The sequence below is a fragment of the Ipomoea triloba genome, chromosome 7 (genome assembly GCF_003576645.1).
Source record: "Ipomoea triloba cultivar NCNSP0323 chromosome 7, ASM357664v1".
NCBI classification, from domain to species: Eukaryota; Viridiplantae; Streptophyta; class Magnoliopsida; order Solanales; family Convolvulaceae; genus Ipomoea; species Ipomoea triloba.
Genome location: NC_044922.1, coordinates 3,964,143 through 4,035,392, shown reverse-complemented (window position 1 = coordinate 4,035,392; position 71,250 = coordinate 3,964,143). Strand labels below are relative to the sequence as shown.

The 71,250-nt window shown below is 33.5% G+C and overlaps 9 protein-coding genes across 9 annotated transcripts; 3 read left to right on the top strand and 6 right to left on the bottom strand.

The window, feature by feature from the left end:
• The first annotated feature begins 3,794 nt into the window (after positions 1-3,794).
• On the top strand, positions 3,795-4,348 carry LOC116025457 (F-box protein PP2-A12-like). Its single transcript, XM_031266688.1, has 2 exons — positions 3,795-3,844; positions 3,940-4,348. The coding sequence occupies exons 1-2, from the start codon at positions 3,795-3,797 to the stop codon at positions 4,346-4,348; spliced, it is 459 nt and encodes a 152-aa protein (XP_031122548.1).
• A 1,003-nt stretch (positions 4,349-5,351) lies between these two features.
• LOC116025789 (CASP-like protein 4D1) lies at positions 5,352-7,033 on the bottom strand. Its single transcript, XM_031267131.1, has 3 exons — positions 6,715-7,033; positions 6,284-6,419; positions 5,352-5,912 (listed from the first exon to the last, which is right to left on the bottom strand). The coding sequence occupies exons 1-3, from the start codon at positions 6,957-6,959 to the stop codon at positions 5,685-5,687; spliced, it is 609 nt and encodes a 202-aa protein (XP_031122991.1). The 5' UTR covers positions 6,960-7,033; the 3' UTR covers positions 5,352-5,684.
• A 1,587-nt stretch (positions 7,034-8,620) lies between these two features.
• LOC116025456 (CASP-like protein 4D1) lies at positions 8,621-10,439 on the bottom strand. The gene is made up of 3 exons (XM_031266687.1): positions 10,234-10,439; positions 9,863-9,998; positions 8,621-9,004 (listed from the first exon to the last, which is right to left on the bottom strand). The coding sequence occupies exons 1-3, from the start codon at positions 10,437-10,439 to the stop codon at positions 8,786-8,788; spliced, it is 561 nt and encodes a 186-aa protein (XP_031122547.1). The 3' UTR covers positions 8,621-8,785.
• Positions 10,440-12,780: 2,341 nt separating this feature from the next.
• LOC116025758 (serine/threonine-protein kinase BRI1-like 2) lies at positions 12,781-16,426 on the bottom strand. The gene has a single exon (XM_031267090.1). It carries the CDS (start codon positions 16,374-16,376, stop codon positions 12,966-12,968), a length of 3,411 nt encoding a protein of 1,136 aa, XP_031122950.1. The 5' UTR covers positions 16,377-16,426; the 3' UTR covers positions 12,781-12,965.
• Positions 16,427-27,589: 11,163 nt separating this feature from the next.
• LOC116026091 (transmembrane 9 superfamily member 3-like) lies at positions 27,590-31,215 on the bottom strand. The gene is made up of 7 exons (XM_031267541.1): positions 31,052-31,215; positions 30,717-30,757; positions 29,379-29,964; positions 29,165-29,302; positions 28,874-29,030; positions 28,308-28,792; positions 27,590-28,028 (listed from the first exon to the last, which is right to left on the bottom strand). Exons 1-7 carry the CDS (start codon positions 31,213-31,215, stop codon positions 27,809-27,811), a joined length of 1,791 nt encoding a protein of 596 aa, XP_031123401.1. The 3' UTR covers positions 27,590-27,808.
• Positions 31,216-35,138: 3,923 nt separating this feature from the next.
• LOC116026197 (transmembrane 9 superfamily member 3-like) lies at positions 35,139-38,970 on the bottom strand. Its single transcript, XM_031267666.1, has 8 exons — positions 38,867-38,970; positions 37,827-37,980; positions 37,604-37,644; positions 36,894-37,479; positions 36,648-36,785; positions 36,411-36,567; positions 35,814-36,298; positions 35,139-35,620 (listed from the first exon to the last, which is right to left on the bottom strand). The coding sequence occupies exons 2-8, from the start codon at positions 37,973-37,975 to the stop codon at positions 35,401-35,403; spliced, it is 1,776 nt and encodes a 591-aa protein (XP_031123526.1). The 5' UTR covers positions 37,976-37,980; positions 38,867-38,970; the 3' UTR covers positions 35,139-35,400.
• A 7,213-nt stretch (positions 38,971-46,183) lies between these two features.
• LOC116025746 lies at positions 46,184-48,747 on the bottom strand. Its single transcript, XM_031267077.1, has 5 exons — positions 48,640-48,747; positions 48,275-48,435; positions 48,057-48,144; positions 46,917-47,126; positions 46,184-46,673 (listed from the first exon to the last, which is right to left on the bottom strand). The coding sequence occupies exons 1-5, from the start codon at positions 48,743-48,745 to the stop codon at positions 46,369-46,371; spliced, it is 870 nt and encodes a 289-aa protein (XP_031122937.1). The 5' UTR covers positions 48,746-48,747; the 3' UTR covers positions 46,184-46,368.
• Positions 48,748-60,638: 11,891 nt separating this feature from the next.
• LOC116024571 (protein FAM32A-like) lies at positions 60,639-64,070 on the top strand. The gene is made up of 3 exons (XM_031265487.1): positions 60,639-60,821; positions 62,381-62,533; positions 63,553-64,070. The coding sequence occupies exons 2-3, from the start codon at positions 62,383-62,385 to the stop codon at positions 63,807-63,809; spliced, it is 408 nt and encodes a 135-aa protein (XP_031121347.1). The 5' UTR covers positions 60,639-60,821; positions 62,381-62,382; the 3' UTR covers positions 63,810-64,070.
• Positions 64,071-67,309: 3,239 nt separating this feature from the next.
• LOC116024881 (glutamate decarboxylase-like) lies at positions 67,310-70,816 on the top strand. The gene is made up of 6 exons (XM_031265900.1): positions 67,310-67,458; positions 67,619-67,823; positions 68,604-68,804; positions 68,968-69,182; positions 69,275-69,581; positions 70,128-70,816. The coding sequence occupies exons 1-6, from the start codon at positions 67,373-67,375 to the stop codon at positions 70,575-70,577; spliced, it is 1,464 nt and encodes a 487-aa protein (XP_031121760.1). The 5' UTR covers positions 67,310-67,372; the 3' UTR covers positions 70,578-70,816.
• Positions 70,817-71,250: the final 434 nt, after the last annotated feature.

Sequence of the window (71,250 nt, the reverse complement as noted above, 5' to 3'; positions counted from 1 at the left end):
ATAAAAGTTTATTAAAATCTATCATTTTAAAAGTTTTTAAAAATCTACAAAAGTCATGATTGAATACACCCCCTTAGTGAAAGTAAAACTACCATATATTTTTCTAATTAAATTTGCATAGCTGACTTTATAAGTTGTTCGAAAAATTGGCACATTTTGAAGTACTAATTTGAGTAAGGTGTATTTTCAATTTAGATCAGGTAAAAGTCAAATTGGATTCTCCTAATTGAGAGGAAGAGTTTTTTTTTTCTTTTTTTTTTTTGAAAGGAGGAAGAGTTTGATATATTATACATTCGGAATAAATAATGAACGAATGATAAAATTGATTTTCGAAGTTGACTAATTGAGTTTTAAAAAAAATTAAATTTAAGAGGCCCACGTTGAAAAGAGATATAAGTTTGTCCTAATGTAAATACAATTCAAATTTTTAACAAGTTTGAATTATACAGTATAATTAAAGTTAATTCTAGCAATGGTCCTCCGACTATGTTGATTTTTCAAAATTAGTCCCCGACTTTTAATTTGGACAATTTAAGTCCCTTGACTTTCAAATTCTTTTCAATATTGATCCTTTCGTCAAATTTTGGTTAAATTGAGGTCAAATGAAGGGGTAAAATTGTCCGTTCACTTGTATACTCGTATTTTTTTTGTCATATACGCTATATATTTGAATATAATATCAGTCGAAGAGACATCGGATGAGATTATATGGCTTTGATTGAGACTTCGATTGAGATTATATTCATATATACAACATATAAGATATGAGAAATACGAGTAATAATACACTAAACATGTGAACGGACAATTTTACCTCTTCATTTGACCTCAATTTAACCAAAATTTGATAAAAGGACCAATATTGGAAAGAATTTGAAAGTCAAGGGACCTAAATTGTCCAAATTAAAAGTCGAGAACTAATTTTAAAAAATCAACATAGTCGGAGGACCATTGCTAGAATTAACTCGTATAAATACTCCTAGTCCCTCCTGCAGGCAAAGGCCAGGATTGAAATTTCTACCAACACGTCTTCTAAATTCCACATATACAGTACTGGGCAAAAAAATTCCACATATACAGTTGACGAAGTCAACACAGTTCGAGCTAATATTCCAACCAAAACTAATAAGGTGTCGTTGATTTTTCTTATACAAGTACGTACTTCGTCCTAGGTGGGCAACTAGTTCAAGAAGCTTGCAAGAAGCTTGCCATACAATTTTCAATTCTAATAAGAGATTTTTATTTTTATTTTTTTTTTAGATTTGATAATTTCAGCAACCTAACTGATGAAATTGTGAACCCAAGTCGACGGAGACTCTAAAGTCATCGTATTAAAAATGAAAAAAAGAAAAAAAGAAAAAAGAAGAAGATAAAGGTTGGTAACATTTTCATTAAGTGAGGACCATTTGAACTAAAAATAAAATATTTTTAGAAATTAAATACTAAAATTAAAAAAAAAAAAAAAAAGAGAGAGCTAATAAGCAATACTAAAAATCTCGTTGAAGGACAACAAAAAAAAAATCCAAAATACTGTTGATTTTCAAACCTTAGTCTATCCCTTAAAATACTATTTACTAAACTAGTCCGTTAAACCTCTATGGACAATTTATTGACTTTTCTAATATTAGAGGTTGCAGTCAATGGCAGGAGTCATACAGAAATTAGACACATGCAAGCCATTCTCAATGCTTTAATTATTAACGACTTTTTTAATTTTACAATTCTCCCGCCTTAAGGCTCGCTAAGTGTGATAGAATAGTAAATGAATAAATCACGATAATTTAGTGACCTATTATGTAAGATGATCAGTGTCTGATATCCACAATAAATTCACAACATTGAATAAAACTCTCATACTGTGACTGTCAGACTCTTTTCACGACGGCTCAATTGCTCAACATACAGCGTCAAATACCAGTGCTCACAAGAGATTTGCTCACTTTAGACATAATCCACACACTATTGTTGTCAAGTTTCAAATATTGATCTCTTATCTCAAATTATATAATAAATAAATAAATAAATAAATAAATATATATATATATATATATATATATATATATATATATTATAAATTCCACTGGAAATTAGAATGAATTTCCAGTTATGGAATTAAAAATATAGTTTTATTTTTTTTATTTTAATTTGTTTGAATTGTTAATTTATTATGTTGGTATTTAATATTTAGATATTAGACTTTGGATTTGGGTTATCTGATGTTTCATGCATAGTTATTACGACACCCGTTAAGTCGCGGCGCCCCTTGACCGCATTGTCGCCTATGAAATGTTGAAATTCGATGGTCTTAAACCGAATCGAATTAAATCCGAACCGAACTCTAATGTTAAACCGAATGATTTAATTTTTTTAAAATCGAAAAATCAAAACCGAAAAAATCGAACTGAAGATCAATATGCCCACCTCTAACTACCACCACAGTACCCCACCACCACCACCACCTCCACCACTACCATTCTACCACTCTTCTTCTTCTACTTCGTAACTGTGGATTGTCCACAATAAGTTCATAACATTAAATAAGACTCTCACACTATGACTTTACTTTTTCTAAGGTGTCTTAATAGCTCAACATACATAGCCAAATGTTAGTGCGCACAAAATATCTGCTCACTTTGAGCATAATCCGCACACTATCATTATCAAATTTTGAACATTGATCTCTAATCTCAAATACAACATATTGGATCATTAAAATTTGGGCTAAGCCGGTACCGACATTTATTGGCATTTAAGCCCGTACCGACATTTATTGGCTCTTAGAATCTAATTTAAAGATTTTAGATAAGAGGTTGTAGTCATTGACTGGAGAAACAAAGAAAAGTAAACACACGTGTAGGACCTTTTCAATGCTTTAATTGTACGTTACATAGATGATGGGTGTATACACCGTTTATATTTACATAGCTTCCGTTGTAAGTTATAAATCATATAGTATAATGTATTACAATATAGGCTTATTGTCAGAAAAAAAAATCGAAAATTTTCTCTCTAATGACAATTATATTAAATCTTTAGAACTTACCAAGAAAAAAAATCTTAAAATTATATGTTTTTTTTTAATAATTATACCCAATTATAGGGTTTAACCTTTAAAATAATTTAATTCCCATAACTTATGCATTACTAGTGGCTATAATATTTGAACTTATTTTTTTATGTGTAATTTTTTTTTCTAAAGATTTCAATTTTAAAATTTTGAGAAAATGGGAATAAGTCAGCCTTAAACTTTATTTGAAAAAATAATTAAATCCCTAAACTATAAAAGTTATAGTTGGTCACCTTTACCTGTAGGAATCGAACTTAGGTTCTCCTGAAATTCTTTTCGACAAAGAGAGTTCACTTGCCACTTGAGTTACCCCATTGAATTTTTAGATATAATTTTCACAAAACAGACAAACTTAGATTTTTTATATAATATTTTCCATGTCTAGTTATATAGATTTTATATACTGTCTACTAATTATTAAATAACATTGTAGCAAATTAACTACAATTTTTTTTGAGCAAATTGTCATTTTGATCCACTGACTATAGGAGTCCTATTAATTCTAGTCCACGACTTTCAAAAGTGTTAATTGCATACCATGACTTTTCAATTTGTATCAATTTTGGTCACTCCGGTGAAATTCCCGACCAAATGTCACCGGATTCTCTTAATCCCTCTGATCTGGCTTAATTCAAGGGGCAAAAGTGTACTTTCCACTATCCAAAATAACCCAACCCAAACCATTAATCCCAAACCCGGTTCGGTTTCCTTAAAAAAAAACCGGTTCATGCTTTGTCCAGGATCTCTTAACAAATTTGGACTTCACGTCTTGCTCCGGTTAGTTCTATTCACAAACTTCAAACCCAAAACCTGAGAATCATTATGGTTAATATCTAAGAAAGAATTTGATTTTGGTTTTCCTCTTCTTGCAGGTTCCACTCAGTGGCATATCTCCAGCAAATCTGGTGGTTTGAAGTCGACGGTGAGGTGGAGTTTCCATTTCCGGCGGGATCTTACGCCGTCTTCTTTAGACTGCACTTGGGTCGTGTCTCCAAGAGATTTTACGGTCGAGTTTGCAACTCCGAGCACGTTCACGGGTGGGACAAAAAACCGGTGAGGTTTCAGCTTTCTTCGTCGGACGGCCAGCAAGCGACGACGGAGTGTTACTTGAGTGAACACGGGAAATGGGTTTACCACCACGCCGGAGATTTTGTTGTGTCGGATTCTGGGAAAACGTTGAAACTGAAAGTTTCCATGACTCAGATTGATTGCACGCACACGAAAGGCGGCCTTTGTGTAGAGTACTCTCTTCTTGGTCAAAAGATCCTGGACAAAGCATGAACCGGGTTTGGGATTAATGGTTTGGGTTGGGTTATTTTGGATAGTGGAAAGTACATTTTTGTCCCTTGAATTAAGCCAGATAAGAGGGATTAAGAGAATCCGGCGACATTTGGCCGAAAATTTCATCGGAGTGACTAAAATTGATACAAATCGAAAAGTCATGGTATGCAATTAACACTTTTGAAAGTTGTGGACTAGAATTAATAGGACCCCTATAGTCAGTGGACCAAAATGACAATTTGCTCTTTTTTTTTTTTTACTGAAATAAACTATGATGTAATTCGATTCGTAATTTATTGATTATATTTATTAATTTACTAATATAATTAATTAAAAAGAAACAAGTTTAATTTAACCAAGATTGGCCACGTGGGCATCTCACATCACTAACTTTATTTTCAGGAAAACAAGAGCTTCGTCTATATAAGGGGAGTTTCATGCTTCTATTTGCATATAGCTAATTAGATAATACATCAAAATTTTCCAAATTGGAGATATTCACCTTCCCATTTGGAAGAATGTTGAATAAATTAATACATTTTTATTTAATAATTTAGAAATGTTTATAATAGTGATTTAAAAAAAAAAAGTTTTTTGTTTTAACAACAAGACAAAATCTTTACATATCTCTTTTTCAACATATATTTTTAAAACTATTAATATTGTTTCTCCCCGTTTCTATGCTACATAAGATTTAATTCATAATTTTTTTGGTGACAAATCTAGGCCATATACAATTAATGGACTAAATTTACATTATAGTTAGAAATGAAGAACTAATTAATAAGAAACAAAAATTCCTATAGAACAGTTCTTACCAAAACACTTTTGATAAAACCTATCACACATGGTATTTTTAGTATGATTTATTTCTCATGTGTAATTTACGGATTATTACACAATAGTAGAGTTTATGCAATGTACATCTTAAGGTAGTGATTACAGGTTTCCATCATTGCCCAAAAAACTATATTGCTACAATTTTAGGTCTAAAAATACAAAATTTGCATAACACTAATAGCATTATTTATTTGTCATTAAAAAAAAAAAGTACTCACAAAATTTCATCAATTAACACGCATATCTAGATTAATCGAAATACACTTAACTCTTTTACAATATACGCAAAATACATAATCACACACAGATATCCATCTATTTATCACTCTCTTTTTTTTAAGGCCTTATCGCAAATTAAACGTCCTCACTTGACTGTTTCAAGCCACACTTAAAAAAAAAAAAACTTTGAGTCTGATCCACACAGACAACTTGAGATCGACAGTTGCCCACCACATGCACCCAGTAATCACTTGAGGCAACTCCAAGGTAGGGGCATCTATTTGTTATCAGTTTTGACATTGGTGAGAGTTGTTATAGATGTGATGATGGAAGAAATAATAGAGGCTATGAAAGCAATGAGAAAAAATGTGATTGGCAAATAAACGAGACGCCAGAAGTGATGAAGATTTTTCTCTACTTTCTCCTTTCTCCTAACACCCTTATCCAAATCCACCGTTGCACCAAATGTTGCACCTAATGCCGTTGCTAGTAGTGCCAATATCACCTACAAAGAAGTAAATTAATTTAGATTCTCCATAACTGATAGACTCAAATTAAACCAAAAAGACTGATATAACGCTCTTACTATGAGTCAAATTTGTAACCATATCGTTACTAAGTCAACATTTTAATTAAATTGACTGAAATTGTCTCATATTTTAACTTTTTTCTCAACTATAAAAGAGCGATTGATACAAGATCTCTTGTACCAAGTGTATAACTTTAAAGTTTTAGAATGATATTGAGTTTGTATTAGGTACTGTGTAGACATTGTGCCCCACAATAATCTTTACAGACTCAATACATTTACTATTAATTTTGAGATATTACACATATAGAGAGTTGTCATACCGATCATCATATATAGTTGCTTACCTGGTCAGCAAAAAATTGGAACAGAACAAAACCGGTGTGGTTTATGAGATGGTTGTGTCTGAGGAAGAAGTAGAGTGCCAGAGGAATTTGCAGCAGATTGTACACGCATCCTATTACCATGATAAACATCATGTACCTGCACCCACCAACAATTTATACGCATTATATTTTACTATATAGAATTACATACATATATTTTGGAATCGAGAAACTCCTAACAGTCACTACTAGAGAGTGTGCAGGAATAAATCTAGCTTTATAGCCCTAGTTGATAAAAAATCAACAAGTTGTCCATTGCGGGCGGACCAGCTCAAACCAAATTCTGAGGCCAATAGGGTACTGGGGGGTCAGAATTTGTAACCTTGTGGTTATCAAATCAAACAATTTTTTGACTCTCTAATCCTATGTTTTTGGTTTTGAAGATGGCTTACTTATAAGAGCTGTAGTCGGAGTATCGGATTCTGTATCCATTGTCGTAAGTGTCGCCGTAGAAGGTGACCTTGCCGGGGTAAGTTTTGGTGCTGTTCTTGAGGATGACGATGGATATGGCCAGAGAAACCAACGTTGTAACTCTCGAAACCAATAACAGCAACGCCAGTTTCGATTTCTTACGAGGTTGCTGCCCCTGCTGCTGCAGCCGATGCTGGTCTGGATCGTACATATCAAACTGCGACATTTTGGATTCACTCCCCCTAAATTGCAGGACTAAGTAAGCTAACTTAATGTAGGAGAGTGATCTATCACGTTTAGCTCTCCTTTATATATAAGCAGACTTCAGAACCATCTTTATTGGGTCTGATTCTACCAACCAAATAATGAAATCAATTTTTCAGTAATTATTTTTCTTCCATGAATTGAAATTTAAATTTCATCAATCCTCAGTTATTTTTCACAAACAGATTATAAGTCTTAAAATCATGACCCCCTTTATATTAAGCAATCAATGCCGGACCACATAAGAAATAAAAAATAAGAGTATAAAATGAGAGTACATGTAAAATTACTTTTAATATAGATATAGACAAGGGATTTATTTCACAAAAATTGCTATTGATTTTTATAACATAAGAGGTCCACATTGACTCCGAGGGATGACTTTGAATGAGTATTTTATTTTGTATTCCTTACTTGTAATCACATTACATTTGATCATTTGATATTAATTTATTTCATTTTTAATTCTTTTAATTTTATTATTAGTTTAAAATATTTAAAATGTCCTAAGATATAAATATGATACAAATTTACAAATTGATGATTTTTTTTAATATTTATAAATCTACAAACTTAATAACAAGAACCAATAAAGTTAGGCCATTGAAATGGTTCATATTATTTTGCTTGATTATATTAATATTATATTAAAAAGTCGATTCTAATGAATACCCGTGGGGCATATTGAAATTACAACCCCTACCTATATAGTTGATCTTTTCATGTCATTTGAGAAGCAGTGCTATTAATTTTTCTGAGTTGTCATGTACGAACAAAGAATAGATTTATGGTCTTATTCTGCAGGCAATTCTTCTTCTTTTTTTTTTTTTTTTTTTTTTTTTATACTATTAACTCTGTTACAATGTTATATCTGTTTATAGTTACTTTCTCAACCAGATGAAGCATAAAGAGCCAATATATTGCCTCCACTGAGACTCAAACTCACCCCTCCCATGTGGGGTGCAACCGGGTGCCACTAGGCCACAAGTTTGACATTCTGCAGGCAATTCAGAGCAATGTTTTTACTCCTAACCGCTGAAACTCAAAATTTTGACATTTTTAGGAAAAAATTTAACTGTTAATTTCGCCTTTCCCATTCGATGTGAAGCAACATCACATGAGATGGAGAAATTAAGGGGCCTTGAAGCTCTTATTATAGAGGAGCCTCAAGGCCTCTCTGTGTTTTCCTACCAATGTGGACAACACAATAATACAAGGGGGCTCCTCTTTGTATTGTATTGTTTTTGTTTTTTTCAACATTAACAACAACAACAACAACAACAACAACAACAAAAACAATAATAATAATAATATATTAGTTTTATTGTTATTTATTTATTATTATTATTGTTATTGTTGTTGTTATAGCAATGTCTAAATATGTCCTTTTGTACACCAATCGCTAATAGTAAGCAGTTAATTTTAACAAACATTTATTTACAAATCACTAATACAATCCGCCGATCAAACTTGCTGATATAATCTGCTATCTACTAATTGCCAAACAAGGCCTATGTGCTATTATTAAGTCAGAATTGCTCTTAGTCATCATTCAGAATGCACTTTCATGTCAGATTATTATTATTATTTTTTTTGTGAATTAAAGAATTATACACCTCGACACACAATCATCTTATATTTTCATTCCCTTAAGAAAATAAACATAAAATGACAAAAAATGTGTCCAAGATCATCATATTTTTTTTTTGATTTAGGATAAATCAACCACCTTATTCGAAGATGTGTTCTAAGTAAAACCAGTCTTGTAACGAGATGATATGCATGGTATCATAATTTCGACCCGGCAAGGATAATTTCAGATGAGAAAATTGCAGAGATGATCGAGGTTGCGAAACCCACGAGAAGAAAGCTGGCTGGAAGATACATAAGACGCCAGAAGTCATGAAGAGTATGCTCCCATTCATTGTCATTTCTTACATGCTCGTCCATGTCCGTGGTAGCACCAAAGGTTGCACCTACTGCTGTTGCTAGTAGTACCACCATTACCTGCGAATTAAATTTCAAACTTTAATAATAATTGAGCAGTCTATTGTTGACCATGATTATCATATCGTTGCGAAAATTAACACTGATTGGTGTGACATTTGGTCAGAATTGAGCAATTGCAATTGAAGCAGGTACTAGTCACATTCTGGCCTGGCACAATGTTCATCACAATTGTCTTTAATTTCTGGGGTGAAATTTGTCTGCCGTTGTTGAGACATGGGCCCCAAGGTCATGGGCCGATTCAAGAGTAGATTAATTAGAATCTATACAAAATAAATATTTAGAACAACTCTAGTCAAGTTAGTCACATAATTGACTTCGTAATATCAAGATATTAAGTTTAAATCTATACGAGAGTTGTCTATTGACCTTATTGGTTTGAGTATGTCAGTATGACAATCTAAATTGGGTTATCTTCTTGTGTCAACTAGGGTTATAATGTGAGTTTTATCTAGATCATGCACTTTCATTGTGATCTTTTGTTTGGTAGGATTACAAAAAGAGTTTTTGGCCCAAGTGCACCTTACAATAGTGCTTGCAATCATTATTCTATTGACTATAGTCCACACATTCGTGTGAACCATAAATAAAAAGTATATTTTTGATATACTAAAAGTCCATTATTTATATACATAAAATACACTATTTAAAAATTAAAAGTACATAATTTTTTTTATATATTATCAAATAATGTACATTTAATACACAAATAATGTATTTTAATATATTAAAACTGTATATTGCATTCACGATCCACACAATAATTTGTCTAGTGCGTGGCTGTGGCCTTCCAGTAAATCAAAGAATCTGTACAAAATATTTATGTTGTTGAATTTAATTAATTAATTACTTTCTCACCTTATCAGCATAAAACTCAAACTTAACAAAGCCTGTGTAACGTATTAGAAGCTCCCCTCTGAGGAAGAAGTATAGTGCAAAAGGGATTTGGAGCAGACTGTACACGCATCCTACTATCATCACCCAAAACGTAAACCTGCAACAATTCCATTTTTTACTCAACACAACAAACAATATGATAAAAGATAATTTACAGTTTTCCTTACAATCTTTTCCAGATTAGGATCACAAGACAAAGTTTATCCAGTACATAATTCATTTATATTTTTTGAGTTCTTTGCTAACTAGAGTCAAAATATGAGATTTTTTCAGCACACACTCTGAAATAGTGACTGTGAACTTCTCAGGTCATTAAGAAAAAAAAAATTTACCCGTAAGAGTGGAAATCATCATAGTAGACACTGGCACCGTCGTAAGTCTTTTTGTTGCTCCTCAGAATCACAATAGAGACAAGGAGCGAAGCCAACGTCGAAACTCTGGAAGCCAACAACAGCAACCCCAGTTTCGATTTCTTACGAGGTTGCTGCGGCGGCTGTTGGCGGTGATGGTCGGGATCATACATATCAAACTGCGACATTCTGAAATTAAACGACGACTAATATAAGTAATAACCTGGTTTAATACACACAGGAGCTGATATGTACATGGCTTTATATATGCATGCCCATGTTAGATGGTGGGGCCCATTTATTGTGAATTCCTATGAAATCCCGTTTGTTCGATCTGTACGATAATTCTGCATGCAAAATTACAGACAGGGGATGAAGTTGGCCGGCAGGGGCGAGGGGCGTCCAATACCGTTGATTGCGTGTTTCTGAAATCGAACGGTTCTTGTAGGTGCACTGCATTCAACGTTACGTTATTATTATATAATAATTATATTATATAATATAGATATTGAAACGAGGGAGTAAAACAGACGCTATGGTGACATTTGTTGGTTGATATGTACGACATGATCGAAGAATTAATACATGTTTTGTCATCTATATAGGGTTCATGTTTACTACGTTTCTTGTCAGTTTCATTTGTCAAGTGTAGCATCTTGTATAGGATACAAACCAATAATTTTTGGGAAAGAATTTTTTTATACAAAACAATTTCAAAACCTTTTCTATTCAGTATTGGGTGACACACCGGTGAGAAATTCTGGGTGATTGTCGTCCTTATCAGGCAAGGATGCCTCTTGATTTTCTATCGCCATTGGTGTCTCGGATTCATCCACTGGGGCAGATTCGTTTCGTTTGGACTTCTTCGTGCTTCAAACCAAAAGATCTTGTTCCTCCGGTAAGCGATTCTTCCTTGCCGGCGAACTTGCTCCCGATACCATCTTCTTTCCTTAAAGAACTTCAAAACATTGCATAAGTCAAGATGGCCGAGTTGGTCTAAGGTGCCTTTTTCAGGTATTGGTCCGAAAGGGCATGGGTTCAAATCCCATTCTTGACAATTCATTGCTACATTATATTTGGTCATGTGCAATAATTTTTATCCAATTAATTTTATGTTATGGAACAATATGGTAATATAATTTGATAATTTTAATATTTTATTCATGCTTTAAAAGCAATAAAAAATGATATAAAAACAATATATATTTAGGGGAAAAAGGTTAATTTTTCATTTTAAAAAAGTGTATCAAATTATTGTTTATTATATCATTTTTTGGAACATTTTTCAACAAAACAAGGAGAGTAAAATTGTAAAATATTAAACATTCTTAATTTAAAGAAAATAGCAACAGATGATGAAATGTAATAATATTAGTAAAGTCATGAAGCTACACTTGTCAAATTTAAAATTGAGAATTAAATATGGTATTGCCACAATAATTGTGCGACTAAAAGAATAAGTATTTTCTTATATTTATTAGGGAATTTGAAAAGGTTTAAAATAAATAGACCTTTAGTACACAAGACCAACTTGCAATGTCAAGTGTAAACTATGATCCATGGTATAATGATTACTACTGATATCAAATTCCCAAGTATTCCCTTACAGGTTGCAGCCAAACGAACCTTTACATCATTTGGGTCTAGCTACTGGGCCGGCCCACTTTGGGCCAAGTTTAGAACCTTGTAGGCCTCTTCTTTTGGGCTCGACTCCACTTTTTGAGTTTATAGTCAGTCCACGTTAAGAGTGTATTGTTATTATGTCATGGACTAGTTGGTATGCCATTGACCCGGGTCCACCTTGCAAGGTGGACCCGGATTCATGTTCACAATTTTATAATTTCATGTTCATAATTTCACCACTCTATGTTCACAGTTTTATAACTTCATGCTCACAATTTCATAGCTCTACGTTCACAATTTCATATTTCATAACTCTAAGTTAATAGTATGACACAATTTTTGAATCTATATAACAAAATTATGAATATAAAGTTCAAAAATTGTGAATATTAAATAATGTAATTTTGTATATTGAGATCTAAAATTGTGAATATAGAGTTCTAATTTTGTGAACGTAGTGTTCTAAATTTGTGAACATTGCAAGGTAGATCCGGGTCCATGGCATAATTTGCCAAAGCTTATTTGACCATTATCATTTAAAATATTTATATTGAAAAAGAGATCATGTAATTCATTTTGATAGTTATATGTATTTATCTTTTAGTGCAAGAATATTTGTACGTAAGATATAGATATATACTAAACACTTGGAAGAAATATATACACAATAACTTATATTCACCCTTCAATTGTAATATAGTATTTTACTAGTTATTATTGAAACCACGAGATTATTACAAGTTGAACTCCCAACACAAACAGTCCATTAACCATCTTAATTTGATACGATCATCTATATAAGCAACTTAGATTGATTTATGGTTCTCCATACATTGCTTTTTAAGATTTATGACCAAGGAAAATTGATATGGGAGTTTATAAACTTAATTGTGTTGTGAGGTGTTGTTAATGCAATAACTTCATCATACATTTCTTGTAAGCCTTCATACAAGTTAATAATAATAATAATAATCTACAGACCTCAAAAATGACACCAAAAAAGTGGAACGATGAAAGCAAAAGTGAAAAACAAATCTTACACCTTCTTCAACAATGAACAATCTGCATTCTGCAGCTAGCCATGGCGATTTTCAGGCACTGCTGCTAGAACTCCCACTCCCGGGCATAATCAGCTCTCTCAACATCGCCACAACCTGCAACATATTAGGCCTCTTCGACGGGAAATCATCCACACATTGCAGCGTTATCTCCAGATATCTCACCATCTCCTTCACCTCCGCCGCTTCCGCCTCATCCGTCTGCCCTTTCGCGACTGTTAAGAGCTCGGGATCAATCACTTCCATGGATTTCGCTTCTCGGACCTTCATTTTCACCCATCCCACGAGGTTCGTGTCCCCAAAATCTTCCTTGTCGGTGGGGCGTTTTCCGGTGAGGAGCTCCAGGAGGACGACGCCGAACGAGTAGACGTCGCCCTTGGCCGTGCAGCGGAAGCTCTGGTAATATTCCGGCGGGACGTAGCCCGGCGTGCCGGCGAGCGTGCTCACGCTGAGATGGGTGTCGAGCGCGCTGATGAGGCGGGCCATGCCGAAATCGGAGACCCGCGCGTCGAGCTCTTGGTCTAGGAGGACGTTGCTGGATTTCATGTCGCGGTGGATAATGTGAGGGATGCAGTTATGATGGAGAAAACAGAGCCCCTTCGCGGCTCCCCTAGCGATCTTTTTTCGCTCTTCCCATGTTAAGATTCGCCGACCCGGGGTTCTTGGTCGGCTATGCAAGACCTCTTCCAAGCTACCGTTTTCCATGTATTCATACACGAGTAACCGCTCCTCCCCGATTTTGCAGTAGCCGAGCAGGGGGACGAGGTTTTTGTGTTTGATTTTGCCGAGCGTCTCCATCTCGGCCATGAATTCCCGGTCGCCCTGGCAGCTCAAGCGGATGAGTTTTTTTATTGCGACGCTAGACCCGTCTTTGAGGGTCGCCTTGAAGACCTCCCCGAACCCGCCCGAGCCGATCATGCTGGCGGCCGCGAACCCGTTGGTGGCCTCTATTAACTGCGAGAATTTCAGCTTCCTTAGCTGCCGCTGGAACGTCGCCACGTTTATGCTCAGCGGCTCCTTCTCCTTCTCGATCTTCCACGTCGTCGCGGCGTGGCACGCGTTCAGGCTGCTCAGCATTTTCACGTCCTCCGCCTCCCGCCGCCGCGCCCGCATCGCAATGGCCCACACAATCAATATACACACCGAAGCCACCGAAATTAGGATCCCCAGAACAATACTGTTGGCCCAGGACGCCGCCGTGCCTCTCCGGGATGATTTCCCGCCGCCGGGATTCGTCACCGCCGGGGAATTATAATCGTACTGACAGTCCGACAACGGGACGCCGCAGAGCCCCGGGTTGTTGGCAAACTGGGTCGCCGGGAGCGTGCTGAGCTGTCCTCTTTGGGGGATTTGCCCTGTCAACTCATTGTTGGACAGGTCAATTTGGACCAGAAAAGAAAGATTTGAGAACGAGTCTGGGATATGACCTTGGAGTCTGTTATGTGAAGCATCAAACACTCCAAGATTCTTTAGTCCCCCGAGGGAGGACGGGATCTCGCCGGATAAATGATTATGGCCCAGTACCAATACTTGTAAAGCTATCATGTCCCCGAACTCGTCAGGGATTTTGCCCCGGAACTCATTGTAAGATAAGTCGAGATATTCAAGAGTTTGGTACCTGGTAAAAAGATTCAGAACAGGACCGGAATATAATCTAGTGAAATCACAACTCCTGAGGGATGGAATCTGCAATAGTCTCTCGGGGCGAATGCCGGAGAATTCAAGTAACCCGCCGACTCCCCGGCAGGAATTTCCGACGTTCCTGACAAAAATCATTGTGTTGCCTGATAACATCCCGCTCAGGGGCTTCGCCCCCTGTTGCCGGCCGAGCCGCGGCGGGATTTCGCCGGTTAAACGGTTGCTGCTCAAGTCCAGCCATACTAAGCTGGTGCATTTAGCTAACTCCCTCGGGATTTCTCCGGTTAAGCTGTTGTTTCCGAGCTGCAAAACTGATAATCTCGTCAGAGACCCGAACTGCGGCGGGATTTCGCCGCTTATCCCGTTGCTGGTCAGGGAAATCCACTCGAGATTCCCGCAGTTGAAAAGCTCCGGTGGGATTTTCCCGGTGAGGTAATTGTTGTTCAAGATTAGATCTTTTAGCCTGCCGCAGTTCCCCAATTCCGCCGGAATATTCCCTTCCAAGTTGTTGTACCAAGCTATCAGCTGCTCCAGATTCCCAAGATTCCCCAGCTCCGGCGGGATCGAACCGTTGAGATAATTCAGGCTGAAATCAATCGTCCTGAGCTGCGAACATTTCGAGAGCTGAGCCGGAATCTGCCCGTACAGAAAATTATCCGGCGCTCTCAGCTCCTCCAGAGCGGCAGCGCCGGGGCATAAATCCGGCGGAATCACGCCGGAAATATTGTTGGAACTAAAATCTATCACTCTAAGCTTCTTGCAGAACGACAAAGAAGGCGGAAACGCACCCGAGATCTTGTTACTGCTCATTAACAGAGTTTCCAGCGAGCCCAGATTCCGAAGAATGGAATCAGGAAACGGCCCGGTTAAGTTGTTGTTCGACAAGTCAAGATTCTGGAGCCAAGAACAGGCCGAGAAGGAAATAGGGATGGCCCCGGTGAGATTGTTATGTGAAAGTTTAAGGTCCAGAAGGGACCCACAAACATTCCCGAACTCCGGCGGGATCCAACCGGTCAAAAGATTGGAAGAAATATCCAATCTCAGTAGGCTCTTCAGCTGCCCAAACTCTCTAGGAATCGGGCCAGTGAAAGAATTGGAAGCCAAAATCATCTCGGAGAGACCAGTACAGTTCCCGAACCCGGCCGGGATAGAATCCGTGAACCGGTTCCCGGACAAATCAAGAAACGATAAAGAATCACAAACCTCAATCCTCATCCCGGAGATCGACCCTGTGAGATTATTAAACGACATGTCGAGATGTTGCAATTTCCCGGTCCGAAACAGGAAATTCACAGGGAGAGAACCGGTGATGTTATTGAAACCCACGTTTACATACTCAAGATTCGGGCATTTCACAAAGAGATCCTCCGGCACCGGCCCGGCCAGCCCGGAAAACGACAATTCCAGCTGTTTTAGCCCGGAAGGGAGCATTCTCAACGAGGAAGACGCATTCACAGACAACCCATTATTCCCAGAAACATTAAGCGCAATCAACATATCCAGAGAACCAAAAGGGTAGAAAGAAACGTCGCCGATAAGCCCCGCCTGAGAAAGATCGACGGCGCTCACTCGCCCGGCGCTGCAACTCACGCCGTTCCAAGAACAGGGATCGTTCTTCAGCTCCCAACCGGCGAGGGCGCCGGTTGGGTCTCTCTGGATCATCTTCTTGAACCCCAAAAGCGCTTCTGCATCGGTTTTGATGGAGCGAGCCGGGCCGGGGTCGGAGAAAACCGGAAAGAGAACTGCCCAGACTAAAATGGCGGAGAGGCTAAGGGATTTTTGGAGGTGTGAGAGTGTGGTTTCCATTGGAATGGAGAAGTGAGGTGAGAAGAAATGAGTGAGGTTTTGTTGAGAAGGAAGAGAAGAGAGAAAAGGAGGAGACTAGCTTTACGGAAAAGTTTAGTTTGCCCTTTTAAATTCTTTTTTTTATTTCATTTGCTGTTTATTTATTTATTTTTGTAAATGGAAAAGGAGGGAAATTGCCAGTGTGAATGAGAAAAGCAGTGTATTGTCGTATAGGGTAAGGGTATATACTCGTATTGAACTCATTTTATTTTGTATTCCATTTTTTTCTTTCCCTTTTTGTCCTATTTAAGTTTAGCCAAAATAGCAAATTGAATAGTTATGTTTTTGTTACATTTTTTTTTATTTCTCTAAAAGTTTATATTTTCAAGAAAAAAATAGTTATGTTTTTTATATTAGCAAACGCAACATAATATTTTTTAGACAGGCAAGGAAATTAGACTTATTGATTTAAAAGAGTAGTAATAAGAATATATTATGTGAAAAGAAGAAGAAAAAGAGACAAAATGCGAAAAAGAAGGGAGGTGGAATTGAGTTGTGGTCAAAGGGGGTAATGGGAGGGCCCCACAGACAAGGCAATATCGGAGATGATGTTTTCTTGAAGGAGATGACTGTCAACTATGTTTGATCCAACAAAGAGTGATTTTTGGTGTCAGAGGGCGTGAGAATGTTCCCCTTCCCCTCTCTCATCTTCTGAGTTTTGATGCAACGTTACCTCTCATCTTCAAATTTTAAATTTCTCAATTAATAGTTAAATTTATAATATAATAATATACAACAGTGGTGGAATAAGTCATTCTACTTAAATTTGATTTCATAAGGCTTTCCTCATTAGTTGTGTTTGGCAAAGTTTTTAAGACAAAAAATTTAAGGATGAGTTTTTTACAAATGTGAAAGGTTGGAATTTTGGGGATTTTTTCTCCTGCAAGATTTGAGGGTTTTGGCAGGTATAGGTAAGGTCCATTGTGGCAGAAGATTTGCACCTCACCTGCATGAGGCGCAAATCTCGCGCCCAGGCGGGCGCGTAACTGCTCTTTTTTTTTTTTGTTTAATTTTCCTTTTATTTTTTTCTTCCATCTCATTTTCTCTTTTCTAATCACACTTACAAAAATCACACCAAAATTTCAACTATTGAGGAAGACCTAAATGTTATGTTCAAACCCAATTCAAGAGTTTTTTGCACTTGAATATAGTGGCACTATCAGGATTGACGGAAAATCCGCCGAAAAGACCATTTTTGCAAAAAAACAATAGTCGTGAACCGAAATTGTAAGGTTTGAAAGTCGTGGATCAATGCTGATAGTGTCACTATAGTAGTGAGACTAAAAGTGCAAAAAACTCCCCAATTCAATTATCGAGCTAAATTTAAACTTAAATAATTTGATGATTATCTAATTGAGTTGAAATTAAACATTTTAATACTCAACTCGACTAGCTAATGATTTTGATTTAGTTTTTTTAATAAATAAATAATATATATAATATTAAAATTTTAATTAATATATTTATATTTGTATATTTTCTAAAATAACTATAATCCAAAGATAATATTGAGTTTTATCATGATACATGGTAATTGTGAAATATTTATTATAACAGTTCCTATGTTAAAAATAAAATATTATTGATTCGATTAAGCTTCTAGCCACAAGAAGTCATGGGTGATTAATTCTTTGAAGATTTTTTTTTCTAAAAAAATAAAAATAAATAAATAAATATTGCAAAAGTTTTGACTGTTTGGTCAAAGTTTCTTTTTTTTTTTTTTTTTTTGATAAATGGTTAATGTGGACACGTACTTAGTAATCATCCTTTCCAAATTCCAATTAACTTTTTAAATGTAATTTATTGAATAAAAATATTTAAAATATATATAAATTGTAATTAACAGCTAACTAATCATCATATGCCCTCATAATTAAGCAGCAAAGGAGATCAGCATTGGCCAATGCACAGAAATTTATCCACAGCAATACTACATACGCTTATCAATAACTCGTCGTCTCTTTTCATTTTCAAATAGTAGATTTGACTATAGAGTTTATATTATTTAAGCTTGATTATTTATCAAATTTAATATTTAAATAATATAAAAATATTTTAAATAAAAATTAAATTTTGCATAATTCGCTGTCAGTCATTTTTGACTCATTGTTACTTTTTTATTTATTTATTTATTTGTATGATGAGAGAAACTCATAATTATTATTATTACATGAGAGTATGCATGAGATTAACATTACTTCTCTTTTGTAATAAATAGAAAATTACACATGAAAGTATGCATGAGATTAACGTTACTTCTCTTTTGTAATAAATAGAAAATCACACATGAAAGGGTTTAAAAGATAAACCATTTAAATAGCTAAAAAATTAACGTACTTTCAATTATCACCTCTCATGGTACTTTACAGTCATTCACATAGCAAAAGAATTCTCAAAATCCCCTAATTAATCACCAAATATCTTTCCTCTTCTAATTTTCTCTTTTATACAATGATTGATGTTACATTCATATATGGCTAGGTTTTACCACATAATATTCACCTTTTTACATAGTAGGTAGTAATATGTGATTACTTTTTTTGTATTTAATTAAAGTAAGTTATTTTAACGCAGGGTAGTGCATACTTATTCACAATAATCACTGAATAAAATAAAAAATTTATTACCACGTCAACAAATTAACATTAGGAAGTAAACTTAGGAAGGAAAAAATAGATTCTTATAACAATAGATTATTTTAATTTATTGATTTATTTGCATATATGTTTAAGGATTAAAAATATATTTTTGATAAAATTATGAGATTTTCTCTTGTGCTAATCGATAGTAATTGGTACAATCATACATGCTATTTTTTGTTATATCAATATTACCCTGTACAGTTAAACATATATCACACATAATTATATTTAATATTATTATTACTCAAAAAAATATTTAATATTATCATCTCAATGCTAATCAACATCATTAAAAAAAATAATAATAAAAAAAAACCCTCTGAAGTTATACTCATCAACTTATTTATTTACATGCATGCACCTTTGATTTAATTGTTACGGAGTATTAATTATTTCATTGATGTCAATTATGTTATTAGTACATATACATCAACAATATATTTAGAATCGTATCATTATAATTACTTGTTAATGACACCATCACGTCTTGGTAAAAGCAAACCCTACTTTAGTGAATATAAATAAATGGTGGGACCCAAGTGATTAAATTTAGAAAGGGAATCATTAGGGTTTGCATGAGGCTCGAAGTTGGCAATATTTTATGTGAAATTATGAAATAAAAAATCTTGGAGGGCGTATAAAAAATTTAAAAATATTCTATGGGAATAAATAAATAAATAAATAGATATTGTTTAGGAAAAGAAAAATAAAAGGCCCACAGAGGAACAACATCAATTATCTCTTGTGCTTAATGGCATAGGAGGTGATGATGATTATACCTCACATCATGGTCCCCTCTCTTTTCTACTTTTATATCTTACCAAAGCCAAATTAATGCTTTTCCTTTCTTATTTTTTTTTAATTATAAATTTAAATAAAATTGTCAATTTGCAGACTATGATGCCTATAGATAATATAATCATGCAAATAAAATACAGTAATAATTTGAATTGGAGGATTACGTTGCATAATGGTCATTTTGGAGCACAGCTTATATTATGTGAAAAGATTTTTGACAATAATAATTCTAAAAATGCGTTCGATTGGAGTTATATGACAATTCAGTTGATTCAAAAACTTGAGCAATAATTCCAATGTATTAGGCTCAACAATTAGCGTTCTAGATTATCATTATTCGTTAGTGTTGGTTGAGAAATTCCTAGTTATTAGTTCTTGTCATAATTTTTTCGATTACTCAATTTGTCTAGCTTGTAGAGATCATATCAATTCAATCAGCATTTCAATAGTTTTCAACTCAAAACACATATTTGATTTTACAATGCTTAATTACTTTATACTGTTTCCATCGTTTGGTGTATCAAGATGGATGGATCAGATCAGTCTTTACTTTTTATATGAAATATGTGTTCTCACACGAAACCTCACACACACACACATATAGAGTACAATATTCAGGTTTAGTAAATCAATTGCCACATAATTTTGTACGATGCATATCAGAACTTGCATATGTTGTTGACAGAATATGCACATGCATAATGCAAGACTGAGGTATAATTAACTAAATGTACGTTCATCAGTTCATGTAATTGTTATCAGTACAATGATCACCCAAAAATCATCAAAAACGTATAAACAATCAGATGTATGTTGATGTGATTTTTGAATATACATTCACCATGATTATTACCAAGTATTCGTATATAAACAGAAATTTGCATGTGTTTCTAATGATATTTATAATGTGACTTTTGTGAAAGAAGAAAAAAAAAACATTTTTGTCACATGTTACTCTTTTTTTTTTCATTTATTCTTTTTTATTCAGTTAATATGATCAAAATAGTTTTGATTTTTCAATCCTTGAAAAATTACAATATTATTAGATTGTACAAAGCAGTAAGCAAGGAATGTGGAAATGGTGAACTAATGAATTGAACAGAATGAATGAATACAACGGGTAATATATACAAAGAAGATGACGACATAAAAGGACGCATGTGCCCTTCACTATCTAATCTCCTCTTCTTTCTTTGCTGATAGCTCCGGCTATATCCTCCAACAAATATAGTAAAAGACATTATAGATGAATATTTTCATTCATACTATATATTAACAAGAATCATGCTACGCTAGCTCTTATTAGAAGACATTATTACACTTGAATGGATTAATTACCAGATGACTCACATTAAATTAACCGTTATATTTGTTACTTGCTATATATAAATAAATAGGTCATAAGTTATACTATTTGAATATAAAACACACTTTATAGTGAACAAAATACAAGAATCAAGAACCTTTTTGCACGGGCAGTTACCTAGCTAGCTTCCAGTCTCTTAATTTATTAATTTCCTTAATTATAATGGTATTAAACCGTATTAATATCATCAAATTAAATAGTATTCGATCTGTCGTCTCGTCATGAAAATGTGTTGTTCATGCGAACATATATTCAGCTATATATTGATATATTGCTAGACAACATAGCAATCGAACTTATTTTAATTTTAATCAATCTTTCACTGGTGTTTGATATATTTTTCTTCTTTTTTTTTTTTCCTGACTTGATAGGATAAGAAAGATTATATCTAAGATCTAACCTCACTCTTTTTTTTTAAAGGAAATTTTAAAATTACTAACTAAATATTATTTTAATTAATGCGGGAAATAATCCAACTATATATATTGCTGTATATCTCAAACTTAATGTGGATCCAAACCCTACCAATGACCAAAAAAAGAAAGATATTAATTTGGTGTTGTTGCCAAGGACCTTGTGGTCCAGTGGCATCAAACCCTTCCCTTTATATGGGAGGTGATGGGTTCGAGCCTCAGTGAAGTCAATACTGACTCTTGTGCTTCAATAGGTAGATACTGCATTGTAATAGAGTGGAGAAGTCAATACTGACTCTTTCAATAGGTAGATACTGCATTGTAATAGAGTGGAGAAGTCAATACTGACTCTTGTGCTTCAATAGGTAGATACTGCATTGTAATAGAGTGGAGATTTATCTCATCCACTCGTCTTTAGTGCAGAAGCGGTGAAGGACCATTAAATTTGAAAAATAATTCAAACTTATATGCCTCCACAACTTTACAATTATTACATGATAAAATATACACAAAATGTTTTGAAAATTCAGTTCTTTAACCAAAAGTTGTTTAGTGAAATAATAAGAGAGAAATGAAATTGAAGCATGCTTATCTTGCAAGAGAGTATATTTATTTAAAAAAAAAATTATGGACCTATTATCAGCTAGAAGAAAAAAGTTAACTTTTAGGATTAGATCCAAAGGGGGTTTGAATCAGGGAGTAATTGGTCATAAATATATTTGTTTTTTCATGTATCGTATCTGAAACACTAATAATCAAAACAACTATAAGTTTTTAAAATTTAAAATATTACTCCGTATATCTTTAAGAAAATATGGGCAATCATCCATCCAAGTGAGGGGACACTCAAAAGATAAGGAAAATGGTTAACTCTAGGTGTGATTGGATTTTCGTTCATGGTTATGCATTTTTTTAAAGAAAAAATATGGAATATAATAACTCATATATACTATATATGTGTGAGAGATCATAGGAAAAAAAAGTGAAAAAAGAAAAAACATATGAGCTGTCAGTTTGGAAAGATCAACAAACCTATTGAGTTAATAAAAAATTCACACAATAATCCGATAGAAAATTAATACAGTATTTTAAAAAATACAATTGAAATGAGTAATTTTAGTAGAGGCCAGATTGTAACATCACTGATAATATATGATAAAATTATAAAGTTAATATATACTACAAAAGTTTGTCCATTTTAATTTCTTTACAAAATAAAAAGTGATAGTGAACCCATGCCATCTGTATTCCCCAGCCACAAGAACGATCACTGCCTTTCCATTCATCATTATTTCCACTGGACTTCAACCCCATGCCAGACCATCGAATCTGAGAATTCGATATACTTATGGAAAAGATGAGAGTAAGGGAGAAATTTCAATGGATATAACAAATGTATGTCAACTTATTGTATAGTTAAATCTTTAGATTACACTGCTATGAAAGGAGTGGACGAGTAGGTAAAACATGATTCTCATATCAAAATGTCACAAGTTTAGTTTTATTTTTTTCAACACCTTTTCGTTGAGTCCATCACATAGAGTGTTCATGATAGTTTATTGGATTTTGTTTCTAACAGCTATCTGCTAAAACAATTTGTTATGAGATATCCGCTAGTTTCCAAATGCCTCCATTTTTAAAGTAATAATTTATTTGCCAACTATTACGTAGTGTATGTGATAACATCTCCGTTACTATATTAGTGAGGGCATTGATTCTTTGGGCTCAAAAAGATTGAGGAAGTATAAAATCAGGGACGAAGCCAGAAATTATTTCATTGAGTAGGGGCAAAAAATTAAAACAAATGAGGCATTTTGGAAGGAAAGATTAATTAAGTAGTGGAAGATTTGACCTCTTAACCTCTACTACATACAACACATACATACTTAACCAATTAACCATTTAAGCTACTTCATCTTTGAATAACTTTTATATATATATTGTTTACCTATATCTAAACATTTACTATATATATGCAAAGGTCCCCTATATATAAGGGGTGAGGTAGGGTGGGAGAGGGGGGCAACTGCCCCCACTGCCTCCATACTGGATCTGCCATGTATAAAACAAATAGTACCTTGTAAAGAATAGAATGTTAAAAAAAAACTAATTTATTTAATTTTTAATCACTCGTCTATAATAATATTTTTATATTTAATCGGTATATAAGATTAGTTCATTTCATATTTAGTATTTTAAAGGATGTTCTACTTTAAGTTCTAAGTGTTCAAGATGTGTTTAAACGTAATAAGCTAACTTGGTGATGAAATGTCGTTTGAAAAGTAAAAACATTTTGAATTGAAAGTGAAATATTTTAATTAAAGTTAAAATAAATTAATAAAATCAAAAATAAAAAATTAAAAAAATATTACGGAGTACTATAATGAAATAATTATGATTGAAATGAAGTCCATATATATATATATATATATGATGTAAGTTAGTGACAGAAACTAGTGCATGTAACAACGTTGTATGGAACGAAGAAATTTGGGGAAATTAGTGTTAGGAAGTTAGGGTTGGATGGGATAATATATCTAGTCCAGGACAAAAATTCCCTGTGTGTCAAAATTGTTTTACAGATCATTTTGAACTTTTAGAAAGACTTTAAATTAGCACTGAGGTACGTAGTACTGCTCATCACCATCATTCACCACCCAATAAGGAAAGCATCATGTGTCTCTATCAAGTTTTACTAATATCAGATTTTAAAAAAATAAAAATAAAAATAAAAGATTGAAAAATATATATATATTTTAAATATGTTTTACTTGTAACAGAGAATTGAAAATTGAAAAAAAAAATAGAAAAATGAAAAAACAATAATTAAAGTAAACACGTATTCGATCCGGAGAGTTACCTGATATATCCTCCAAAAAGGAAATCCTATGAGTTAATCCAACCTACAACTAGTAACAAAACATCATATTTTTATTGTATACTCTCTTATCATATCAATATATATAAGATCTAGTTACCATGAGATTCTTATATCTAAATAAAAAGTTTTAAAATTTAAATCTCACATCATACTTTGCGGTGTTAATTAGGTTTCCGTGTAACATGTTTCTTTGATATATAATATTATTGCATAAATAAATACTGAAATTTCAATCGATATTAATACTGATAATATCTTTTACAATCACATATATTATTGACCATAAAATTGGAACATTTGTATTTATAATTATGGGTTAAGGTTGAATTGAGTGGGTCCTATAGCATAGGCATCATGATTAAATATTGAGTGTTTTTTTTCAATTCAAGATCCTAGTGGGTTTTCACTTTTCAACTCACAGATCCTCTCCAAACCGGCCGAAAACTGCCTTGTCTTACCATCAAACACAACTATACAATGCAATATATGCTGACTTAAAAATAATAATAATAATAATAAATTCTCTTAGCTCATCCAAAAAGAAAATCTTATGTTAGGAGCGCTCTCAATCAATTGCAAGCCCGGAACCTGGCAAAGTAATATTTTGAAAATCGCAATGTAATAGTTACACCTAATGTGGTGGGTTATTTGTGGACACCAAGCACTGGTCTTCTTATTATCTAGCTAAGAGGGCGTTGAGTCGTCGTGATTTACTGTACTCATCCGCCATTGTATTGGGCTGGAGTGTATGGACTCTTGGGGCGAAAGATTTCATCTTTTATGGGTAAGTAACATTGTGGCTTGAAAATCTACAATTCTATTTGGGGCTGGGGGGAGGGTGGGATGAAAAATTAATCCCTGAATTATATTGATAGAATTTCTTAATAAATTTTACCCTTTAAAATTCAATGTCAAGTTAAAAGTTCAAACCCCCCATGCAAGTCACTTGTAAACACAATTCATCAATTCCTTTGTGGCAAAGGCAAAAATTACTCTTAATTGGATCAAGAAATACTTCAATTCCTTGTCTATTTCATATACTATTGTATAATAATTGTTTGTGTAGTGCTTGGTATAGGTTGATATGATTGAGTAGAATACAAAAGTTATATATGTCCAATTCATTCCGATCCTAATCCAAATTCTTCTCATAATAGCTTTCCACTCAAAATAATGGTTGAAATATAATGCCTATACTCTTAGGCCAATTTATTTCCAATATCTATTTGCTCATCATTAATTCATTATTTATATTATTATCTACAATTATAAATAAATCCTTACATGTGATTTTCAATTGAAGGAGCTAAGTTCAATTTTTCTTCAAATAAAAATGTATATTTGAATTTCATGAATACAATAATAACGGAAGCTAGAAAATTTTCTCATATGATATCAAAAGTAGTTCAAAGTAACTCAACAACTTGAGATAACGGGTAAACAAACTACAACATTGAAAGATGGACTCTTGTAAATTATTTTCATTTGATTTTGTTGTTATTTCATTCTAAAAAATATATAACAATCTCGCTCGTTGTCGTTGTCAAGTTTTATAAATTATAAGTAGATATTGTTATACTATATTTACTATTTCACTAAAAAAGATTTACACAAAAAAATAATAATAATAAAGAAGGATAAAGAAAAAAAAAAAAGAAAAAGCAAAGTGATACTCATAATAAGCAACCTGTTATGGATTAGCATTGAGGGAAAAAAAGTAAAAAAGAAGAATGAGAAAGCTTTGACTTGAACCCTTATCACGCTTGCAATTATTGATCCTATTTTCAAAAAACACACACCACTATTTTTCAATCATTTTTTCCTCGATTCCTCAAATTTTATACCTAAAATTAAAAATAATTTAAAGATAATTTAATAAATAAATAATATATTCACATCCTTAAAATCATTTTGCAAGTTACCCACAAACAATAAACAAATAATTTACGAAACATTTTCCTACAAACCGTTAATACTACTAGTTAGTCATCAAAATAATTAATATAATCAACTATCAATTATCTGCTAACACAATCCGTTATCAACTATCAGCTAATTGTCAAACACTACTATAAATTAAGACTCTATAAATTAAGACTATACAACTCTTATAGAGTTTGTAGTTAGGAGAGGACAAACATCATTCAAGCAATCAAAAATCACTCAACACTCTTGCAAATGAAACTATTCAATCAATACAAATATCCACTTCATATTGAACTTGAATGAACTTCCAATGCCAATTTCTTATTCTTTATTGATATTATATTGCATGCAATTTTTCTTTTCTTTTTTTCTTACTCCAATAAAATCGGTATATGTGATGACAATATTAATATTACTTACTGCGTGTACAAGTATAGTTTTTAAAATAAGAATTAAAGAAATTATCTAATTGGTTGAGTCTAACTTCTAATAATTGATTGGACTGAGATTAGCTTGCATTTAAAAAAAAAATCTTTTGTAAATTAATTTTTTTTAATGTTTTTGTAAATATTTCCCTTAAATTTGGGGCAGCATTATTATGGTGATAATGGGTGGGGCTTTTGATGCAAAAAGGGTATAGAAATTTGGCAAGACCGAATCTTAGTAACAGCACGCCATCCATGGGGCAGCTTATGTCTAATGTCACCTCGTCTTAGGTATTTTACTATTGTATTACTAATAATTCTTTTATAATGTCTGTCAAATATTATTTATTAAAAAAAAAAAAAAGATGAAGTAAAGAATTCAAGAAGAATAAAATTCATTGAAAATTTGTAAGTTGCATTGTAAATTGTAAATAAAGATTTAGTCTTTTTTTCTTTAATTACGAGGGTATGTTAGAGATGGACAGATGGTAACATACATTAATACAGTAAAAATATGTACTAATTTGTCATTATATCAAGTACATGCCAAAATCTACCATTGTTCTTGGATGATACATGTACACTATTTGAGTGCACTCAGAGAAATTTAGTATCTACTCACCGCAATTACGCCAACATTCTTGATTGGATAAGACTTAAACCACTGTCTGAAATGGTAACATGGTAATAGTAATGTCACAAACCACGAGCTACTTGACTTAGTAAATTAATTTTATAAACAACATTGGAACAAACAAGTAAACAAGTTTTGATACACAGATTCACTCAACTCTCCAAGGCTGTAACATCAGCAACAGAAACAGTTCACAGTTTGTGCTTCTAAATGAACCAAAACTTATACTTCACTCTGCAGATCAAATTTTGTATGACCAAACCTTAACAAACACCACAGAAACTGCAAAGCCCTCCATCCATCTCTGTCTACTCGCACTTTATAGACCGATAAATATGCCGAACGAAGACCAGCGCAGCGCGAAAACCTACAGACCCGAGCATCAGGAAGAAGCCATAGCAGACGCAAGCCATGTACCCGAAGAAAAACGAGGTCTGCATGAAACCAAACATGTCTGATCTCGCGTAGTAGTAGTACAAGCAGTAGGCGTAGATGAAGATGCCGGTTGAGCCACCACATAGAAACGACCTGCACCCGATCCAGTTCAGATCATTAGCGGGAACTCGTTGCAGATAACATGGACTACGTTAGAACTACCAGACATATTTTGAGTACTACTGACTCTGTTACAATGCAGTATCTGTTCATAACTACTTTCTCAACCTACTTGGTGCCACTAACCAGAAAGTCTTGGCAGGACTACCAGACATATAAACACTAAAACGAAACAAATATCAGAAAACCAACAGTCAAATTGTACGAAATTTCAGAAACATAAACCGAGAATAGCAATGCAGAGTTGCAGACCTCCACCACCATTCATGATCTTCTGCAGCTAACTGGAAGTAGGTGAGGGCGATGGTGATGAACGCCGTGACAATCAGAAGGATGATGAAAACGATGAAAAGAATGCTATAAATCGTGTAGATTTTATGACCCCAAACGCTTGCGAATATGTAATAAAGCTCGATATATATAGCAGAGAATGGCAGAAACCCCGCCATTCCCATCTGAGGCACTGTCGATCGATACCAAGGCAGCTCGGGAATTTCTCTGGGATACTTTGTAGTTCGGCATGGAGCATGGAACTCCGTTCTGCTATTCTTCCCCGCAATTCCTCCTAAAACCAGCAATGGCGATGTCACTAACGTCCAGATTAGTACTATAACCATAATCGTCCCGAATGGCAATGCTGCAGTCGAGCTATACGCAATGGCAACAGAATTGAGGAAGCAGAATGTGATGACCAGAGGGCCACAGAATAGGCCCCCGGTTAACAGCAGGTTTCTCACCTGTTACCAGTAGCACTTTAAGGCCATTACATCACACACGCTACGAACTTCATTCCCAGAAGCAAGTAAAAGAAAACTTACCCAATTTGTTCCCTCGAGCATGAAATAAAACGAGGTTGCAGTGTACCCAGCAATGCCAGAAGTGAGTGCATATATAACCAGCAGCGCAGTAAATAGTGATCCCCGGTTATACGGATAGAAAACGCCCACTAGAGCTAGCATAAAAATGAAAATTGCCCTGTATGCACATGTAACAAAACAGCCAAAATCTGCAGATTTTAGGACTGAAATTGCAGAATTCTGGTTTTCAATATAAATGTGCAGTCTCACTATTAGCTTAAACTTTTAGTCGAGAACACAGAAGGTACTAACAGTGTAAAAAGCTGGGTGCCACAGCCAAGAGCAGCTGAAAACAAAGACTTATGTTTGGGAAATCGAAACACATCGCCATGTATGTACTTCCACCCGGTCTCCTCCTGATCATCAACCGCCTCTTCATCACGAGCATACCTATCAACAGATGGTTAGAGCATAAGACGGGCGAAAAAAAACAAAACCTAGGAAAATGCTAACTTTAATTTCTTACTTGATGAAGTCATTCTTGAGGACTCGCAACAGAATGGTGGCAAGGAAAGCGGTTAACAGAAGAACAGTGACACACGAGTTTATGATCGAGAACCAATGAATCTCGAGATGATGGGGCAGAGAAGAAGTCTGGAAGAACTTATCCATTCTGTTCTCGAAAGGGATATCTGTTTCCTTCCATTTCACGGTGTAAGTGAACTCTGCATCAAGTTCTTTCGCCTCTGTCAAGTCTATAACCGCGTGAGGATCAGTCCTGGCATTGATCTCGATAACGCGATCTTTGTTGTAATGAATGTCGAAATGAGTGTGTTTGTAGAGATAGTACTTGTAATCCTTGGGATCATCTAGGCCTTCCCTCTCAACTCTGCCTAGAAGTCCCCAGATTGGGAGGTCATCATAGTACATCTGAAAGTAATAGTCTTTATCCACTGCTCTTCTGAAGATTGCAACTTCCTTCTTTGTCATCCTCCTTCTGCACAGAACTTCAGATTGTTTGTTGATCAAGAAATCAAGGGCATATGGACCACTTACTAGCCTATCTCCATTTAGCACCTCCCCTAGATCTTCCTTCTTCTCTTTCACATGATCTGCATGCACTTTCACTCAAATTCTCATTCATCATTCATCAATTGGGAATTCAATCATGGTTGTATCGGTTGCTATTGAAAACCATTACAGTCATGTATAGTACACCGGGTAGTGTCAATCGGCACACGAATACTATCAATATCACTGTCAATCGGTACACCAAGCAGGTATTATCAGCGCTAGTGTCAAGATACCAGTGTCAATCGGTTCAGCAAGTAGGTATTATCGGTACTAGTGTTAACAACACACCAAGTAAGTACAATCGATAGAGGTGTCAATTGGGACACGGGGTACTATAAACACCCGTGTCAATCAGCACACCAAGTACTACTCTCACCAATGTTAATTAGCACACTGAGTACTATTGACACCAATGTCAATCAGCACACTCGGTACTATTGGCACTAGTGTCAATCAACACACCGGACAAGTACTATTGACACCGGTGTCAGTAGGCACACGGAGTAATATCAACACCGGATACTATCGGCACTAGTGTCAATAAGCACACTGGACAAATACTATCGACATGAGTGTCAATTGGCACACAATGTACTATCAACACTAGTGTTAATCGACACACTTGACACCAATGTCAATCGACACACTAGGCACACTGAGTACTATCAACACCAATATCAATCAGCCCACTCAACACACTCTGATTGAGTATGACACTAGGCCGGGTAAATGGCACCTTAGAAGTTATAACAATTAATAATAAAGTTAAGAGAGTGAAGAAAATAAAAACCTGGAGTACAGAAGGGAAGGTCAAAATATCTATAGGTCTCACTGTAAAACAAAAACAACTAGATATAATTAAATTAACCCAAAAAAAAAATTATAAAAACTACAAATATAACAACACCATGTTAAAACATACACTCCTTAACTGAAAATGACATTAAAAAAAAAATTCGAGATCAATGAAGGCAAACATCATAGTATCATAATCAAGAAAATTGAAACAGAATTCATGAAAATTTTTAGGGTGTCTACAATACTAATTAATGTACATGAGGGTGTGTATACATATATATACAGAGATATATGGGTGGTGGGTGGGGGTGGGGTGGGGGGACGTACCTGGGGTTATGGAAGGGACCCACCTTGTTAGCGTAGAGAGGGACGGGGTCTCCAGCTTTGTACCGGTGATCAGAGGCGTCTGATTGGACGGTGGTGATGAAAAGAAAGGTACACGTGAGAACGGAGAGGACGGCCATGATTGCTTCGGCAGAAACAGCCGCCATTACCATTAAGGATTTTGTTTGTACGATGAAAGAAATTAAAAGACAGACAATGGCTGAGAATTAAGGAAACGCAGTTGGGGAAAAATGATAAATTGTTTGATCGGAGGAGAGAAAGTTTACTGCGGGTGTATGTGACTCCTTAGTACACTCTTCTTCATCTCTTTCTAATTTTAGTAGGAACTAACATAATTTTATTTGCTATTAATAATTTCAGTGTAAGAAAAACCAGAAATATTAAAAGCATTTTGGTAATAAAATTTTTTATTTAACATAGCACGTTGTGCTTTGTTAATGATGTAATTAATTATAAATATTATAAATTGATAATTAATTATAATCTTTAACAATCGAAATTGTTTGATAAAAAATACGGAGTAATCAAATTAAAGGAGAGTAAATTTACTATGTATTTGACTTCTTGGTGCACTCAGCACTCTTCTTCATCTTCTAATTATTTTAGTCGGAAGATGATTTGCTATATTGCACGGTAATTAATAATTTAAGTGTTTTCATTTTTGTATTCTAATAAAAATCTGAACACCTATATGTATTAACGAATAGAGCTTTCATTAAATAATTTGTATTCGTATTCGATATAAGTGTTTGTTTATGTTCATAAATGAACAAATTTTAAAGCTCATTTAATTTGATAAACAAACAGATTATGAACATTTGTATGCGTATTTGCTAAGAGCTCGTGAATGCATTTATTAGTGTTCGTTTAATAATATTCATGATGAACATGCTTGTTTAGTGTTTGCTTAAACAACTCATTTGAGTATAATTTATTTTATTTTAATTTTTAATTTTAAACTACTTTAGTTTAGGCTAATTTTTTTATAGTCATTGTTTGTTCGGTTATTGTTCATGAACATAGACTATTTCTTATTCACGAACAAATTATAAACATGTACATGCGTTTGTTTGTTTAGTGCCATAAACATGTTCGCGAACGTTAACGAACCATTAACAAACGAATACGGCCATAATTTTTAAAAACTTTAACAAACAAACACTCGCACTCTGAAAATTTTAACAAACGAATATAAACAATATCCGTTTGTTAAAATCCCTAAACACATATATACTACTACGTGGGTCTAAAAATTCACTCCGTTTGTTTTATACACCTAGTTAAAAAGTTAGTTAAAATTTAAAAACTAGTAACTAATAACTAATTGATTGAAATTAAAGTATTTGGTATTAGTTGTTAAATAAGTTGATAAGTGTAAAAAAAAATAAAAAGATAAACTGAGATTTTAGAGTTTTGATCCATTTAGATGATGTCATATTTACAAATTAATAAACATAAAAATAAGTTATTATTATTTTAAGCTTCATATATTTTATCAAACAGAGTTTATAATTTATTTGTAACTTAATAAACTTTACCAAACAGAGTCATATAATTCTTCTTATTTTTTTTGAGGGTATAATTCTTCTTATTTTATTTCCTTTTCTTTACTTAATGCTAAAATATGGCTAATTGTGCTATGCTACTCCTTGGTAAACATCAATATTTATTATCAATACTAGTATATATCTCACTATACCCGAAATTAAGTGCACAACATTATTGTCTAATGTTAACACTATAATTATATTAAATAATTTAAATGATTTAAAATGACTAATAATTGACATAAATGTTCTATTTATATTAAGAAGATTCAATTCTTATTATTTTATTTTTATTTTATTGCATAAGCCATATTTATATGTATCTATTATAGAGAGATGTTTTTTTTAAGGAACTCAGAAAAAATATTGTTATAAAGGGATGCTAGTCTAGGTAATTATTTAAATAATTATTTTAAAAAAAATATTTGTGTTGATTAGTTATAATTCAATTGATAAATATATATGATAGTAAATATACTCCAGGACCGGTCGGATACACTCCGGACCGGTCCGAGGCCGTAAGGTCGGGAGACCGGCTGGTCGGGCGGATTAGTGTGAGGTCGGGCGTCACGGGCCGAACAGTACCTTCAACCGATCCTTAACGTGGCGTGCCAAAGGCCGGCACGTGCTCCTTCCCGCTTGGGCACAGAGTGAGGCGGGTGCATGCGCGCCACGTTCCCGTCATGCCGGAGGCCCGGCGTTCACACTTTTCCCTCTTATAAATACCGCATTTATGAGGGGAGAGAGGATCTTTTGGCTGATTCTTGATTAAGCCTTGAAGTGAGCTCGGATAGTAGGGAAGCCCACTGCCGACCTGCCGAGCCCTTCGAGCCCATACTTGACTTGTAAACCGGGTTTGGATCTTTGAGGCAATAACAGATCGTATTTTCCGGTTATAGTTTCGTACCCGTATTTTACCATATTAATATAAATGATACTCTATAGTAAAATATATTTGGCTTAATATATAGTATTGATCAAGAGGATATATAGAGCTTAGGGAAGATAGATAGAGAACACAAATGTATCGCTCTTCTTTGTATTCTTCTTTTCTTGTTTTTGTTTAAATATCACGCAAGCAGAAATAGTTGCCCTACTATTTGTACGGAACAACTCGATTACTCTGAGGCTTTCTATTTCAGCAAATGAAGGCGGGACAGCGTCAAGATTAGCACAATGTCTGAGATGAAGATATTTTAATACTGGAAAGCTATTCTTGGTAGCAATCCAGGATACTAAATCTGTTCTTCCCATACCAAATCTTCCGGCGCCGCTCGGGGTCTGACAGCGAGAGCATCGCCTCCAGCGCTACCATGGAGCTCCCGCCAATGTGTGCAAACAAACATGTAATTTTGATGTGTTAAGTATCATATATATTATTTAATTTGATATCAGAGCATGAGTTTGAAATTCTGTGGCTCTGATACCGTTGAAATTTTTAAAATTATACCTAATTTGAAGAAAGTACTGAGTTAATAACACATCTTTAATCATATGATTGTCATATCCTTTTGCTGGAGTCCACGATCACAGTGGTCACCTTCTCACCTTGAAATCTCCAATGAGAAGGCAACCTTGGTCTCATTATTTGATTGTCATCTGATTTTGCTGGAGACCTTGAAATCTCCAATGAGAAGGCAACCTTGGTCTCCTTCTCTGTTCTTCAAAAGTGATCGGCGATTATTTGTCGATTGCTTTGTTGTTTGAAATGTCGCCGTCGAGTTGCCAAAATTCTAGTACAAGTCACTAACTAGTTTTTAAGCTTCATTTCATTGAAATAAATTGTTGATGGGTGTAATGACACATTTAAAATGTTTAGAGGCCTAATTAACTTTTCAGGTAAAGTTCGATGACCTATTTGACCATTTTTTCTTTAATATTATAATCTATTTCTACTTCATCCATTCTGTAATAATATTCTTATTTCATTTATTTCAATCCTGTGAACCAAACATCGTTCAAACGAAATTTGACTCAAACTATTAAATATGTACTTTCTGGGTTGTTATGCAAGGTGGACCTGAGTCTACATTCACATACACTATACTCTACATTCACATACATTATACTCTACATTCACACATTACATGATTATATGTTTAGTAACTATATTACCACTGTTATGCATTTACACATTCAAAACTCTATATTCATAGGTCCTATACTCCACATTCACAACTTGAGAACTCCACATTCACACATTACAGGGCTACAAGTTGTTAGAACTTCTTAACTCTATTACAGATTCACACATGCATAACTCTACATTCACGATTTCTATACTCCATATTCACAATTTGAAACCTCCACATTCATACATTTCTGGGCAACTCTACATTCACACAATCATAAATCTACATTTACGATATATACTCTACATTCACACATTTTTTAACAACTCTATATTCAACAATATGTTTACTAATTTTTTTTTTAAAAAAAAAAAAAAAAAGAGATGACAAAAACGACGTAGTTTTGGACCTAGGTCCACCTTGCAAGGTGGACCTGAGTCCACATCATAATTTGCCATACTTTCTTCATCATTTTTATGTGTCTGATTCAATAACAAAATTTGACCCAAACTATTAAATAGAACATATAAAATGAGACAGAGAGTATCATTTATGAGTTACTAACATACTTCAAGTACCCCCAATCTCTGTATATTTGAGTTAGTCCAAACACTATACACCCAACACTCCACTTCTTCACCCTTTAACAATTTCAAGGCTTCAACCAAACCAGCTGATTGACTCTACAAAACCAAGACCCAAAGTATGGCAACTACTCACATTTGATAGAGTTGTAAATATGCCGAACAAATAGCAACGAGGCACGATACCCCACCGCGCCCAACATGAGAAAGACGCCATAGCTAATACAGGCCATGTACCCGAAGAAGAAAGAGACCTGCATGAAGCCTTTCATGTCTGATCGTTGCACGTAGTAGTATATGGCATAGCCAAAGATGTATAGCCCGGTTGATCCACCACAAAGAAACGACCTGTTTAGGTTGAGACGACAGCCAAAATCAGTTCAAAGTTAAGAGGAACGACATGTTTATCAAGGAGTGAATGTAATTGAATCATGTACTCCATCTCAACTAAAAGCCTAAACTGATAGCTGGACGGCACATTTATGTTTGTATTATATTTATGCTCAACAAAGAGATTAAGATGAGACGAGAAGCACCGCACCTCCACCACCATTTGTGATCTTCAGCAACGAGCTGGAAGTAAGTGAGAGCAATGGACACGAAAGCAGTTACAGTTAAAACGAGAATGAAGACAATGAAGAGGATGTTGTATATTGTGTATACCCGGTGGCCCCACACGCTGGCAAATACATAATAAAGCTCGATGTAGATAACGAGAAAAGGTAGAAGTCCTGCTAATGCCATCTGAATAACCACACTCCTGTACCACCGCAATGGTGGAATATCTCTAGGACACTTTGTGGTGCGACACGGGGCTCGAAACTCAAACCCCATACTCTTCCCGAGAATCCCACCAAATAATAGCGAGGGCGAGGCAAGAAATATCCACAAAATAAGAATCACCACAATTGCGCCCGAAGGAATTGCAGCAGTCGAGCCATAGCTGATGGCAACAGTATTAAGGAAGCAGAACATAAGAAAGAATGGCCCGCAAAAAATCCCTCCTGTCAGCAGCAGATTCCTTATCTGAGAAACACAGTATAGACGATATGTTCACAAATTTAGGCTTACATTTCATATTTCAAGGTCATTATTTCAGAGCAGTGAAACCATATAGGCATAATCTAACTGTTCATACCCAATTGGTTCCTTCAAGTTGACGATAAAAAGATACTGCTGTAAATCCCGAAATCCCAAAAGTAATAGCATAAATGATGATCAGTGTCCTCAATAAAACGCCTCGATCATATGGTTGAAATACACCAACCAGGGCTAAAATCAAGATAGATACTGCACTGTAATTGCAAAAATAGTTGCAGTGAAATGTAAATTCTCCAATAAAGTTAGAAAATTTCTAAGTTAAATGAATACTAACACCAATAGCAAATGCGTTCCAGAACCAAGAGCTGCAGCGAACAAAGATTTGTGTTGTGGATACCGGAATACATCCCCATGGAGTCCTTTCCACCCAGACTCTTCTTGGTTCTCGTTCGATTCATCATCTTGAGAATACCTTCAGAAGGTTGAGATTAAAGAATAAATTTTTGAAAATCATAAAACGTCAATAGCATCATTCTTTAATGCATATAGTCAGTCATGTATGTTTCTTTAGACTTCTTACTTTAATATATCTCTTCTCAGGACTCGCAAATAGATTGTTGCCAGGCAACCAATCAAGATGAGAATCATCACGGATGAGTTTGTAATAGAGAACCAATGGATGGCCAAGTGATGTGGTAGACGGGAGGACTGCCAGTATTTCTCCATTCTCTTCTCAAACGCAACATTTGTTTCCATCCACTTTACGGAGTATAAGTACACCACATCAATTTCTTTCTCATTTGTCACATCAACTGTAGAATACGGGTCTGTTCGAACATTGACCTCAATTACACGGTCCTGATTGTAAAAAATTCCAAAGTGATAATGAGTATAAAGATGATATCGGAACTCAGCTGCTCCTTCATCTTCCTTCCTTTCAACCTTCCCAAAAAAAGCCCACACAGGCAAGTCATCATAGTACATTTGGAGGTAGTAGTCCTGTGAAAGTGCATTTTTGAACCGAATAACTTCTTCCTTTGTAAGCTTTTTCTTACATATGACTTGGGATTCTTTATCCTCCAAGAAAGGAAGCTTATACGCAGCAGATACAAGGCGGTCTCCATTCAATGCCTCACCAAGAGATTCTTTCCTCTTTTTCAGATCATCTGTGAATGTTTCATTTCAACACAAATAGAAATGTAATATGGAGTATTAAAGAAAAATTACCAAGAATAATAAGTATAGCATTGGTTATACTCATATGCTGTTGACTATAGGAAAGAAGATAACCTGGTGGACAGAATGGCATATCAAAAAAGGCATACGTTTCACTGCAGTAGGAAAAGAAAAGAAAGAAGACAAATTAGGTAGAAAACGCAAATAGTTCACTCTTTGCGTATATCATCTTTTTGGCTAAAAATCAAGTATATCATGCCAGAACTAAGCATATTTACAACATAAAAAAAAAACACAAAAGTGCTGGAAATCAGTGTTGGGCATGTTAAACCATTACCTAGGATTACGAAATGGCCCAACCTTGTTGCCATAGAGAGGGACTTCATCTCCCCTTTTATACCTATGGGAATAGGCATCTGATCTTGCTAGGCCTCCAAGATTCAGAAAAACTATAGTGAATATGAGCATAGCAACAAGTTCATTCATCCTGCCTGGCTTGTTAAGTGGGGAAAAAAAAGGTAATAACAAAGCAATTTGAATATATAAGAACGGAAAAACAAAAATCATTAACAAGAAACACCAACTTACTAAAACTGAAGTCAATTTCTTTCTACCAAATAACAGAATTTTCAAACAGAACCTCTTTTCTTGCTACTCACAAAACAACATTAAAGCACTCAATCTCCTTCCTCATACTCACTTTAACCTTGGTGTTATTATTCTTATGGCCCTGATGGCTCCACATCAACTACATCAAAGCTTAATAACCTAATCCAATAAACATAAACGTCTGTCCTAACACTTGATCAGGGTGACTTATGCATTTTTTAGAAAAACCAGTAAAATCATAAAATTAAATTAGAAAACATAATTATGAACTTGATTTAATACTCAACATTTGGGGTGTTCAATGATTCCTAAAGCTTACTTTAATACATTATTGAGATTATTCATTCAAATTATAGATAAAATCATCAATTTTCTAGGACCATGGGTAGCTGAATCTTTCTGTGTGGATTTTAAATCTCAAATCAATAAAAAAAAAACAGAATGTGAGACCTTCCAAGAATAAAAACACATGAATCTGATATTTGGGATTAGGCGATATATCCATTTACAAATGTTCACCTATTGCACCACCATAACCACAAAGATAAAGTTACCATCTTTTCCAGAATCAGAAGCTTTCTGTGGCATAGTTATTAATAGAATGGCTATTATCAAAATCCCAGAGCTAAGAACAAGTCAACACTCAACAGGAACACAGAAAGATCATCAAACTTCTGCAACCCATTATTTGTATGCGGGGAAATGAAAAGTAGAGAAAATAAGTTGAGAAGGAGAAAGTAAAAGTGAAAATGGTGGGGAGAATCTTACAAGATTAGAAAGCCTCTGGAATCCAAATTTCTTGCACCAAAGTGTGATTGAGTCTGGGAAACGGAGGATGATGAGGCTGAAAGTCCAAGAAACTATGGACTTTCCTGCTCATCGTTGAATGTTGACGGAGACTTTTCAAATTTTTCCTGCAGCTCATGCCGAAGTCAACCCACCGTCCACAGAATTGTTTGAACTAGGAATATAAAGTATATTTTTTATTATGCTAAAAGTATATTATTTTTGTATTAAATATATATTATTTGATAAAATAATATAATTTCAGTACTTAAATAACGTATCATAGTAATTCTAATCAAATTAATCAATCGAGCCATATGGATTGCGGTATTTAAAATGGGCTGAAATGGGTTAAAATACCGCAATCTAATTAGTGGTTGTCGGAGAGAAATGGAAATGGGCCGATCTAAACGTATATGGATTGCGGTATTTAAAATGGGTTGAAATTGGATTTTAACAATTTAGTTGAACATACTTCTGAGACAAATTTGAACTGGGCTACTGCTTCTTATTTAGGCATTGGACATTATGGACAAAAATGTTTCTCTCACTTGTCACTCGTGCCCATTTAATACTCCTGGTGTATGTATAAATTTCAAAATATAATATTAAAATATTTTATGAAGCTACAATATATAACGTGTTTATTGGGGATATAGGTTACCCCAAATTATTGTCCAACCATTAATATAAGGTACATTTTTAATAGGCAACTGTTGACTCTTTGTGCTTCAGTAGGATGAAAAAGTAGCTATGAACAGATACTACATTGTAACAGAGTCAGTAGTATTCAAAAAAAAAAGGTACATTTTTAATATATTAAAGTACATTATTTGATAGTATTGATAGGGAATATTCCCCGGTTCTACCTCTCGGTATGTCCACGCACTCGTTTTACGTCGGATCGAGGTCAGACGATTCGGGTCAAAGTCAAACGGCTCGGGTTAGTCTCTAGACCTATATAAAGGGCCTTAGCCCTGGGACTTTTGGCTTTTTCTCTTGACTCTCTCTCTCTCTAAACATGACCATGGCTCTCTACTTTCTCTCTATTTGACTCAAGAACATAAATAAATAAGGGATTGAGAGCTGATTTATGGGATTTGACATTATACTTTACATACATTCTTTTACATATCTTGTACATGGAGTATATGGAAGATTTAATCCATATCAAGTATATAAAATAATGTACTCTCAGTACTCAAATAATGTATTTTACATACATAAATGATGTACTTTTAATACATTAAAAATGTACTTTTTATTTATAGTTTACACAACGTCATGGTCCATGTAATAATTATTGAATATACATTATTTGATAGTATATAAAATAATGTATTTTTAGTACTAAAATAACATACTTTCAAATAATAATATAATATACTTTTAATATATTAAAAATGTATTTTTGTATTTATAATCCATACAGTTGTGTGGACCATGTTCCATAGAATAATAATTGCTAGAATAAGGCATGAAGGCCATTTTTAGAGGAATGGAGTAAAAAGAATACAGTAGAGGACATATGGTGGACCACGAAGCGACAACGTGACACAAGGATGGTTGTTACGACTTGCAGAGATGTTGGCACAAAAAGGGTAGAGCACAATTTGACCAATATTACCCTGCGTGATGAATTTGACTCTAAATTTTTTATCGTTCTTCATTAAATAATCTTTTCATTATCATGTGCTAAAATTGACATTTTATCGATCTCATCACAACTGTATAATATGGAGGGATTACCAAAGGATATATATATATATATATAAAAGACAAAACAACTACCATTACTTGCAAGCACACATTAGTATTACCATTAACCCAAGACTTGGGGTTTAACCCATTTCAATAGCCTATTTGCAATAAGTTCGATTGTTCATAGCTACACCATATAATAAATGTGACCATGACTCAATTAAGACAAGACCAATTGTAAAAAGGCTCAAGTCAAGTTTAAACTCAAAATTTGACTTTTTCTACATTATATAGTAGTTTTTGTAAATAATAATAATAATAAATAAATAAATAAATAACATTTTTCCTACACCCGCCTAATAAAATCCTGTAGATTTACAATCACTTTATGTTTTTCAATCAAAGGTATAATAAAGGTCCATAATATAAATATACCATCAAGCGTCAATGAATCAATGCTAATAATGATTACTAAATATTCATTGACCAATAATAATCATGTGACAAGCGATGAGCAATGACATAAAAATGCTTTCTATCGTATACTATAATTATTACTTGTGTACAACTTGATATTCGATTTTTTTGGGTCTAAGATGACATCTCTCAAGTTTAAATCATATATTTTGGTTTGGCAAAACAAATCTTCTCAATTTAGTATCTGAACCATGCACATTGCAACGGCTAGCAAAACAAATCTTCTCAATTTATTTTGTTTTGGTTGACCATTCAATTGACTTGCGTCTTGGTGGCGAATATTAAACATTCATGACCCATTTGGTTCATTTAAAATAAATTCCTAGTATAATTTATTTCTCAACATTGAGTAAAATGAATTCATTGATCTCCTATGGTATTTCATTTTTCACACTTCTTGAATGAGAAAAGATACAATGTGAATTTTTATATTATCATCATATATGTTTATTATGTATGAGCATTTGTGTCACCTAATATTAAAATTAATATTTTAAGTAATTTATTTTTCATAAAATTTAAATTCAATTTGTTCTTTTTTTTTATTACAAACTAAATAGACTATGAAGATATTGGCCGAGGTTGCCACTTGTTTATTTGATAAACATTAATCGACTTTGGGAAACAAATACAGTCTAATTTTATATAACAAATTTAAAAGTTTACAATATTTATAAAATTGATTATCTGTTTTTTTTTTTTTACTAAAATCATCAATAATTGATAAAAGTAAATTGATGGACCGTTATGATCAATCATTTTTTTTTATTGAAAGTATTGTTTCATTTGAATCCATGTATATAATCAACTCATATAAACTAATAAAAAAAGTAAAAATAAAAATATGAAAATCAAATCATTGATGCATTATTGCATCCATTGTGACATTGCATAGGCCATAGGCAATCAAATAGGTGGGGATTACAATATCAAATTAAATAGATAAAGATTTTCCACTGAGTCAGACGGCAGATGGTCTCCAACTACTTAGACTCTATATTTATTGTGACCACAAAAAAAAAATAAAAAAATAATAATAATAATAAGAAGAAGAAGAAGAAGAATAATAACATTCTCCAACTACATTTTTTGTGAGTTAAATTCTTATCATATATCCAGATTTTAATAAAAATAAAAAAATTAGAAATAGTCTTTTTTTTTCTATTAAATGTATCATAATATGTCAGGTTAATAAAGAGGAAGTTTAAGGGTGCGTTTGAAAATCAGGAAAATCATTTAACTTTTCAGTGTTTGGTTGCATTCCAGAAAATTATCTAAGTGTGTTTGGTTCATTTTTTGAAAAATGAACAGAATTGTATAATTAAACATTTTTATTATTTTGTTTAGAATATATTATTTTGTTTAAAATATAACGAGGGAGGTGGTGCAACAAGTTCTGGCCAAACTTTGGTCGCAAGGTCTCCGCGCTCCAACATCGGTTGTTGGCCACTCAGCCACCGTCGATAGCCTCTCCCACGCCCCTTTTACGCTTATCGGTGAAGACTTTGGTGTTCACCTACTCCCAGGTACGTTTTCACATGATCGTCTTGAATTTATTTATTTAGCACTGCCAACCAAATTGAGGCCTCTCCAACAGTCCATTACAATGGCGATGGTGCCGTAGATGATGTTGGCTGGTGGGTAGTGGCTATACCTTGCGGATCCTATAGGAATTGAAGAGCGAAAAATGACTTCCTCCCAAAAAGAGGGGAAGTTGGTTTCCAGAAAAACAAAGCTATTTTTCCCTTGATTAGAAATAATTTTCGGTTGACTTTAATATTTCACCATCTCCCAAACACTGAAATCCCTGCAAATGATTTTCAGAAATTATTTTTTAATTTTTAAACACACCCTAAAATTCGTGTAATATTATTTTAAAATAAATAGATAATAGATTAATAGAGGAGTGGGAGACAGGAAATTTAAGGTCAAAAGCCCTTCACCTACAAAAATTGAGTTATTGGTTTAAAGAGCCAAAGTTAAAAATCTAAGCATTACTCAAAAGTCATACCAAATCATTTTCTTTAACCTCCATAATCATTAGGTGCACATGCTAGTGTGATGTTTATCCTTACTCTGCGATACAGCTATCTCCTACTTCAAATTCCTTTTTCTTCACACAAAGATTATATAAAATTTTAAATTTAAAAAAAAAACCATAAATCAATCTTTTTAAATGACCCTTCACTGGTGACTTGTGAGGTTTTCGAAAACTCTAAATTGAAAATGATGAAAATGATGGAAAAAAGAAAAATAAATTATTAACCTTGAAAATGATGAAGTTTACTTTTTATCGTACATATTTTGTCTGATGCACTCTGAGTGATTTGACAAGCAACTATAAATTAACATAAGTCATTCATAACTGATCGATTTAATTTAAGACGATCAATTGGCAGCTCTCGATAATTTGAAAAGGCAAATAAGTAACTTTTAAAATAAGTTGAATTTGAAATTTTGTAGTTACGAAATAAATTGTTCAACTAACTCGACTATGGTCCCAGCTTTCATCAATTTCTTGATTCGATAATTAATTTATCAGATTTTTGCTATTAGAGTACTTAATAAATTATATATTGCGCAACACAACATGAAATGCTTTTTATTTATTTATTTTCCTAAACCATTTTAGACACAAAAACGAGGTGAGAATTGAAAGGTATTTGTTATGCATCATGCGACGGCTGCCTGTCTAATACGGCAACATTAAAGTTGGAGTCGGGCCAACATGCTAGATTTTGTCTGGATAGAGGGTTGACCGTTTCATCATGCCAACTATACATCTTATTAGGTGGCTATTCAATTCTCATATCATCATGTTTTTCAATGTACAATTCAATTCATTTCTTATGCTTTAGGACGTTAGTGATGGGTGACCTAGATACAGGTCAATTGGTTAATCAATTTAAAATATTTTTCTGTTAACAATTTCGTTTAAAGTTTGATTCTTATCAAGACAACAAAAAATTGTAGATTAGTTGAGACACATTCCATGATTTACTTCATTTATTAGTTTTCAGGATATGAGCGGTGAGGTGCCTTTAAGTATGAGGTTTAGTAGATTTAACTTTTTGATGGTTAATTTTGGTCTATATGTATTAAGAAAAAAGTGTATCTAATGAAAAATGTATAATTTAAAGTAACATTAATTTAAGACATTTTACTATACTAGTTATTGATGTCACCTCCTTAGGTTAATTATGTTACAAATTACTCATTTTACAATGTCAAAATTAAAGCACCAATATAGTGTCAATATGGGGTTGAAAGTGAATGCGTTAACAATTTAGGAATTGATCCACAATAGTCCATGACCAAAAAATCTATAAGTGTCTTCCTCATTAATATAGTAATCAATTAACTACAAAGTTGTGTTCAGGTGGCAAGAATATTGTGGTTAGAACCTTTGGTTATATGTTCAAATTTCACTAAAATTTATAGTTTGACTTTATAAGGTGGTAGGCTCTCATTAATTGGTTTAAGAGTTACGTCTTTTGCATTATATATATCAGAGTAAATGGCTAAAAGTTAGTGTCAAGGAAGAAAAATGAGAGATAGAAACAGGGAAGTTGGGATTTTATTTCTTCAAATTAGAGAAGTTGTTAAACTAGATATCTAAATTTTAGAAAAATGTAGAATATATATTTCCTCCATCCATTTTCTGAATTGAAAAAGGTGACAAGTAAACAAATTTGGTCATATTTCAAGTTTGTCATTTTCTTTAAATTAAAAAATATAAAAAAGGTTATATTTTAAGTTCATAAATATAATCTAATATTTAGACATTATTTATGATTACTTCATCTCTAGATCGGATACAATTGAAAATGAAGAATTATTTTTTTCTCCACCAAAGAACTCAACAGAGATGAAGAACTGCCTAGCTACATGCCATCTTCTTTGTGTGTGTGTGTGTAATGAATGCATCATCATTTCAATAAAAATAAAATTAAAAATTTTTAAAGAAAATATATAAAAGAATCCGTGACTTTAGTGAAATGCTGCAATTGTTGAAAGGGAAAGTGTTTGTGTTTGGGAGGTTCTTTTGCTTTCTCACATGCCGGCCCTGACAACTTCTTTTTGGATCATCTCTACCCTAGCTCGCTCGCTTGGTCAACACTCTATATACATCAACCAATCTTGAGGTCAAAATTTAATTTATTTTTTTCAATATAAGTGGCCAAGTGAATGGATGTACTAAAAGATTACAAATTTAATTTTTGTCAATACATTTTTTATTAAGCTTGTTGTATACTTGTATAAAGTCTTTATAATTCTAAACACATCTTATCTATAGTTTACAAGTTATTACACATAAACAGAGTTTATGCCATATACACCTTTGAATAATGGCTACAATTTTCCTCTCACAAAAAAAAAAGTTACTTGAGTTTTTTTTTTTTACAAAAATAATTTTTTTAATTAATGTCATGTCAAATAGTGAATATTATACAGTAATTTAGTAGCAAGGTAACCTTTAATTTGTTTCTTATTTTTTAAAAAATAATATTTGCCATAAATAAATCACTAGTCCACCCATATTTGAATGGACTTAAACCAATCAAGAATTTATCAGAAAGCTGATTCCATCAAAAGGATAAAGGAATTCTATTGAGGTTTATTTAAAACAGTTATATGAGAGTTTTTTTTTTAAAATTAAATAATATTTGAATTGATCTAGTGGACATATTCAAATTTGATTGGACCAAAAAAGCAAGGGAGGAAGAGCACAACACACCTCTTAAGAAAATGGGAATAAAGTGATTTTTTGTGTTTATTACATTAATATGAATCTTTTGTAATAATGTTTTTTACACAATTAAATAAATTTCTAATATAAAACAGATAAAAGTAAATAAATAGTTGTCATTATAAAAATAAATATTGTCCAGTTAAATTTTTATTTTTATTTTTTAGCTTTCTCATACGAATGAGAATTATGCCACTAGACGACAAGGTCTTTGACGCTCTTGCCTGTATATAAACCCTTAGTTTCCATACATGCTCTAAGGGTTGTGTTGAAATACCGTTGATTGCAATAGTCATAAAACCAGCCATGCCCTTATGCTCATTACGAAATATTTAATACTACATAATAAATTTAAAAAGCTATACATAAAATTTTGAGATTAAACAAGCCATCTTTTATATATTCCACTATGCAATAACAACAAAATATGTATACAAACATGTCTCCCTCCTCTACTATACAATTCAAGCATGTTTTACTCCTTATCACTAGTAGTAAACAAAAACACCTCCCATTTTTTCATTTTTTTTGTCCCCCATTTAAAAGTAAATAAATTTCAGCCTCTTGTCCTGATTATGGTGATGGTCCCTCTACCCTGAGTCTGAATCCTAGTCAAGGCCACCACCGCCTTGCCGGACAATCCGGGTCCGTCCGGCGACACCAGCGGCCGGCAAGCGAAGTCCCCGACGGGATGCTTCACCGGCCGAGTCGGCGGCATCAGAATCCTCTCGTTGATGTCGTTCAGCGTCACGTCACCTTCCTTCCCTCCCGGCTTCACCACCGCGAAGGGGTACACCAGCTTCGCCGCCGCCGCCGACGGTGACACCACCCTCTTCCTCCGCCGCCGCTCCTCCTCGCTTCCTGCCCGGAAAAAACATACCCATCAACCAAAATTAGCACTAAAGAATCATAAGAAAGTAAATCAGTTATCTAAGCAGTTTAAATCAGATTAACTGAGAGTTGAACTTAAAATTTATAATTGTCAGGTCAAATGTCTAACCAACTGAACTTAACTAACCAACTTAACTTAACTGGGTTGACCAGTCTGGTGAAATAAAAGAAGTTAGAAAACAACAAAAGCGAGGAAGGAGGGGGGGAGATTACCGGCGGAAAAGGACGATGGGTCCACCGTGGGCGGTGGGGCAGGCTTATCTGCAGGGTATTTCCGGGAAGAGGACGACGAATAATCTTGGTATGCTGCCAAAGCCGAGATGGCTTCCTCATCTGATGATGATGGATTGTTTCTTTTCATTTCTGTGAAAAAGGAAGTTTCCTCAGTGCTCATCCTACTTCCAGATTTGCATATTCCCTCACCTGATCAAATACCCAAAATATTAATGCAAACTTTTTCAATTATTGCCATCAACCTGATGTCACCATACTTCATATTATTGTCCAAAATCTCCACACTATACAAGTCTTTCACAACATTGTATTAGGTATCACTCTTGTCTCGCATCAATTACTGATGAGAATTAATTTTTTAGAACAGTTAAATTCTAATTTTGTATTGTTTACATTTTTTGACTCCTACCTAAAAGTGGGTTGAAACTCACCTTATAATTTTAGCTAGCAAAGAATCACAAAATGGCAAATCAGATTATTCTAAATTATCAATAAGTTACTGATTCAAATTAAGAAGGTTAACAGACAGTTTTCACTGAACTTAAAATTTGACAGGGAAATGTTATAGTAATGAAAACCATAAAAGGAAAAGTATATAAATAATCTAGTATATGCTAAATTAGTGGTTGGTAATTAAGGATTACTTGGTCGTACGGCCATTAGGTAAGAAATTCAAACTCTACAAATGCCCTACTTAAAAGGGTGGAATGGGTAGTTAAATAATAGCATATGATTGTGACCTTACAGTGTAACATTTTGACTTATTAACATACATAATTTGAAAATACACAAAATTACAATTTTAACCTTTAACATATAGAATAAGTGCAATTTCAGTCTTTATTTTAAATATATATTACAAATGTGTCTCTTAATTAGTTCACCAAACTACTATTTCATCATCCAATTATGTATTAAGAGGTTAAAAACGTAATTTTTTAAGTAGTTATTTTCGGTAAATATTTTGTCAATCAATCACTTTGAGAAGTAATTAATTAACGACACATTTGCAACGTACAACATGTAAATTAGTGACCAAAATTATACATGCTAGCTATATATTTTACGGATCAAATGTAAAAAATAAATAAATTTAAAAAATTTTAAAATAATATTGACCTGAAAGGCTATCACACTTGGTTATCTGGCTCAAGCAATCATAATTTTCAAAACAATTGAGGTTTGTGTTCCCATTATCCAAGCATCTCTGCACCAAACACATAATCCAACTTTGTGATATTCTGAGAAATTAATGATCATTCGATCAAATTAATGAATAATAATTCCCTAATCATATCATACACAAAATCAAAAGATCATTATATAATTAGTATTACCCAAAGATCATTATTAAAATCTTTGCTTTGATCATTATCATCATCGAACAATAACAGCCTCCTCCTCTTGGAGCTGAACTTGAACAAGGCGTCTTCCAGGTAGCCGGTGGATAGGTCGTCGGAGTCCAAGTACGAGAAGAACGGCGGCGTGTTTTCCGACACTATTATGCATGCATAAAGTCAGTCAAATTAAAATTTTAGGATCCATATATGAAACATGTGTTCCATCTCAGCTAAAAATCTAAGCTGTTAGTTGGATTGCACATTTATGTTTATATATTATTTATGCCCAGCACTTACATTAGTATATATGCATATATGGGATTAAAGAAAAGAAAGTTAAGAAGGCCGGAGGCGAGGTTTACCGGGAGACGGGAAGCCGCCGGCGGCGAGGTCGTGGAGGTCCCAACCACCAACTCCGGCTAGGGAAGAGGTGGTGGTTCTGTAAGCAATGGCGTGCAGATCACCCATGGTTTTTGGTGGACAAGAGAATTTGTCCTACGTCCATGTGGTATATAAGGGAAGGAAAAAGTTAGGGTGGGGTGGGGGGTAGTGGTGGGGGGGGGGCAGTGGGACCATGCAAGTCGTCAAATTATATCATGCACTTGGTCTGCCTATGCCCACATATGTAATCCTACGTTAGATTTCTTGTATGTATTTTTGGTACTTAAAAAAATAACATAAAATAAATGCATATGGGCTGTATAAAAAATATAAAGGCAAAAACTTGTGTGAGGCTATCTAATGGGTCTCAATTCATGAAACGGGTCAGATCTTTGATTAATGATGTCAAAGATCGGGCTCATTAATCAAAGGTCCGACATGTCTTACGGATTGAGACTCGTTAGACGGTCTCACACAAGTGTTACCCTTATCATAAATACTAATCCCCTAAATCTATGTGCATTATTGTTTACATTGCAAGATGGATCACTGACATTCATATTCATTTTTAATATACTAAATGTTTGTTTTTAGTGTAGTACCTTATTCGTTTTTTAAAGATTTATATTTAGTATACCACCTAAAAATAACTTCTTCTTTTTTAAAAAAAAAAAAAACCTAAAAATAACTTTAAATACATAAAAATTGAACATTTATTAATGGTCTATATTGTAATATAAATCATAATCTGCTGTATAATTTGCTCTCTACCTCCTTTATTATATGATACAATTAAACATTTACACATAAATGTAGGATTGCACTGGATGTTTGCTATGTACAACCATGCAATATAATATGTACATAATTGTATCATATATTATTGACACTGTTATATATAAATCTAAAAATTACATATAAAAGAATGATATATATAAATAAATATATGTGTGCGCGTGATTAATTGCAATGTATCTTGTACATTATGTTTATTTTATTATATACTTACAAATTATTTTTAATTTTATCATTTTATTATCTGTTAGGTTGTTAAGATCGTTACAAATATCGGATAGTTATATTGAAGTTTAATAAATTTAAAATAAAAATATTGTTAAATTTGATAGAAGAAAGTTTTAGAATTATTAGTGGTTTGTACTTTGTACACAAAATGACAAGCTAGCACAACAAAACCAAAGACATAGTAGGTACAGGCAAAAGCAGGAAGCAGGGCAAAGAGGAATAAAGTGACAAAAATTGAAGAGATGATAATATTAGAAATGCAACAATAAATTAATTGGTCAGTCGTGGCACTGTGGCAGCACAGCAGCAAGAAGAGCAAAAGAAAATAAAGAAAAAGAAAAAGGAAAAAATTAAAGAAAAGAAAAAGCAATGGATTTCGTTTGTTCCTAGGGATTCGGAATTTGTCCCACTTTTCTCCCCTTTTTTCTTTTTTCTTTTTTCTTTTTTTTGGTTTCTTAGTTTATACTCCTCCCCTTCCCATTTTATGGAGTAAATATTATATTAGGGGAACTTTAATCGAGTTAATTGAATAATTGACTTGATAATTATAAAATTTAAATTTTACTTATGAGTTATTCATTAGTATTCATAGTTTGAATTAATTATCTATTGATATCTATACTGATTTATCCTTATGTGATTCTTTGTCAGCTATGATCATAAGGTATATTTCACTCAAAGCACACTTTCAAATAGTGGTAGGAGATTTATTCATAAATCAAAGAGTAACTATTATATATGCTCTTTTCTTTTTTTTTTTTAATAATTTTATTCTCTGCTAGCATGACATGCTTAGAGTATTCCAAAAAAAAAAAAAAAAACTTTTACNGGGGGGGGGGCAGTGGGACCATGCAAGTCGTCAAATTATATCATGCACTTGGTCTGCCTATGCCCACATATGTAATCCTACGTTAGATTTCTTGTATGTATTTTTGGTACTTAAAAAAATAACATAAAATAAATGCATATGGGCTGTATAAAAAATATAAAGGCAAAAACTTGTGTGAGGCTATCTAATGGGTCTCAATTCATGAAACGGGTCAGATCTTTGATTAATGATGTCAAAGATCGGGCTCATTAATCAAAGGTCCGACATGTCTTACGGATTGAGACTCGTTAGACGGTCTCACACAAGTGTTACCCTTATCATAAATACTAATCCCCTAAATCTATGTGCATTATTGTTTACATTGCAAGATGGATCACTGACATTCATATTCATTTTTAATATACTAAATGTTTGTTTTTAGTGTAGTACCTTATTCGTTTTTTAAAGATTTATATTTAGTATACCACCTAAAAATAACTTCTTCTTTTTTAAAAAAAAAAAAAACCTAAAAATAACTTTAAATACATAAAAATTGAACATTTATTAATGGTCTATATTGTAATATAAATCATAATCTGCTGTATAATTTGCTCTCTACCTCCTTTATTATATGATACAATTAAACATTTACACATAAATGTAGGATTGCACTGGATGTTTGCTATGTACAACCATGCAATATAATATGTACATAATTGTATCATATATTATTGACACTGTTATATATAAATCTAAAAATTACATATAAAAGAATGATATATATAAATAAATATATGTGTGCGCGTGATTAATTGCAATGTATCTTGTACATTATGTTTATTTTATTATATACTTACAAATTATTTTTAATTTTATCATTTTATTATCTGTTAGGTTGTTAAGATCGTTACAAATATCGGATAGTTATATTGAAGTTTAATAAATTTAAAATAAAAATATTGTTAAATTTGATAGAAGAAAGTTTTAGAATTATTAGTGGTTTGTACTTTGTACACAAAATGACAAGCTAGCACAACAAAACCAAAGACATAGTAGGTACAGGCAAAAGCAGGAAGCAGGGCAAAGAGGAATAAAGTGACAAAAATTGAAGAGATGATAATATTAGAAATGCAACAATAAATTAATTGGTCAGTCGTGGCACTGTGGCAGCACAGCAGCAAGAAGAGCAAAAGAAAATAAAGAAAAAGAAAAAGGAAAAAATTAAAGAAAAGAAAAAGCAATGGATTTCGTTTGTTCCTAGGGATTCGGAATTTGTCCCACTTTTCTCCCCTTTTTTCTTTTTTCTTTTTTCTTTTTTTTGGTTTCTTAGTTTATACTCCTCCCCTTCCCATTTTATGGAGTAAATATTATATTAGGGGAACTTTAATCGAGTTAATTGAATAATTGACTTGATAATTATAAAATTTAAATTTTACTTATGAGTTATTCATTAGTATTCATAGTTTGAATTAATTATCTATTGATATCTATACTGATTTATCCTTATGTGATTCTTTGTCAGCTATGATCATAAGGTATATTTCACTCAAAGCACACTTTCAAATAGTGGTAGGAGATTTATTCATAAATCAAAGAGTAACTATTATATATGCTCTTTTCTTTTTTTTTTTTAATAATTTTATTCTCTGCTAGCATGACATGCTTAGAGTATTCCAAAAAAAAAAAAAAACTTTTTCTTTTTTTTTTTTAATAATTTTATTCTCTGCTAGCATGACATGCTTAGAGTATTCCAAAAAAAAAAAAAAACTTTTTCTTTTTTTTTTTTAATAATTTTATTCTCTGCTAGCATGACATGCTTAGAGTATTCCAAAAAAAAAAAAAAACTTTTTCTTTTTTTTTTTTAATAATTTTATTCTCTGCTAGCATGACATGCTTAGAGTATTCCAAAAAAAAAAAAAAACTTTTTCTTTTTTTTTTTTAATAATTTTATTCTCTGCTAGCATGACATGCTTAGAGTATTCCAAAAAAAAAAAAAAACTTTTTCTTTTTTTTTTTTAATAATTTTATTCTCTGCTAGCATGACATGCTTAGAGTATTCCAAAAAAAAAAAAAAACTTTTTCTTTTTTTTTTTTAATAATTTTATTCTCTGCTAGCATGACATGCTTAGAGTATTCCAAAAAAAAAAAAAAAAACTTTTACTTCTTTCTTTTTTTTTTTCCGAAATAAAATTAAGACATGTGACGAGAAATATACTCATTCACGTATGCAAACTCGTGGAGATTTGTTCATTTTCTCATTTTCTCATTCCGAAAGCACACTTTCAAATAGTGGTAGGAGATTTGTTCATTTTCTCATTTTTCATAACTTGCCCGTATAACCAAACTCGCCTAAAATTATTCGTAATTTGGTTTGATTCTTTTATAATATTTAATTCAGTATTAATTAATGCAATTTATATATTTCAAAAATTATATTAAAAGGGTTAAAAGCTCTATTAATTAATTAACGCACAATATCAAATCAATTTGATACATATGAATGGTAAATCAGACAACATGTGTATCTTCCAGTTTAATTAGAGGTTTCGAGTTCCTATTTGACACAATCATTATTAGTCTGAGTGTATAATCTTAGTCGATTGATCGAAAAAATTGGTGATCGATCATCCAAAAAAGAAAATCAAATTTGAAAAATATAAAAAATTATTTTAAAAAACTAAAAAGAAAAATTAATTTGACGAATGAACAATGAATACCTGATATAAAATTAGGTACCAGCATTAGATCAATTATATTCTTCGAACTTGACTAAATTAGTACTTTGGATCATCTTATGACTTATGATATGCGAATAGTATTGTTTTGTTCTCAAAAGGTTGAATTCCCAACCCCAAGGGTCTCCATATGTCCCGACAAAGTATATGGGATGATGTAAATTATGGTAACTCAACTGAATACCGAGGTTAGACATTTGTTTACGTACTGCGATGTGAATAGTATTTATATAAGTGAATAGTAGTGTATTATGTTAAAAAAAAATGTTATGAAAGGAAATAAAATTGAAAGGGGGGGTGTGTGGGGGACTAAATAATTGCAGTGGGTAATGATATGATGTTGCTGGGCACTCATAGGGCAATACACGAAGGACAATGATGACTTTGACGACATGCTTGGGAGAGACAACAACACCCATGCATACACTCACACAACAAACAACAATTCAAATTCTTCATTCCACCTTTTCCTTTTTCTCCTTCCTTCCTTCTCTTCCCCTTTGCCATTTTTTCTTCATCACATCCCTTTTAGCTTTTGCTCTTTCTTCTACTTCTTATACTTCTTCACATCCCATTCGAGAATACATATAAATTTTAAAGAACGTTGTACTTTCGGTGTGCACACAAACAACGACATCACCTATTCACTATGAAACGGGATCGCGCATTGACATAGTTTAATTAGTTAATCAATCTAAAATAAAGTTAATAATATACTTCGTTAGTAGTCGCAGTGTGTGGATTTGAAGCATAACAAATGAAGTATAAATTTGTCACATTATGTGCACTGATATATAAGCACTTTGAAAATCTTGAAACCGATTAGGCATGCATGACAACTTACCCAACCAAAATTTCAAGGTAAGGGCGTGTGGGGATCTTTGACTTCGGGGTGTAGACGGTGGACCTTTTTCCTATATATTAACTATGAATCACACTCGAAGATTTAATAATGGAGTTTCAGGTATAATTTGATGAGTCAAAAACTTTATGGTCTAATAACATCACTCTATTGCTTTTCATAATGAATGTTTCATGTTTGAGACTCATCCCAAAAACATAATAGATAAGGTTGTATTAAAAAATGTATAACTTGATGATATTTTATTCATTTTAATTCAAATACTTGATTTGATTATTGAACTATGTTGTATGCACTAAGAGGTTGCAATTTATTTATTATGGAATAATTTTTTTGTCGCCCAATGTCAATTGGGCTAGGGAGGAGATACCCGAGGGTTGGTTAGGTATAAAAATAATTAGAATTCAATGGTCGTGTTTTCTAGGCATAAATTGGGCCGAAAAAGAAAGTTAGAGGACAAAGTGTTGTAAGATGTAAAGTACAAGAGTCATAGCACAAAGCTTAGGAATGGGGCTAAGGGTGTGTTTGGCCCCATGGTATGGAGCAGAAATCGAGAAAACGAGAGGTGAAGAGTTAGGAACAATCCGCTTAGGTCGTGGGGGCGCCGACTGGTAACCCAAACTTCGAATCTGAGTTCACTGGCAAGTAGAGAACTTGTGGGAGTCGAGCAGACTGTTGGTGATTGACCGGAAAACCACTACCATGTCCACGACTGTAGGGCCTTTCTGCCCCCAGTAAGTTATCTCAACCATCCGTCGATGGTTGGATCGGAGGGCCTTGACCTAGTCTAGCCGGCCGATGTAAATTGCCCGGGTGATCGACGGACTACTTGCCGGATGGTGCATATATCACTCAAGCGGACTACCCTGGAGGACTGATCAAGTCGATTACTTAGGAGAATTGTTTAGGTTAATCGCTCGGATACCATCAGATAGTGCAAAGAAGTAAGGCTTACCCATTACATACCATCGGATAGTGACGGAGAGTTTCTCTAAAATAAGTAGAATTGTATACTTAAAATTTTAATTGTTGTTAACTAAAAAAGATTTGACAAAAGCTATGTTTTGTCCAACTATTTTTTTTCTTCCAAATAACAAACTATGTGTGTGAAACAAGTACAAACCAGACTGGTACGTTTTTGTCGGAAACCAGTAGAAATTGGGCTGGTTCCCGTCCAGAATGATTTTCGACATAAACCAATCTAGTTTTTACTGATTTCCGATGAAACCAATCTAATTTGTACTGATTTTCAGGGAAAATCAATTTCATCATAAAGTCAAAAGCCAGTCAAGATAGAAAGTTGAGGATGGCGGAAGAAAGCTGATGAAGCATTTTTAGAAGAAATTAGGAAGAAGAAGCATTGGGTCATGAAAATAACTTCTCCAAAAAAAAAAAGAAAAAAAAAAAAGAGAAGAAGTAGAAGAAGAAATCATTCTCCAGAAAAAACCAAACTATTTTTCCTTTGCTCGAAAAGTATTTTCTCTTGACTTCAAATTTTCACCTTCTCTCATGCATGGAAAATCCGGAGAACAATTGGTTCAAACATATCCTAAATGAAATAAACTGATGCAATTGGCAGAATGGCAACATGGGCAACTCAACAACAAGTACATACACCAACTGTACACATACTATACATACACCCCACATATATACTTTGGGTGTTGGGGTCAGATCAGTTACCAAAACCCAAAAAAACCAGACCCCACCAGGAAGAAAATCTTTTGGGAGTTTCCATGAGCAGTTGTTGAGGTTTTTGCACGGTGGGGCCCTTGCTGATATGGATGGGGCTTGGTGGGGCCCTGGGGGGTGAGTGAGGAGATTTGTAGGAGCAAAGGGAAAAGGGGGTAATTTGAAAGAACGGTGGAGATGGCCAAATGTGGCCCACATTTGATATCATTTATTGATTTCAAACACTTGTCTAACCACTATGCACCTAAATTATTATTCCTTTTTTAGTGTTCCTCGTTGACCATAAATTTGAAACATATTCATATTTTATGAATTTTATATATGTTTCAATAATCTTTATTCTTCTGAGAGCATCCTCAATACCTGTTGTTTTTTTATGATTTGAAGTGTCAATTAGCAAAGAGAGAAGGTGACAAAATAAAAAAGAGAGAAAAAAAAAAGCCGACAACAATTTTTTTATATATAAAAAAGTGAAAAAGATAAAAATCCAAAAATTGCAGGAGAAAAAATTCAAGGAAAAATACATTCCACATTAGTTAAAAATCAACTCTTTAATTTTTACTAATCCAAAAATCAAGAAAGAACCATTGATGGAGATGTTCTTATGTAATTTCCTTTGGGAAATTGTCTGTTTTCTCCATCTAAAATACATCTTAATGCTAGTTTGGTAGTTCTAAGATAAACCATGACACAATACAAGATTTATTTAATGCACACCTTAAGTAATAGTTATAGATTTTCTTCATCATCTAAAAAAATCGTGATGTAATTACAATATGAACTAAAATTGATAGTGGGAATGCAAAGTCGTATTAGTTAAAAACTCAAACCATTTATAGTGATTAAAAATTTTTACGTACAATGAAAATGTGATCATCATCTTAGTTCATAGAGGCCATATTTATACATGGCTAGGAAATCTTGTAGGTATAGCTATTAGCAAATATAAATAGATACATTGTAATAGATTATAGCAATTGGATTTAAATTTCAATGAAAATAAAATATTTAAAATATTGATTATATTGTTTGGTTGATGAGAAATAAGTTGTGATGAATAATTAGTACACAAATTCAAATGCTACATGTGAGGATAATATAGCAATTCATATTATAACTTTTCTCGGAAAAGGTTTGGAAAATAAAATTTCAAAGGAGATGAATTCATTTTTCACTGGAGTAAATTCCCTATCAATTGTATCAAAAAAAAAAAATCCCTATCAATTAAATAATGTAAAATCTAGTTTTCACTAAATTTTAGAAAAAAATTATCTAAAAAAACTTTCCTGTTAACCAAACAGGTCATTAGTAGTTCTAAACAACTAAACATGAATAATTTTGCGAGCCTTGAAGTGATGGAATTACCCCAAAGATGTTGAATCGGTGAATAGTCATACTTATATCATGGACCTGGTTCTACTTTGTAACGTGGATCCGTATTCACATACTAAATGTTCACAATTGAAATTGTTAATATTCAGTATATAAATTGTGAATATTCAGTATGTAAATTGTGTATTTTAGACACGAGTTTACAGAATAATTTGCCGTGAACAATCTTTCAAAGCTGACCAACCTTATTGGATCAATCTCAATACAACATGGACAATAAATCCAATGCTTAATATTTGTTTATGAACATAATAATTTTGACTTATAAAAGATAAATTATTTATATTTATATTTCTTTTGGGCAAACAAAGGGAAAACTTATTACTAAAAAGAGGGTAAAAATGGTACAATGCAAGCAGGAGGGACAATGTCCTAAGAATGGAGGGACAATGGATGCATGTGATAAAAGTCAAAATCCCTCATAAGATTGGTACATGCTTGAATAATGAAGCCTAGGTGAATTATGTTTGAATTGAAGTGGAGTTCTTTAGCTCATTAACAGTGCTCTAGCAATCAGTTTCTAGCTTCAAATATCTGATGTCTCGACCCTAAAGCTAGGAGAGGACTTCTTTGCATCCTATAACTTCTACCGGAGCAGGGGATTGAGGACAATTGATAAAACCATTCACAAAATTTATATTTGTTAGTTATTATATTCTTAAATTGTATTAGATGTTAAAAGTTAATTAGATAAAAAGTTTAATAAAAACGTAAAAAGTGAATATAATTAGTATTATTTTTAGTTTATGTGTCTTACATAACATTTTAATCTTAATAATACATTGATATAGACATAAAAAAGTTATAATAATGAATCACAATCGTTCATAGCTCAATCTTGAGACTTCTGATTTCAACTTTGTAAATGAATCTATTTCCCTTGTGCATTATTTAGAACTTCTCCCGTGGAAGCTTTGTGTATAAATACAAATAGATACATGTCACATGTTGTCATAAACATAAAATAGACACAATAAATATTATAAATATAATTATTTTTCAATTAAAATGAAATATAGTACAATGTGACCATTTCTACGTACCTTCGCATTTTCGTACAGTATAGTGTGACATCATAACAATTTTTAATAATTTTTTTATTGAAGCCCTAGCAGCAAAAGCCAATAACCCAAAATGAGTTTTTTTTTTTTTTTTTTTAATTTTAATATGACAAAGATATATGGAGTTTTTAGGGGACAATTCCTAGAGTCCTAGTCAAGTTAGTCAGACAGTTAGTTTGGTAACCATAATATTTTGAGTTGATTTTTTCGTGAATTTTCTATTAGCTTCTTAGTTTGAGTCGGGTAACCTAATTTATCTTACTGTATTTTCGCCAGTTTGAGTCACAAAACATGGTTCACTTAAAGTGCAACTTTAGTAGTGGCGCAGACTTTCCAGTAAATCAAAGATAGCTTATAACTCAGTTAGCTATACATTACAAAAATGGTATCATCTGTCAAATATGAAGATTTAATTTTCTCTCCCTCTGTAAAAGCTGGTATGTATAATCTGGCAAATATATATATATATATATATATATATATATATATATATATAACTCTGTAAAAGCTGGTATGTATAATCTGGCAAATATGAATTGATGAATATTTTTATATGGCAAACTACTTCATCTGATCTATCACAGTGCCAACCACAGCCACAATCTTTCACTCTCCCTCTCTTAGACAGACTTAAGTATGATGTTTTATGCAGAAGCAGCATTCCCCAGATCTATTGGCCTTTTTGATTTGAGCCCGGTGGATAACCTAAGTTGGTTTACCTCCGTGAAATCCTTTGCCAGCTAGGGTCACAAAGCGTGTTTCACTCACATTTTAAATAGAGCGGTAGCAGACCTTCCCGTAAACCAAATTCAGTAACATTATGAAGCATATTTGTGTACCAAATGGCCAATAAATTAACCTCCCCCAGCCCCTTCCAATCAGAAGCACTAACCAAAATCCCCAGATAGTGCAGAGCTAGTTTATTGTCTTATGCTTACACTCAGGAGAAGATCAGATTATTGATTCTTGCTTCTTTTTAGTATGTTGGATAACTCCCAAATGGAGGGCAGGAAATAACTTACACTCTTACAGTGTACTCTCAACAATATGCCCATTGCAGTTAAGGGATCTATACATGTCAGAACCTTAAGGAACCAATTAAAGCACCATATATATATACATGCAATCTGCAGCAAAATTTGGAGACAAATATAAGATTCTCCACTGCTTCCTCACCCTGCAAAACTGCAGCCTTGTAAATATATATATATCAGGATGTCTTCACAGCCAAATATAATGCATGTGTCAGAGCCAATAACAGGCAAGGGATATGCATTATTCACACCTCAAAATACCAAGCCTGCTGGATACATACATACAGTATCGTGTATCCATCATTAAAAATACTCTACCAAGAGGTATTAACATGAGTGTAAATGATCGAGCCAAGTTATTTATGGATTATTCAGACTGAACTCGATGAATATTCAAATTGGATTCAGCTACTAGCTACTGTTGAGCTGAGTTGAGATAGTGATTCCAGTAAAAAATCAGATCGAATTTGAGCATCTTAATACTTGGGCAATTTATATCATGGACCAGGTCACCTAACATTGTGGACCCTGAATCAAAACGACGAGGTACAAAATTCATACTCATGTTATATATTTAATTACTTATTTTTCAAATCTGATTTTGGTACATAATTTGTATACATTGACACAAAATTTATTAATTTTTTTTAGTACAGAATTCACATTAAGGTACAGAATTTCATTACACAAGACATACAAACTCACAACGTAAGACATATACATATACACTAGGGTTCATAATACACTGTGAATCATGATTCATAGTATAAGGATTGGACTTGATTACACCCCTAGAGTAGATATGAATGTCCAAAAGCAATTAGAAAACCAATAGTTGTTGTGTTGGGATACCCCTGGGCCCATTAAGCATAGGCCTAAATGGATTAATTAGCCCAAACAGCAAGTCTAGAAGGCAAGACCTTATTTGGGCAAATTATTGTTTGGACCATGGTCTAAATAGTACTGTGTCAGTTGTTATGTCATAGACTTAGTTAGGTCTATATTGAAGGCAAATCTAGGTCTATATTTATAATTTTAGAACTCTATTTTCATAATTTTTAAATTCTATATTCACAATTACGGAACTCTATTCATAATTTCATAACTCTATACTCACAATTTCAGAACTCTACAATTTCAGAACTTTAAGTTCACAATTTCTTAACTATGTGTATAACACAATTTTGAATCTATATAACAAAATTGTGAATATAAACATTAAAGTTGAGAACTAAAAAAAATAAAAAATTACTTAAAATTAAATTGAGTAAAGTCATTATAGTCTAGAACTATATTGAGTATTAACTCATTTCTCAAGAAAAGTTCGAATTTCCTACGACCAAAACGCCCTCTAATTTTATCCCCCCAAAAAGAGACGCCCTCTAATTTCCCCCTTCCTCGTTCTGTCTCAGTTTCTCTCCAGACTGTTTCTCGCTTGGCTCTCTCCGTCTTGCTGTCGCTGTCGCTCACTCTCCATTCCGCCGCCGTTCCGCTCTCCGTCGATCCATTTGGCCACCTCCACCTTCTACTTGCAAGGTTCTGGAGCTGAGTAACGGGTAAGTTAATCTTCTCCGTATCTCTTACGTGGCTTTTTATGGCCTTGTTGGGATTCAAATTGATTACTAGCGAATGTTTTTATTGCAATTTTTTGAATATATTGGTGGCTGTTTTGGATTTATGATAACTTTATTGAATAATTTTGTGTGTATTTATCTAATTGGAAAGTTAGGGTTTGCTTCTGTATAACAAAAAAAAAAACAGAAGTTCAGTTTATGTCGAAATCAAATATTTCCTGCATCTTTGCATTATTTATTTTACAGTGTTTCCCTATTACTTTAGAATCGGTAAAGGAGTTCCCTTGATTATAGTAATATTGCTAATAGAAAACAAGCTCCTCTCATCAACTTATTGAAAGTTAACTGCAATTGAAGCATGTGCTCCATCTCAACTAAAAGTATAGTTGGATTGCACATTTATGCATATATATTATATGCTCAACACGCCCCACCTCAGCAACACCTGGACTATAGTTCGGACCCGGAGATTCAAACCCATGACCTTTGTCATGGGTTGACACTGATACTTAATAGAAGCATTTGCTCCATCTCAACTAAAAGTCTAAGCTGATAGTTGGATTGCACATTTATGTTTATATATTATATTCTCAACAAGTGCTTGTGTTTTCGGTAAAATGTTAACATAATTTGGATTAGAGTCTTGTATCTAAAATGATTTCTCTTGTGAATCTGCCTGTTTGATGTTCATTTTTGTGGTAGGGAGAAGTATGACTAATTGACTATTGATGATGTCTATCCTTTGCTTTATTGAATACTTAAGCCCTTCCAAAAGGAAAATGAAATTCTAATTGAAAATTCCTTTTATTATTTTCAAAGAAGGGGGAAGAAAGAGTAGTGTATTGAATGGATAGATGTTGATTTGTCTTAAGAGGTCATTTTTATGTTGGTCCTAGCATGGGTAGGGAAAAGCTTGCTTATGAAATTTGATTAATATTTGGCCTTATTCCCTCAAATATGTTAGTCTTGACTTGTTTTCAGTACATGGATCTTGTTATCGTTCTTAAAATGAATTTGATAAAACCTCAAGTTATTGGTTGACTCATTTTATTGTTTGAATTGTGATTGAGGTTGTTATATGAATATAACAGTAAGTTATTAAGATCCATAATGGTTGTAAAATATGATATTCTCTCTGAATTTCAGTTGTATGCTGAATATCTTATAGTATTGGTATTGCCTGTAACTGTAGTTACTAATACATGGTTGGAATATTCACATCTTGGTCTAGTGAATGAGCAGTAGGGGTTTGATTCTGTACAGGGTTTTTAAGTTTATTACAGTCCGTTTGGTTCGCTGGAAAACTAAGATTTTGAGAATCTTATATTGAATTAGAATCAGTGTAGGGGCATCAGATCTTATATAAATCAAAGGAAAAGAATGGATCTAGAGCTATTCTTTGAAGAATTCTAGGAGCCAGGTCCATGTTTACAATAGTATGATGAATTAATTCACTCCCTAAGCAGGGGTGAGCTATTGGTTAATGCCTAGCACTTAAATTTCTAACTCAATTGTTTTTCTTGGTATCTTGCTTTTGTCAGAGATGTCTGCATATGAAAATGTTATTGGTGGGAAGCTGAAACTTAAGGGGAAGGCCCTAGATGTTAAGGCCAGTGGAATGAAGAAGAAGAAGAAGAAGCAAAAGAATAATTATGGTAACATCTCTCAGAGCAATGAGAATGAACTTTCAGCAGGTTGGTTGCTGTTTTTCAGAACTTATTTAGCTTGTTAAACATTCTGGGTAGACATTTATTTTGTTCCTCTTTTCAACCCTTAAATAAATTGAAAACAACTGCACAAATATCCATCATGTTTTCTCACCATAAGTTGGACTGATGAAGTTGATAGCAAACTATATTGTCTCCACCATTCTTGCTTTACTTGTTCGAGATGTGTTCTGGAACTATAAAGGGTAATTAGAGGTACTGATGGTTTACATGACTTTTGTACTCTGAGTTATTACATCAATTCTAGAACTCATGGTTGTAAGGAACTTTTTCAAAAAGAGATAATACCCAAAATAGTCCCTTGATTATACCATAATTCTCAAATTGGTCCTTGATTATCAAATCACCCAAAATGGTCCATCGACTATACAAAAATGTACTCAATTTAGTCTTTTGGTGTAAGTAATAGATGAATAAAATGAGTAAAATTTTGCATAGTTGAGTGACCATTTTAGGTGAATTAATTGTTGAGGACCAATTTGAGAATTATGAACAAGTGACTGTTTTGGGTATTATCTCTTTCAAAAATTATTGTAATAAGCTTTTTTCTAATCAGGTTTTTCTCCTTGTATAGATGCTATTCTTTATTTTCTGATGGAAAAGAATGTGATTCTAATAAGGTTTTTCTCCCTTTTACCTTGAAGCACTTTATTCTGTGTTTATTTCTAACTTGAATTCCGATTGATATCAATCTTATTGAATGTGAAATGATAACTCAAATGATATCAATCGCATTGATTGCTTTAAGGCTTTTTGCTCATCAGGCTTTTCTCCTTGTATAGATGCTATTCTTATTTTATGATGGAAAAGAACCTGATTCTCATCAGGTTTTTCTCCTTTGTACCTTGACGGCCCTTATATTTCTGACTTGTCTCCAGTTGATATTAATCTTATTGAATGTGAAATGGAACTTGAATTGAAATCAATCTTTTTGAATGTGGCTGTAATAGTGCTTGTTCTTTACTTTTCATTTTCACTCGATGTAGGTGAAAGTGCTGAATTGCTAGTTGATTCCAACCAGGAAGAGATCAAAGATGCCAGTAAAACTGTCACCGAAGGAGATGCAGCCCGTGATTATCTCACCCCAGCAGAGAGACGCTACATGGAACAAAGAGAGAGAATCGATATGCAGAAGATGGCCAAGACTGCTAATAAATCTCACCGTGATCGAATCCAAGATTTTAACCAATATCTGGCAAACATGAGCGAACACTATGACATTCCTAAAGTCGGCCCCGGCTAAATCCCAAGAAACAACAAAACTCCAGAAGATGAACCTGCTTATTCTGTTCTATTATTGTATTATGTAATACTGTTTTCTGTTGGATTCAGATTCACCAATTGTGCCTTTCTAGCATTTCAAAGATGATAGACAATTAGACATTATGGTGATTTGGTTTCAGCCTTTCATATGGTACTTAACGGTTCGATCATTTTGTAGATAAAATTGTTTCTATCTACTTTTATTGTACAATGCTGTCAATGCATGTCGGTGACTGACGAATTTGAATCCTGTCCACTATTACAACACGTTTGGTTCACGGAATGAATTTTGGAGGGAATAGGAATGCTATTCCACGGGGAATGGAATATGTAAGGAATAGAATATGAATTATATAATATTGTTTGGTTCGTTGAAGGAATAGACTTTAAGAATTGTATTCTAGTATTTGGTTGGTTAAAGGAATGGAAATGAAATAGGTTTTAAAGACATAAATACCCTTATAAAAATTATAATAATAATAATTAAGGACAACTCATATATAAACAAATACACATGTGTGGATGTATGCATAATAATAATAATAATAATAATAACAATAATAATAATTATTATTATTATTATTATTTTGTGTGTTTATATATATTTTGATAGGTACAAATTATAATTAATTAAATATATACATTTATATAATACATTATATTTATTAAATATAAATATTAAATAATGTACAAAGGGTATTTTTGGTATTTATCATGTAAAAGCTATTCCCAAGAGCATGGGAATAGCTAATACCAAAGCCCCCCAAGGAATGGTTATTCCCTTTGCAAAGGTAATAGCTTATTCCTTGGAATGTCATTCCCATGATAAAATGAACAAAACAAACAATGGAATAAGGTCATTCCATGGAATGCTATTCCATTCCTAACTAATTCCATGAACCAAACATGCCATTAAGATTATGCCAATTTCTGTTTTTTTAGTTTAACTATGGAAAGTGGAAACATGAAACCACTATTAAGCTTGTGTACTGAGTAAATCTCACTTTGTGATCTCAGTAAAGGATTACAATAATCAGTCTATGTTGTTTATAGCTGGGCCACACAAATCAAAGAGGCCAATAGATTGAGAAAGTAGCTATGAACCGATATTACATTGTAACAGAGTCAGTAGTATTAAAAAAAAAGAGGCCAATAAGTCATTTCCACTAGAAGTTAAACTTGTAACTTTATGATTATCAAGCAATAGCTTGACCAAGTCGACTAGAATTGTCCACGCCAGTTTCCTTGTTATTACAAATGCTGGAAGGATGCTTATTGCATTTTCTCAGAACATGTGGATCTTTTCTAATTCTTGTTTATTGAAAGTAAATTATTGTAATGTTATTTTTTACTGGTTTTGTCCTTATTGAAGAGGAAATAAAAGTATTTTTTATATTAAAACCAATTTAAGCAAAGAAACAAAAATTCAGTTAAGTTGGTAAGACTGTTGATTTGAACTGATCAATTATAAATAATTTATGCCGCTTTACTTTTTTGTGGTCATTTGTCAACTAAAGTTACAAAATAAAATTTACTAAATAAATATATTTGGATAGTTACGACAGAAACAAAAATTTCAAACATAGTTGTTTCATGCTTAGGGAATGCAACATAATGAGCGTTGATTTAATCCCATTAAGCTGCTTACAAATTCAATTATAGGGTTGATCATTTATTAAACCTCGTAACCCCAAATTCACTCAATCCTAAGTTTTCAATTTTCTCTTTTGGAAGTTAAAGTTGAAACCTACCAACCAACCGACCGACCGACTTTAGTAATCCGATTGATTGCCGCGGTTTTCCCCAATCTTTCGGTGGGTACGCAGCAAATGGAATACATCCCAAAACCAAAATAACACAACTAACATCAAAAGAATGAATGCATGCCCAAACACGCCAATCTCTGAGTGTGTATTCCACGTTTGAATAGCCACAAAATGCTATATTTCTGTTTCGGGAATCAAGACACAACTCAACTGATCAATCAATCTAAAATTATTTAATAAAGTTTGCTGTATTATCAGTGGTAGTGTTTGAATTTTACAAAGAACTAAAAATGATGAATAGATCTGACCTTGTTGTGAGTAAGAATGACGATAAGTCAAACTTGCAAAATGTTATATTAGTCTTTCTTAGGTTGTCTTTATTCTCATAGTTGTAATTCACTAATATATTTGTGTCTCGGGAATCAGACACAACTCAACTGACTAATTAACTCATAATAGTTTCATAAATTTTGTTTTACTAGCAGTCGCATAGTGTAAGGTTCAAATTCTACCAGTGACAAAAAATGAAGAATAAATTTGACCTTGTTGTAGGCCAGAACAGTGAGAATCCAAACTTACAAAATGATATATTTGCTTTTCTTAGGTTGCCTTTATCTCTGAAATACTTTATCACTTTTTAATTGTAATTTACAACTATTTTTAATATTTTTTTGAAATCTACTTTATTAAAATAAATTTGTGGCGCACATATGCATAACTAGTTGGCAAAAATTATTGTACGCGTCATTATGGAAAGATCGCAAAGAAAAGTAATTATAAATCGATCTCTAATTATTTATTTCTTTTTTTCTTTTTCAAATGTTCAGTGGAGAAAAAGAAAATTAAAAACAGACAAGTCAATCTCTGGTCTTCATTCAATTATAGACTAGACCTGGTAAAGTTCCCATCCAATGTTCTCATCTACCGAACCGTTAAAACAGAACTCTAGAAATTAGTTCGCACGAGTTTGTCAATTAATTTTTGGGTAATATATTAGGAATAAAAACGTAACATCAAGTCTTGACAATCGCAATGTAGAAGTTTCACTCTCTTGTGAAGATAACTCATTATGGATAGTATGCACTAATCTTGTCTGATTAGGGTACAAAAGTTCATAAAACTTTAAAAATTATAAATTATCATCTAATCACTTAGCTAATAAAAAACGTTAGATGTTATGATTTTGTCTTCAAATATAATATTTTTTGCTCATAATTTACTACTCAATAACTAAACCACGCATAAACTCACATAATGTTTTGTGTTTGTCAGACATATTATGTCACCGCATCAACAAAAGCAATGAATCATAGTATACAGAACAATTCATCTCCTTCTTAGTAAGAACACAATTTTTTTTTAGCATTTCAAAGTGAAGAGGCCGGGAATCTGTGACTATTATTTGCATTGAATAAGAGAAGAAGTATTAAATTCATAATCTTTGGAGACAACAACATTTTTGCAATATTGGAGAAAGAGCTGAGCGTCCATTTAATTTGTTTAAATTAGGAAAGGTGCAGCGTACCATTTCACACATGACTTCAAAATTCATTATTGTCCATACATTTATTCAAAATAAGAAAGTCTTCATCATCATATCATAGTTTATAAGCGTCAATTCAACGGCGTTATATTGAACGTTCTTTTCTTTCCAAACAAGCCAATTATGCCTCCCATGCATCACGCTATAAATACCTTCATCATCGCCATTGCCTTCCCCACCAAAATTAAACCTTCAATTCTTCTCTGATCTACATAGACATTATAATATTCAGCCATGGTGCTCTCCAAAACCGCTTCTCAGTCCGATGTTTCCGTCCACTCCACTTTCGCCTCACGCTACGTCAGGTCCTCCCTCCCGCGGTAAGACTCTATTACAATGCACTATCTGTACACAAAGACTCAATATCGCCTCCACTAAAACTCGAACCCATCTTATAACCTCCCATGCATATGAGGGGGTGTCAGACCACAAGGTCCTTGGCCAGTATGATCTGAAGTTGTTTGTTAATGTTTTTTTAAGGTTTACAATGCCGGAGAACTCGATCCCGAAGGAGGCGGCGTACCAGATAATCAACGACGAGCTGATGCTGGACGGGAATCCGAGGCTGAACCTGGCGTCGTTCGTGACGACGTGGATGGAGGCGGAGTGCGATAAGCTGATGATGGAAGCCATTAACAAGAACTACGTCGACATGGATGAGTATCCCGTCACCACTGAGCTTCAGGCACCTCCATTTTCCCCCCTCCTACTTTATATTCAATATTTACCATCATATCATAAACAAAAACTCAGAATCACTTAATACCTCACCCGTTTGAAATAACAATTCTTTCTATACACAAATAGGGTACGTTTATTCCGGAGAATAAAATGACTTACGAAATAGAAATGTATACAATTATAATATCATAAATTCACTCTTAAAAATTAAAAATTTATTTTTAATACATTGAATGCTCCTTTTTGCATATTGAAAATTTATTTTTAAGTATAGTAACTAAAAATGAATTTTCAATATATTAAAATTGAACATTTATAAGTGATTCACACTTGACAATATAATTTATTTAGTTGGGTTTTAATAAAAATAACTTTGGAATACATTTGGTCAAAAGGTGTGGCGGGTCGAAAACGCGTATGTATAGCCATAAAAACTTTGGGCTGACTAGTGACCATTGTTTTGTGACACTACTGACTATTGTGAGGTTTTGATAAACAGTTTAATTATGTTTAGATGTATTTATTGTCCCCACAATTTTTTTTTCATAAAATTTATTATGTATCTTTATGTCCTAAATAAAATATACATTAATATGCTTGGTTTATAATACACTACCTTTAAAAAAATGTTTATTATTTCTAGTAACTTTAAAATTTTTTTTTTAAAAGCTACTTTTTTTTTTAATTATTATTATTACGGAATGTTTTTTTCCCCTTTATGATTGAAACTTTTGCTCTGAAAATTTACGAAATGTAAAATAATAAAAATAAAAATAAACTGCAGAATCGATGCGTGAACATGATAGCGCGTCTGTTCAACGCTCCTTTGGGAGAGAGTGAGACGGCCGTTGGAGTAGGGACAGTTGGGTCGTCTGAGGCCATAATGCTCGCAGGCCTTGCCTTCAAGAGACAGTGGCAAAACAAACGAAGGGCCCAAGGAAAGCCATGCGATAAGCCCAATATTGTCACCGGTGCCAACGTCCAGGTAATATATATATATATATATATATATATATGTAAATTCTCGAATTTTTTCTGTATGGTTAGATTATTGATATCTAACAGGTAACACTTTCACTTTTAATTATTGGCTTTGAGTGGTATGAAATATTTGTATAAATTTCTTTTGTGGTCCATCCGAATTGAAGGTGTGTTGGGAGAAATTTGCAAACTACTTCGAGGTGGAGTTGAAAGAGGTGAAATTGAGAGAAGGGTACTATGTAATGGACCCGGTTAAGGCCGTGGAAATGGTGGACGAAAACACCATTTGTGTGGCAGCAATTTTGGGTTCAACCTTGAATGGCGAATTCGAAGATGTCAAGCTCCTCAACGATCTTCTTGTTAAGAAGAACAACGAAACCGGGTAAATAATATGTATCAATGTACCAAAACATGTAATTGTACCCTCGTGTAAAAGATTTAAGTCACGTTTACTGACGGGAGAAATTCTGGCAGATGGGACACGCCTATTCATGTGGATGCAGCAAGTGGAGGGTTCATAGCACCATTTCTATACCCAGAGCTGGAGTGGGACTTTAGGCTGCCATTGGTGAAGAGTATAAATGTGAGTGGGCATAAATATGGACTTGTGTATGCTGGCATTGGATGGGTGATTTGGAGGAGCAAACAAGACTTGCCTGAGGAACTCATATTTCACATTAACTACCTCGGAGCTGATCAACCCACTTTCACCCTCAATTTCTCCAAAGGCTCAAGTCAAGTCATTGCTCAATATTACCAACTCATCCGCTTAGGTTTCGAGGTAACCCTTATTCATTTTATCTATCATATATTTTTTTTTTCTAAATGATTAAAAAAAATCTGTAGTCATTAAACTCATTACTCTGAGTAAATATTCTAGTGATCTTATTTGATAAAAAACCATCAACTAGTATATTAGCCTAATTGCTTATTGCAAACCAGCTCATACCAAGAAAGAAATAAACTGCTCTTACTAGAAGTTAACTTAGAACTAGAGCCATCAAAATAAACTTTACACGCCTAGTCAACTCACCGCATCTCCTATATAGGTAGCCAGGTAGGGCTGAATTTCGATTTTAGGGGCTACCAAAGAGTAGGCCTACCTAAGTGAGCGGGCCATTGGCAGCCCATCAAAGAACAGGCTTAGAGGTCTGCCTAGTCATGTCAACCCATATTGACATATCTATTTAAAATCGTGTGATTATTAATCTAATAATAATCCGACTAACTTGGTTTAGATTGTCCATTATTTGTCATGTTTACTATAACACTTAACTCGATTTCGGTGCAATCTTAAATCTTAACAAGTTAGTTATCCAACAAACAGGGTTACAGAAACGTCATGGAGAACTGTCGAGAAAACGCAATCGTACTGAGGGAAGGGCTGGAGAAGACGGGGCGATTCAACATCGTGTCGAAGGACGAGGGAGTGCCATTGGTGGCGTTCTCCCTCAAGGAAAACAAGAGACACAACGAGTTCGAGGTGTCGGAGATGCTGCGCAGGTTCGGTTGGATCGTGCCGGCGTACACCATGCCGGCCGACGCGCAGCACGTCACGGTGCTGCGCGTGGTCATCAGGGAAGACTTCTCCCGCACTCTCGCGGAGCGCCTAGTCCTCGACATCGTCAAGGTCCTGCACGAGCTCGACACTCTTCCACCGCGCGTGAACCCAAACGCCCCCGCCAAGACGAGTAGTCTTGAAGTGCAGAGGAAAACGACTGAGGTTTGGAAGAAGTTTGTGATGGAGAGGAAAGCTGCCGCTGCCGCCATCTGCTAATTAACTCGGAATCTTTGATTAACAGTCTCATTTATCTTAAATAGATTCTTCCTAAGGACAATTATGTTGTTAATTAGGCCAAGAAATTGTTTTGTGTATGCTATGTTTTGCATTGTGTCGTGAAAATTAGTTTTGGTATACTAATTTTGCACTTGATGAGTGAGGTATATGTTGGATATTGCAAAGGTCAATTTGGTTTAATTTCTAAGACCTATTTTAATTCTTTATTTGTTCCTCAATGTCTAAAGGAAACTGTTTTTTTTTTTTTTTTAAGTACATTTTTTATGGTGTAGCATCCCTTCTTGACAAATGAAAAAGATTGAATAGTCAATACATTTTCATGGGCAAAAAATATGATTTGACATTTTTTAAAAGACAATGCTTAGGCTATCCACATTATTAAATTTTGGACTAGTTTTTGAGGAGATGAGTGATGTGGAAGAGAGAGGTAATGGAGAGAGAAAATTAAAAATTCTTTTATAAAAAATTAATTTTTAAAATATAATAATCAAATTGATTAAAATCCAAGTAGATGAATTTTTTTTTTTTAAAAAAAACATAGAAATCTTCTATTAAGAAATTTAAATTCCGATACCATGAAGTTGGTTGGACAATAATTGAAGAAGATGTACGCTGCCTTGATTATAACCATTAGTATCGCGCGCGTGTTCAG

Excerpts from the sequence above, each read along its gene's own strand:
- LOC116025457 (XM_031266688.1), top strand. The coding sequence starts at position 3,795 with ATGCTTTGTCCAGGATCTCTTAACAAATTTGGACTTCACGTCTTGCTC. Across the intron at positions 3,845-3,939 it reads GGACTTCACGTCTTGCTCCG|GTTCCACTCAGTGGCATATC; the intron begins GTTAGTTCTATT and ends CTCTTCTTGCAG.
- LOC116026197 (XM_031267666.1), bottom strand. The coding sequence starts at position 37,975 with ATGAATGAACTTGTTGCTATGCTCATATTCACTATAGTTTTTCTGAAT. Across the intron at positions 37,480-37,603 it reads TATGCCATTCTGTCCACCAG|ATGATCTGAAAAAGAGGAAA; the intron begins GTTATCTTCTTT and ends AAACATTCACAG. Across the intron at positions 36,299-36,410 it reads AACTTGAAGGAACCAATTGG|ATAAGGAATCTGCTGCTGAC; the intron begins GTATGAACAGTT and ends TGTGTTTCTCAG.
- LOC116024571 (XM_031265487.1), top strand. The coding sequence starts at position 62,383 with ATGTCTGCATATGAAAATGTTATTGGTGGGAAGCTGAAACTTAAGGGG. Across the intron at positions 62,534-63,552 it reads TGAGAATGAACTTTCAGCAG|GTGAAAGTGCTGAATTGCTA; the intron begins GTTGGTTGCTGT and ends CACTCGATGTAG.
- LOC116025758 (XM_031267090.1), bottom strand. The coding sequence starts at position 16,376 with ATGGAAACCACACTCTCACACCTCCAAAAATCCCTTAGCCTCTCCGCC.
- LOC116025789 (XM_031267131.1), bottom strand. The coding sequence starts at position 6,959 with ATGTCGCAGTTTGATATGTACGATCCAGACCAGCATCGGCTGCAGCAG. Across the intron at positions 6,420-6,714 it reads TCCGACTACAGCTCTTATAA|GTACATGATGTTTATCATGG; the intron begins GTAAGCCATCTT and ends TGGTGGGTGCAG. Across the intron at positions 5,913-6,283 it reads TCCAATTTTTTGCTGACCAG|GTGATATTGGCACTACTAGC; the intron begins GTAAGCAACTAT and ends ACTTCTTTGTAG.
- LOC116026091 (XM_031267541.1), bottom strand. The coding sequence starts at position 31,215 with ATGGCGGCTGTTTCTGCCGAAGCAATCATGGCCGTCCTCTCCGTTCTC. Across the intron at positions 29,303-29,378 it reads CTCAAGAATGACTTCATCAA|GTATGCTCGTGATGAAGAGG; the intron begins GTAAGAAATTAA and ends ATCTGTTGATAG. Across the intron at positions 29,031-29,164 it reads GGCACCCAGCTTTTTACACT|GGCAATTTTCATTTTTATGC; the intron begins GTTAGTACCTTC and ends ATGTGCATACAG.
- LOC116025456 (XM_031266687.1), bottom strand. The coding sequence starts at position 10,439 with ATGTCGCAGTTTGATATGTATGATCCCGACCATCACCGCCAACAGCCG. Across the intron at positions 9,999-10,233 it reads GATGATTTCCACTCTTACGG|GTTTACGTTTTGGGTGATGA; the intron begins GTAAATTTTTTT and ends GAATTGTTGCAG. Across the intron at positions 9,005-9,862 it reads TTGAGTTTTATGCTGATAAG|GTAATGGTGGTACTACTAGC; the intron begins GTGAGAAAGTAA and ends TTTAATTCGCAG.
- LOC116025746 (XM_031267077.1), bottom strand. The coding sequence starts at position 48,745 with ATGGGTGATCTGCACGCCATTGCTTACAGAACCACCACCTCTTCCCTA. Across the intron at positions 47,127-48,056 it reads CAAGTGTGATAGCCTTTCAG|GTGAGGGAATATGCAAATCT; the intron begins GTCAATATTATT and ends GTATTTGATCAG. Across the intron at positions 46,674-46,916 it reads CCCATCGTCCTTTTCCGCCG|GAAGCGAGGAGGAGCGGCGG; the intron begins GTAATCTCCCCC and ends TTTTCCGGGCAG.
- LOC116024881 (XM_031265900.1), top strand. The coding sequence starts at position 67,373 with ATGGTGCTCTCCAAAACCGCTTCTCAGTCCGATGTTTCCGTCCACTCC. Across the intron at positions 67,459-67,618 it reads GTCAGGTCCTCCCTCCCGCG|GTTTACAATGCCGGAGAACT; the intron begins GTAAGACTCTAT and ends TGTTTTTTTAAG. Across the intron at positions 68,805-68,967 it reads TCACCGGTGCCAACGTCCAG|GTGTGTTGGGAGAAATTTGC; the intron begins GTAATATATATA and ends TCCGAATTGAAG.